The 72089-nt window shown below is 33.3% G+C and overlaps 4 protein-coding genes and 1 pseudogene across 23 annotated transcripts; 1 reads left to right on the plus strand and 4 right to left on the minus strand.

Moving 5' to 3' along the window:
• Window positions 1-4907: 4907 nt before the first annotated feature.
• Window positions 4908-17318, minus strand: LOC107417872 (disease resistance protein RPS2). The gene is made up of 10 exons (XM_060819455.1): window positions 17057-17318; window positions 16414-16471; window positions 13096-13657; window positions 10683-12960; window positions 8597-9040; window positions 7680-8123; window positions 6775-7224; window positions 5845-6264; window positions 5261-5709; window positions 4908-5056 (listed from the first exon to the last, which is right to left on the minus strand). Exons 4-10 carry the CDS (start codon window positions 12948-12950, stop codon window positions 5038-5040), a joined length of 4494 nt encoding a protein of 1497 aa, XP_060675438.1. The 5' UTR covers window positions 12951-12960; window positions 13096-13657; window positions 16414-16471; window positions 17057-17318; the 3' UTR covers window positions 4908-5037.
• A 4653-nt stretch (window positions 17319-21971) lies between these two features.
• On the minus strand, window positions 21972-33991 carry LOC107435949 (uncharacterized). 15 transcript variants are annotated; one of them, XR_009640393.1, is made up of 12 exons: window positions 33807-33991; window positions 32743-33215; window positions 29755-32571; window positions 28485-28922; window positions 27560-28291; window positions 26992-27441; window positions 25447-26622; window positions 24650-25313; window positions 24478-24570; window positions 22661-23029; window positions 22480-22581; window positions 21972-22336 (listed from the first exon to the last, which is right to left on the minus strand). XR_009640393.1 is itself a non-coding variant. In XM_048470030.2 (10 exons), exons 3-9 carry the CDS (start codon window positions 32563-32565, stop codon window positions 24511-24513), a joined length of 6258 nt encoding a protein of 2085 aa, XP_048325987.2. In that variant the 5' UTR covers window positions 32566-32571; window positions 32743-33215; window positions 33807-33991; the 3' UTR covers window positions 21972-23029; window positions 24478-24510. The 15 variants fall into 15 exon arrangements, 2 of the variants coding, with proteins under 2 accessions (XP_048325987.2, XP_048325986.2); XR_007239621.2 differs by having other exon boundaries at window positions 21972-22581; XR_009640392.1 differs by having other exon boundaries at window positions 22480-23029.
• A 1101-nt stretch (window positions 33992-35092) lies between these two features.
• Window positions 35093-47015, minus strand: LOC107435948 (uncharacterized). 4 transcript variants are annotated; one of them, XR_007239629.2, is made up of 14 exons: window positions 46855-47015; window positions 46030-46418; window positions 45113-45505; window positions 42143-44983; window positions 41510-41950; window positions 40898-41344; window positions 39961-40704; window positions 39428-39805; window positions 38491-39231; window positions 37576-38283; window positions 36695-37423; window positions 35914-36604; window positions 35604-35722; window positions 35093-35498 (listed from the first exon to the last, which is right to left on the minus strand). XR_007239629.2 is itself a non-coding variant. In XM_048470043.2 (13 exons), the coding sequence occupies exons 4-13, from the start codon at window positions 44975-44977 to the stop codon at window positions 35709-35711; spliced, it is 7728 nt and encodes a 2575-aa protein (XP_048326000.2). In that variant the 5' UTR covers window positions 44978-44983; window positions 45113-45505; window positions 46030-46427; window positions 46855-47015; the 3' UTR covers window positions 35093-35708. The 4 variants fall into 4 exon arrangements, 1 of the variants encoding a protein (XP_048326000.2); XR_007239628.2 differs by having other exon boundaries at window positions 46030-46427; XR_007239631.2 differs by having other exon boundaries at window positions 36695-37408; window positions 46030-46427; window positions 46855-47014.
• Window positions 47016-48417: 1402 nt separating this feature from the next.
• Window positions 48418-52541, minus strand: LOC107435945 (uncharacterized). 3 transcript variants are annotated; one of them, XM_060819955.1, is made up of 5 exons: window positions 52374-52537; window positions 51846-52032; window positions 51169-51267; window positions 50890-51041; window positions 48418-49032 (listed from the first exon to the last, which is right to left on the minus strand). In XM_060819955.1, the coding sequence occupies exons 2-5, from the start codon at window positions 52014-52016 to the stop codon at window positions 48642-48644; spliced, it is 813 nt and encodes a 270-aa protein (XP_060675938.1). In that variant the 5' UTR covers window positions 52017-52032; window positions 52374-52537; the 3' UTR covers window positions 48418-48641. The 3 variants fall into 3 exon arrangements, with proteins under 3 accessions (XP_060675938.1, XP_015903056.1, XP_048326436.1); XM_016047570.4 differs by having other exon boundaries at window positions 52206-52537; XM_048470479.2 differs by lacking the exon at window positions 51169-51267 and having other exon boundaries at window positions 52206-52541.
• Window positions 52542-66675: 14134 nt separating this feature from the next.
• Window positions 66676-70192, plus strand: LOC107435943 (pentatricopeptide repeat-containing protein At4g35850, mitochondrial-like; annotated as a pseudogene).
• The last annotated feature ends 1897 nt before the right edge of the window (window positions 70193-72089 follow it).

The following is a 72089-nucleotide window of genomic DNA, read 5'->3' on the forward strand; positions in this document are numbered from 1 at the left end:
CCAGTAAGAGAGTTGTAACATATTCATATATATATATATATATATAAGCAATATATATAGCTATTATCTAATTAGAAATATATGTAAGAATATGAGTGCTTCACAACATAGTTTACTAAACTCATTAGGAAAAAAGTCAAAGTGCATAACTGTGTTCATTACCTTGTCAATTAAAAACAGGGGCTCCTGGAATGAAATATGTTGATCAATCAGCCCACTTGTTTCTTTTATGGGTAAGAATTTTAAGGAAAACTCCTTGGCTTTCATAAAAATAAGACACTTGCACCCATCTTAACATAGGCCACTTTAAGGTATGTAATCCTGGGTAGAAGCACATGAGTTGAGGAAGATTGTGGAGTGTTAGAATGTTTAATTGAGGGAACACAAATGAAGGTATAATTGTCTGATTTTGCCCTTCCTCCTTAGCAACAATTTGATTTATCCCACAATTTCCTATATATAGCTCTTGAAGCTGGAGTAGATTTTTGGCAACAGTAGTAGGAAACAGTATCTTCAGACTCTGGCATTTATGAACATTAAGCATTTGGAGATCTTGAAAGGCAAAAGTTCCTTTGGGATCGTTGCTCCAAACATGCTTCAATTTTGGTAAAAATGATAATTTCAATTCCGTCAAATAAATGGAGACTGCTATGTCTGTCGGTGTCTCATGGATTTCAAATACCTCTTCCAGCATTTCACAATTAGATATGACCAACTTTCTTAGATTATGGAGTCTTCTCAGTGTGCTAGATGAGAACATCTTCGTTAGACTTTTACAGTTACACACCTTTATTTCTTTCAATTTCCCAAATGTATCTGTTGTGAGTTGGTCTTGACTTATCATAACCATAATCGGTGTATGTAGTTCAACCTGCAGTGTCTCAGTCAGCCAAAAGACATTGAATATGAGTACAGAAGAAAAGAATTAGGAGAAAGTACAAAAGAAAAAAAAAATTATATATATATATATATATACACCTTCATTTGTTTTAATTGTTTAAGTTAAATAGTGCATGTGAAATCCATAAGGTTGATTTTTAAACTTTGTTGATTTTAAGAAACTATTACTTGTGTAATCCACTTGAAGCATTAAAGGAAATAAGCTGAATGAACTCCAAATAGGGAGAAAATTCTCAATGTTTAAGTTTTAGATTGAATATATAAATATATGATGGTTTAATTGGTTTTTATTTTTAATTTTTCCACCGATCCACCATGATTATTTTTCCCCCCTTGTTCTAATTTTGGACTTTTGTATCTTAACTTTCTTTAATTCTAGAGTCAAAACTCCTTGAACTTCATCAACATTGCAACTGCAATCAGTAAACGTAACTTCATGTTTTTTATTATTAATTTGGAGATACCTTTTCTGATGGATGATGAATTAAGGAATTGACTTGGTGGGAAGACAAATTAGTTCGAGTCATTTACAAGCAAAACAGCGTGCTTCTGTATGGCTAAAAATAAACTGTACTAAGTGTTTTGGGCTTGTAGCTACACTGCTTATATGAAGTTCAAGGCATTATGCCAAAATAAAGGTTTTGGGACTAAAATACAAAGTTAGAAAACGTTCAGGGACATTGTTGCAGAAAAAAACCTATTTCATTTGTATAGGTAATAGGCATGCATTTAGTTAAATTTTTTATTAACAAAAACTAAGCAATGACATTTTTTGGTAAATTTATGTAGGATAGGGTGTTATTAGTTGTAGATTTAATGGATCCATTGATTTGACTTTACACAAAAATTAGGACTATTTAAATTTTCACAATCAAAACACAAACACAACTCTCATAAGTTAGAAAAAGGGAGTGCCATTATGACGTACTATAGTATCGGCCTCTGGGGAAAAACAAAACATTAGTTACATACTCGGAGAGAAATTTAAAATAATAATAATAAGAATAATGAAAAAAAGAAAGATTGAAAAAAGAAATACAGCAGTTTAGTCTTACCTTTTCCACAGAAAATAAAGGTTGTAATTGATTTGGAACATCATGATGAGTTGACTCATGTGCTTCGTGGAAGCTGAAGAATAATTCTGAAGCAAATACTTCCACTTTCATACACCCTACCACATCTAATTCTCTCAAAGAAGGACAAGTTGAGGTATGTAGTCCTGGATAGAAACACACAAGGTTTGGAAGATTTACGAGCAACATTACCTCCAATTGAAGGAACACAAACTTATATGGTGCTGCTTCTGACCCTTCCTCCTTGGCAACAATTTCCTCAATCCCACATTTTTTTATATATAGCCCTCGAAGTTGAAGAAGACTTTTGGCAACAGAAGGTGGAAAGAGATTTTTCAAACTCTGACATTCATAGGCTTCAACTACCTGAAGATCTTGGAAGGTAAGAGTTCCCCGGGGATCCTTGCTCCATACATGTTTCAGTTTTGGTAAAAATCCTAATCTCAGCTCCTTCAAATGAATAAGTGGTATCTCGGATGTTTGCTGATGATCATTTGATGACATTTGGATTTCAAAAATCTCTTCTAGTATATCACACTTAGATATGGCCAACTTGCTTAGATTGTGGACACTTCTCAATATATTAGATGAAAGCATTTTTGTTAGACTTTTACAGTTATAAACATTTATTTCTTTCAATTTGCCAAAAGAGTCTGCACTTGTCATCATCATACTAGGTCGAGCAACCTGCAACAGTTGGTGAAAAGAATGAAAAGTAAGAGAGAAGAATGATGAAATACAAAGAGTGTAAAAACCAAGTTCGCTCTTCGTTTTTTTTCTTCTTTTTTTTCTAACGTTGGGTAGTGTGGAATGCAAAAGGTTGCTCTAAATTTTGTAGAGAATAGGAAATCTATTTTTTAATCCATCAACTTGAAACAATGGAAAAAGAAAAAAAAGAAAGAAAGAACCCCACAAAGGACATGGAAATTCTCCTGCAAATGGTCATATTTTCATGTTTACACAAGTAATGAATCTGTATTGACATTTGAATAGTTTCATACACCAAATTTACGAGTGATTTTTTGTTTTTTTTTTTTTTATAAATGTGAACAAAAATGGTGCCATTGGAACAAAAATGAAATATGAGAGAGTGTTTCTGTAATTTCTGTGAATACAAAGACCTTTCTGTTAAATTGATAAAACAGAGACGGTAAATTTTCTTATATGAAAGAACAAACACAAACCTCAAAGTAAGAAAAATAAGAGTATTGTTATGCTGTAGCCAGATATTTGGGAAAAGAAAATATGAGTATGGTTTTATTTGTAAACGAAAATAAGAGAAAGATGGCAAACACAGTAGATTAAATTTTTACCTTATCCAGAAGAAATAAAGGTTGTTGAAATGGAATACCATGATTAGTTGAGCCATGAATTTCTTGGAAGTTGAGGAGTTCCGACATCAAAACCTTCACTTTCATACAGTCCACCACATCTATCTTTCTTAATAAAGGCCAACTTGAGGTATGTAGTCCTGGATAAAAGCTCAAAAGGTTTGGCAAATTCACAAGCACCATTACCTCAAGTTGTGGGAATACAAACTTACTTGGCTCTGCCTCCATTCCCTCCTCCATAGCAACAATTTCCTGTATCCCACAATTTGTTATATGTAACTTTTGAAGTTTGAGAAGGCTTTTGGCAACAGAAGGTGGAAACAGATCTTTCATACTCTGACACTGATAGACATCAACACTTTGGAGATCTTGGAATGTAAAAGTTCCTTGGGGATCCTTGCTCCAAACATGCTTTAGTTTTGGTAAAATTGCTAATCTCAACTCCCTCAAATGAATATGTGATATCTCATTTGTTTCATGACGATCATCATTTGATATTTGGAAATCAAATACCTCTTCCATCATTTCACAATTAGATATGACCAACTTGCTTAGATTGTGGAGCCTTTTCAATATATTACATGAAAACATCTTCGTTAGGCTTCTGCAGTTATATACATTTATTTCTTTCAATTTGCAAAAGAAATATGCAGAGAGTTGCTGCTGACTTATCAGCATCAAACTTGAAAGTCCAACCTGCAGTGTTTCAGGCTTTCACTTAGCTGCGAGAATAAGAAGGGAAAGCAAGAGAGAAGAAAGACAGAGTATATAGAGAGTAAAAAATCTCTCTGTCCAATGTTTAAAGAGGGACAGTGCTGAATGCAAAACTGAAAGGATGCCTTAAGTTTGGTATAACATTAGAAGGAAGAAAAGAAAGCAAAAGGACTTTCCATGGTCCATACAGATTTCTAAGAAGAAAAAACAATCAAGACCTTGAATTCAAAGCAAACTTACATGCATTTTGTAGAGAAATTTAAACTAAAAGGTGGGTTGATCAGAACTATTATTTACCTTTGTCAAGAATAACGGCTGTTGAGTTGGAACATTATCATGGTTCTCAGAGCCATGAGTTTCTTGGAAGAATTCCAATGCAAAAACCTTCACCTTCATACAATCAATAACATCTAACCTTGTTAATACTTTCCAGATTGAAGTATGCAAACCAGGATAGAAACTCACAAGATTGGCCAAATTTTTGAGTTTAATTTCCTGTAATTCTGGGAATACAAACTCAGGCTGTGCTATCCCTAATCCTTCCTCCTTGGAAACAATTTCTTCTATCCCACAAGAGCCAATATGTAGTCTTTCAAGCCGGAAAAGACCTTTAGCAATGGATGGCGGAAAGATTGATTTCAGATTTGGACATTCAGAAGCAAAAACTTCCCTAAGACTTGGTAAGGTAAGAGTTCCTTGAGGATCTTTACTCCACACATACTTGAGTCTTGCTAAATGGTATAATCCCAAATGAGTCAATTCAGTAGGTATTTTTATGGGGTATGTTTCTTCAATATCATTTGACATTTGGATTTCAAATACCTCTTCTACCATTTCACAATCACTTATCTCCAAACGTGTTACTTTTTTTAGTCTCCTCTGCATCCTAGATGGAATTATTTTCATTAGATTCTTGCACTTTCGAGCAGTTATATTTTTCAGTTTGCAAAAGGAATTTTCAGCTAGTATATGGTGCCATATCATCCTCAACTTATCCATGCCTTCAATCAGCACTTCTTCTAAGCTGGGAAACATGGCCTGCGATGTATATGTCCCCATTAAGGAATCAGAAAATAGTTTTCTTAATTATAAACTCAGGAGTAAGAGAGAGAAAAAAAAAATCTGAGATAATTAAGGCAAAAGAATAAAGCTACAGATCCTAATTATATAAAAACTAAATGAATTTATTAAATTAACCAAGAAGAAAAACCACATAGGAAAAAAAAATAATAAAAAACTTACCATTTCGTTGAAGAGAGATTGCATGGTACTTGTGCAAAAGTTTTCTCTTGCTTGGAAATGAAAGAGTTGAATTCAGGGCAGCCATTAATGCGAAGACTAGTTAGAAGTGGAAACTCAACAAAAATTGCAGAGGAGAATGTGGAGAGATTTGGAAGATTTTCTAGCTCCAGAAATTTCAGTTTAGGGAATGAAACCTTATCCATCATTTCATTGTTGCTCATTATTTCTTCCATCATCGTACAATCTCTTATTTCAAGGTTTTCAAGTCCTTCAAAAGTCAACGCCACAGCAGAAGAAAATAGTTTTTTCAAAAACTTGCAGTTCCCTAAACACATTTCTTTTAAATTACAGAGAGAAGTAGAGCTCAATAGAAGCTGGCCATCATCCCATATCTTGGTGAAATGACATCCCAACAGTTTCAAGTTCTCCAATATGGGGAAAGAAACACACTGCAGACACAATCAATGTCAATTTAAATCTACGTTTTTTTTTTTTTTTCTTTTGGGTTTTGTTTTCAAATCATATATATACATATATATTTGTAATAATCATTGAAAAAGAAGAAATAACATTAAAAATCTTACCTCATTAAAGAGAGACTCTACCTTGGGAATAAAAGTCTCAAATTTTGGACAATCGCTAATCGAAAGTTCAGTTAACAGTGGAAACTCAATTGGAATTTCAGAGGATGAGAATGTCACAAGGTTTGGAAGATTTTCTAGCTCCAGAGAACTTAGTTTAGGGAATGACAAATTTTCCATCCTCTCATTGTTGCTGATTATTATTTCCTCCACTGTTGTACAATTTCTTATCTCAAGGAAACAAAGTTGTTCAAAACTTGCTGCCATATCATATGAAAATAGATTTTTTGAAGCTTCGCACTCCACTACAACCAATTTTGTAAGGTTGCAGAAAGTAAAAGAATGTTGAAGCTGGATAGCCCATGTCTTCTTTAAATGACATCCCAATAGTTCCAACTTCTCCAAGTTGGGGAAAGAAACAAACTGTAGATGCCATATATACCAATGTCAAGTTAAAATTTTGCTTCTTTCATTTAAAACACTTTCAAAGACTTCTCAAACAAATTGCTTTACGTATTTTCTTTTTTTCACAGCTTAATATTAATTTTATGCATCTACACCTTAATTAGCAATTGCCTTTTTAAACTATGTCAACGTCAAATTGGCCCTTTTATTAGATTTTTGTTAAAATTTCATGACATTCAGACTTACCTTGAAATGGATTTGATATGCGTCTAACATATGTCAATATCAGAATTTTTCTAACAAGATTGATAAAAATTGACGGATAAGATAGACAATATACAATATTTAGTTTTATTAAATTTTTTTCCCATGAATTTTAAGGGGAAAATTGAAACCAGCATGAAAGTTTAGGTGGCAAATAGGGGATTTGAACAATCATAGATAAGCATGCTAACAAACCAAAAAAAAAAAAGGATCCGCATCTTTTGAAAATAAATCAATAAAGGAGAAAGAAGAAAAAAATCTCACCTTTTCTTTGAAGGGAGATAACATGTTGGCATTGGTGGACCAATTCTCATCCAACTCAGAAATGAAAGAGCTAAATCCAGGACAATCCTTGATGCAAAGTTCAGTTAACAGTGGAAACTCAGAGAAAATTGCAGAGGTGACTGTCACCAGAACTGGAAGTTTTTCTAGTGCAAGAGAATGTAGCATGGGGAATGATATCTTATCCATGCTTCCATTACTACTCATTATTTCTACCATTGCTGCACATAATCTTATGTCAAGAAAACATAGTTGTTCGAAGCTCGCTGCCACAGCACATGTAAATAGATTTCTCAAATACTTACACCTGTATACAACCAATTTTCTAAGCTTACGAAAAGAAGCAGAGCTTAAGATAAGCTGGTCGTCCCATATCTTAGTGAAATTACATCCGTGCAATTCCAAGTTCTCCAATCCAGGAAAAGAAACAAACTGCATGCAGACACACAATTCAATATGTCAAGTTTCGTTTTTTTATTTTTTATTTTTTTCCCCAGCTTAGAGAATCTTTGAAATAGTTTCCCGTAAATAGTTTCAAGATTCCGTAATAATTTTTCCCACGTCTGTATATATATATATATATATATATATGTTACTTGAATTTACTTGTTAATTTTTCTGTTAATCCTATATTATGCATTGTTAATTTGCTATTCTAAAAAGATTTTGGTTCTCCACCCTTGGTGACTATTGGTGGAGAGAGAGAATTTAAAAATGAATGAGCAGTATTTTGATAAATTTTTTTAGTACGATTAGAACCACTCTTTTTCTACTTACAATAATGTGTGTAGCCATCAGCTTTGAGTGTAAGAACGTCATATACCAAACAACTATCTATCTTCATTCACAAATACCAAATTAGAATTAACAAAGTAAATCTCACATACCTTTTCATTGAAGAGAGATGAAATGGAGGTGGTGCATGAATTCTCCTCCAACTTGGAAATGAAAGTCTTAAATTTTGGGCAATCCTTAATAGAAAGTTGAGTTAACATTGGAAACTCAATGAAATTTGAAGAGGAGAATGTAAGAAGATTCGGAAGATTTTCTAGCTCTAGATGATTTAGGTAAGGGAATGACATCTTATACATGTTTGCATTCCCGCCCATAGTTTCTTCCAAAATCCTACAATCTCTTACCACAAGTGAACAGAGCTGTCCGAAACTCTTAACCATAACAGATGAAAATAAAATTTTCATATCGCAATTGACCACAATCAACCTTGTTAAACTACTGAAAGATTGAGACCTTGGTAGAACGTGATCGTCCCAGATCTTCTTGGACCAACAACCTGAAAGTTCCAGCACCTCCAATTTGGGGGAAGAAACAAACTGCGGAGGGAATTAGGATCAAGTTAATTTCTGCTTGTTTCTTTCAACTATCCCCCCCAAAAAAAAAAAAAAAAAAAAAAAAAAACAGAAGGAATAGTTCTAATACAAATTTAGTGACCATTTTTTTCACCATTTTATAAGAAATTAAACTGATCGAATTGCTAAAGTGACAGGTGCAAAATTTCATGCTTACATTAGGAGTATTACCCCTTGAACATTTTAAGCAATGCAACTTAAAGACAACTCTATACCTCGAGATGAAAAAGCTTAACAGTATTACCCCTGATCCAGTTTGTGGATCAAAAACAGCCTCCCCTTATTCAAATATATTAAGAAAATGATAACACAGGAATTCTCCTAAAGTGAGAATTACTTTTGGAATTTATTTCAAATCCTGAATTTGATCTAGTCCATGGTTAAACAAAAAGCTAATTAAACATATGTCAGATAAATAAATAAATAAATAATTTCACCTTCTGGTCGAAGAGAGACGGGATGGTGCTGCATGAGTTGTCTTCTGAATTGGAAATGAAAGTCTCAAATTGAGGGCAATCTAGAATGAAAAGTTCAGTTAACAGTGGAAACTGAACAAAAATATTAGACGAGAATCTCACAAGGTTTGGGAGATTTATCAGGTAAAGATTATTTAGTTTAGAGAATGAAATCTTGTCCAAATTTTCATTCCTGCTCATTATTTCTTCCACCATCCTACAGTGTCTTATTTCAATGGAATAGAGTTGTTTCAAACTTGCAGCTATAGCAGCAGATGAAAATAGACTTCTCAGAAACTCACAACTGTCAACTTTCAATCCTGTCAAGTGGCGGAAAGAAGTAGAACCAAGTAGAATCGGATCATCCCATATCTTCACGAAATGAAATCTGAGTAGACTCAACTTCTCCAATTTCGGGAAAGAAAACTGCACAGACAATTTCAATTAGACAAAACAAACACACACACACACACATAATATACATGGTAATTCTCTTTATCCTGACCAAATTTATATATATATATATATACATATATATAAATATAATTCTATTTTATGGAATTTTTTGTTAGGATTGTCCAAAACAAAGTCACACCAAAGATGGTATAATGAGTAAATTTTGTATAAACATGACATTGATCAAAGTTCAAAAATGTTACATTTCAAAAAGAAAGTTTAGTGACTGGATTGGTGATGTTTCTGTTGCAGTTACTAAATAAATGTGAAGAGATATAGGGATTTAAATTGAGAATTATTAAACTTATGTTAATCTCAAAAACTTAAGCTGATAGGAAGCAGGCCCAACAAGGCATATCAAGCATATTTTCTAATACACCTCTCATGTGTAAGCCCACTGGGAGGAAGAAAGAACTAGGCCTTACACGTATCAGACAATGTAGTCAAATTCAAAACAAATAGAAATGCAGACGGGGTTACCAAGGATTGAACAGAAGACCTCTGGGTCACCAAAGCCCCAACAATGCATATCAAGCATATTTTCTTATACACACTCTAAGATGTAAGCCCATTAGGAGGGAAACCCAATTCAGACAAATATAACACAAATACAAATGCAGATGGGTACCAAGGATTGAACACAAGATCTCTCAGTCAACAAGGCAGCAACAATGCATATCAAGCATATATTCTTACAACGCATATCAAGCATATTTTCTTATAAACCTTCTCATGTGTAAGCCCATTAGGAGGGAAACCCAATACAGACAAAATTAACACAAATATAACTGTAGATAGGGGTACCAAGGATTGAACATAAGACCTCTCGGTCAACAAGGCCCAACAATGCATATCAAGCATATTTTCTTATACACCCCCTCAAGTGGGGTACCAAAGATTGAACAAAAGACCTCTCTGTCACCAAGGCTCCAACAATGCATATCAAATATATTTTCTAGCAAGAATGAATTGGATTGAATGGAATGTGATCCCTAAAATCTTTTGATATGTAAGATGGGATTGAATTATTTGAATCTAAACCAAGGAAGCATCTGCTTACACGACCAAAATTTTTCCTTGGACTATCAAATTTTTTGTTTGGTACCTTACAACCAAATATTTTAGACATGCTTTTTTGCATGGTAGCAAAGATGAGTTTAAACAATTTGAAACTGTCCTGTCAACAAGAACTAAACAAAACTTTGATTGTGTAAAGAGATATTTGTGTGCAAAAAGAATGTTCCCTAAGTTTTAAGTTAAAGCATAATTGGCCAATTTGTTTGGACTAAACTTAAAGTAGTCCAGTGCACTCCTACTTACCAATAGGCCCTACATGGGAGCCTGATGCAGAAGGTCCATCTCCATCTCATTTTGAGCCTAGGTAAGGGTTCAAATCATGCTTAATGTTTCTAGAATGAACATACATACTTAGCGAGAAAGGAAGAAAGAAAATTTAAAAGAAAAAAAAGGTGGTCATATATATAGGTAAACAACATACATTTTATTGGATAAGTAAAGTCGAAACATATTTCAAACTTAATTAAACCATACAACACCTTAGAGAATGCATGCATTCAAGAAAAATGATTGAATGCTGAGACCAAAGTCTGACCTTGGTTAAAAATAATGGTTGTTGCATTGCAATATTTTCATCATACTGTGAGCTTCGAGGAAAGAGGATATTGACATCAAAATCATCATTGTCATCATCCTGGTCCTCCTCATCATCAAGGTGTATTAGAAACAAATATCTTTCCAATTTTTCACTGAACAACGGTTTTGGCAGCATCCTTATGTCAGGTATTTGTAAATGCAAACTGGTCAACTGAACCAAATGTTTTAGCTCAAGAAGACTTGCATTTCTTATTTCCCCATTTACTCCAACATTCTTATCCCAATTCTTAAAATCCCCCATATACAATCCTTCTAAACGTGTCAAGTGGGATATAATATTGGGATGGATCACTATAAGGCCTTCACATTCACTCAAATCCAATATGCGTAAACGAGTAAGTTGACCAATTTGTCTTGGCAATTCTGTTATGGAGGACTCCGTAAGGTCAAGAATTTCTAAGTTTCTGAGTTCTCCAATTAAAGCTATGTCTCCCAGTTGACAACCATGCATACAGAGTGTACGAAGATTTTGCAAGAAACATAAGGATGAAGGCAATACTTCTAAATTTTGACTAAAGAAGTGTAAAACTCTAAGCTCTTTTGTCTTTTCAAAACAACTATTTGGGATTATATCTAAGGATTTATTTTTACACATCCAAATTATCTCAAGCTGTTTATATTCAAAACTTTCACAAATGAGCCCATCGACATAACCATTAGGTAATGAAATTGCCCTTGCATCTTTAAGAGTTTTCCTCTTCCGAATTTCTTCAACTTCAGTGCCATCTCTAAAATAATACATATGACTTTCCTTTCCAATTGATCTGACAACATCACAAATGACATCGTGCATTTCAACCGAACGAGAATCTTCATCGTCCAACAATAAAAAATGATCTTTTAGCTCATCAACCAAACTATATAGTCTGTCTTTTGCCTCTTGCAAGGTCCGGACTCCTTTAAACATGTCCAAACCTATACCATATCTCATCAAATACTCCAAGTTTTTGCTTGTACCTTCTTTGTGCAAACAACAAAGTAAAAGCAATAACTTTGCTTCTTCATTCTGTAAATAATCATAACATAGTTTGATTCGAGAGTACACTTTTTCATGCATGCCATTGATATTAAGGTTAGATCTTTGTAATTGTCCCAAGGCATCTCTCCAAAATGGCAAGTCACGATTTTTCAGCACATGTGCAATTGTTACAATGGCAATTGGTAGGCATGCACATTCTTTGACAATCTCCTTTCCATGCTGCTGGAAATCAGCGGTTTTTACCAAATCGCCCACTATATGGCTAAACAAATCCCAAGCTTCATCTTCTGAAACGAGTTCAAGTGGGAAAGTAATTTCAACACCCATATCATCATGTAACACTCGTTCAAATCTAGAGGTTAATAGTATTTTGCTTCCCTTCTGATCATCACTGTCAATAAGTATCCCAAGATCCTGAAAGTTTAGTTCACTATTCCAAACATCATCGAGAATTATTAGCAACTTCTCTTCACTCTTCAATCTATTTTGGAGCAAAACAGCTCGCTCAGATATGCTTTCCTTATCAACTTTTAGATCTAGTTTCTCTGCAATTTCTTGTTGAATAATTTTGATATTTGGAGTTTGCGATACAGTAACCAAAATCGCATCATTGAATAACCTCTTTTCTAAGGCCTCTCTAGCAATTTCTTTTACGAGTGTGGTTTTGCCAGCACCAGGCATGCCATATACCCCAATCATTTTGATATTACCATCCTTCAACGCCTCCATGATTCTCGTCATAATTTCCTTTCTTGTATCAAAGCTTATGAAATCCTTATTTCGGAAGTTACTCTGTAATCTGGGACGGTAAGATATATTGTCAAACCTGATCTCACCTTTGATTTTGGAAACAGACTCGCCCATCTTTTTGGCTTTCCTACTTAGGTGATACCTTTGCACCAGATTCTGAAATGACTCCCTGAAAGTACACTTCACACTTGTGTGGTTTTCATCACCTAAAAGCTTTTCGGTTTCTTTGGTGATGTCACCAACTTTGCTTAGCCAGTCCTTAATATGGTCATGAATTTCTTCACCATTTCTTCTTGCAACATCCACCAAATCCTCCATCCTTGTTTTGTCAAGATTCAAATCTTGAGTTTCAGTTAGCAGGTTTCCTACATTGCGTTTGCAGTGGAAGATGTATCCCAGTTTATGGCCAACAGGTCCAACTGTATAATCAGCTATTTTCCCACCAATCCAAGTACCAATCGCAATCAGACACTCCATACTCAGTTACCTTTAAATAAATGTAGCAAAATGGTATATAATTAACATTACTTTCAACTCAATAAAAAATGACAGTGACAAAACTAAATCAGATAACATATCAAAGCAAAGAACTGAAAATGAGGAAGGCAAGTAGAGGACATACCAGGCTTTGGTATCTTCTTTGTGTGCTATATATGAAATGAGAAGAGTAGGCAGCTTCAAAACCAGAGCATATAAATCTTCTTCTTTTTCTTTGTCCTTTTTTTTTTTTTTTTTTCCCCAGCAAATTAAATTCTCAATAAAAGTTGAAACATAAAGGTAGAACAACAATAAAATAGGAAATCTATTAAAGAAATATTTTTTTTTTTCACTTTTTTTTTTTTTCCCCTTTTTCGGGAATGTAGGAAAAAGCAGAAAGATGTTATAACTAGAAAATCAAACCAAATGACACTGAAACTTAAAGAAATCTACTACAGAAAGAATAAAATTCAGGGAAAGGAAGTGATACAAGGAAAACTACTTCATTAATTTTATTTTATTTTATTATTTTTTTTTTTTTACCAAAAGAGTAATGCAAGGTATGGTAGGAAAAAGGCAAATTAAGAGAAGGTGACAACACTAGAAGTCTAGGATCAAATAAAGAGAGTAGCTGAAAAAACAGAAGAAAACAAAGAAGCAAAAGTGCCCAACTCTGTTTTCCGAAGTTTGCCTTAGATTTCTTGAATCTGCATGGTAATAAATTACAAATTGATAATCAGAAATTGAATGCTAAATTATGAAAACTATATCCAAAATTGAAAAAAAGAAAGATCAACAATACTTTAACTACTAAAGAGCTATATTATATGTAACCGAATGAGGGTTCACAATATGATTTGCTTTTAATTTTTTTTTTTCCCCCCTCAAATTCCTTTACTTCAACTTAGAAAATCTTAACGTTTTGAGTGTTTGTCTGAAAGAATAATTTTGGCAGAAGGTTGATGTCATTATAGAAGAAACCGCGTTTAAACATTTTGAGTATATAGTAAATGGAGTTAAATTAGGAGCAAAAGTAAGACACTGAAAAAAAAAATGAACAAAATGAAACCAGGAAAGTAATCAATATATGAAAATATCCCTCAAAAGCATATCTTAATATTGTTTGCTCTGTTTTGTTTCAATATCTAAAGGAAAAGGAGATCGGTCCTGCATTAATAGTGAACCACAACGACCATGACTCTTTGCAGAAATGGAGTCTTTCAGTGTGGACACTTTAGGGATATAAGAGCATCTCTAATAGTTTTCTGTCTATTTAAAAATTATTTACCACATCAGATAAACAGATAAGGTTTTCAAAAAATCTTCTCCAATAGTTCTGTGCATTAGTTCTATCAAGCTAACATGGCAGCAAAAGAAATAGAAACTGTGAAGGATACTATTTATTTCTAGAAGTTCTGTTAGGCTGAGTCAACATATTTATTTTTATTGATTTTTGTTGAAAGAAAAAAAAAAAAAAACTTCTACGTGAGTTTTGATTTTTTTTAATTAAATATAATTTTAAAATAAAATTATACATTAGCATTTTAGAACATTTTATAAGAACCAATTGGAGAAAAATTATCTAAAATATTATTTATTAAATAAAATATATCATATAAACATGAACACTTTTCAAAATCAATGTCACATAGATTTTTATTGGAGATGCTCTAATAATTAATTCGATATCAAAATTAAAAATTAAAAATTAAAAATTAAATTTAAATTAATTATCTACGGATATTGGCAAAAATGAGAATTATCAAATAATAGATTTCCTTTTGCGACAAATGTGATAGCTTCGTTGGTTTGAGTATTACCATCTAAGGTAGAGAATCCGGGTTCGAGTCTACCGCGGTGTCCCCGCGGCCCTGGGGGGGTTCACGGTAAACAAAACAATAATAATATAATTTTCTTTTGAGAAATTAATTGATTATCAAGAATTACAAACATATTATTTACAATTTTTCTATAAAAGTAATTTCTTAATTATTATTATTGACAAAAATCAATCTTTCAAATTGATCTATATAATTTTATTTTTCTAGATGATATATTATAGGCTGTAGGAGCCAATAGAGATGGAAGAAGCAGCAGAACGAGTGCAAAATATTTTCTTACACATGCCATAAAATGACGTGTAGTGGCACCAACTCAGCTGTACCACTGCTTCATGCAAGATTTATTCCACATCTCGTGGGATATGTCCCATCATATTTGACGGGATGTATGTTTATTATTATTATTATTATTATTATTGTAATTATTTTTATTTTTAGTTTTATATTTCCAAGGAAGCAATAAATCCTCACGAAAACAAAAAAAAAGGGGCACAATGAAACTTACCCTTAGAATAGTTTTCCTCTCGAATTAATTTTTTCACGTTTTCTTAGCCTATTTTTTCCATTTACTTTTTGCTTGTCCATTTTTATTTGAAAGTTTTTTTTTTTTTAACATATTGTTTATTTATGTAATGTTTTTAGCAGACATATTGTTAACTTTCACTATCTTCGTCATTTGTACAATATTATTGACCCAAATTTTTTTATGATATATTTAAATATGTAGCCATTTTTATTATCTATATATACATAGCCATTTTAGCTTGTTATGGTAGTTTCATATCAATCGTTTGTTTGTTTTTTAATAATAATTTCCAGATTCAAATGTGTATTTTATTATATCATTCAAAATAATAAGTACTGTTAGTTGATGATCAGAACAATGAATGAGAATCGGAAATTGAATGCATAAGTATTAGAGTTGGTAACTTGAATTTTTGTTGACCCGACTCGAAAAATTCGCGGTGCAATCAATTTGATGAATTTATTTTGAGGAAAACAAATAGAGCTATGTGGTGATAGTGGAGATCGAAGGCTGATAGGCCCGTAGCCCACTACTAAGCCTGACGAGGGTGCTGAGACAGCACCCCAACAGTACGGACCTTTTCAATTTTAAATTTATTTCGTCCGTATAATATATATATATATATTTTTGGGGCTTTTTCGAATATAATAGTTTTGCAATTCTATTTGCTCACTTTTTATACCAATCTTAATAAATAAAAAGATTTGTCTCTCCTTGTCTATGATTTTTTCCCATCAAAATTTTTTTACGTAAATGTATGTGTGTTTTGTTTTATTTTATTGCTATTATTTTTATTTTACTTTTCGTAACAATAAGTATTAAGTCTGAAAACTGTAGATATATATATATATATATATATAAAACAAACAAACAAAAAAATAAGAAGAAGAAAAAGAAAATCGAATTATCCAAGAAGATAATATTTTGGCCAGGACTGTTGCATGTTATCATAGAAGAAATGAAGTTCTAATATTTTTGTCTATGGTAAATAGAGATAAAATAAGCAAAAAAGACTCTGTCATAAATTACAAAAAAGGACCAACAAAAAAAAAAAAAAAGAAAAGAAAAATTTAACGAACAACCATGAAACGCATACCTTAATATAGTTTGCTGTGCTTCTTTCTTTCAATGTCTAAAAGCAAAGTAGATCAATCCTGCGTTAATGGCAAATCGCAACGATGAGTAAATGGAATCATGAGTGTGGACGCTTTCGGATTGAGGGATATAATAATTAATTCAATAGCAAAATTAAAAATTAAACTTCAAAACTATCAAATAACATCTTTTTTTCTTTTTTCTTCCAAGATTATTGACTTTGAACTGTACGTTCATTATAATAATTCATTATAAATAATTGAAGTTAGATCATTCATTATAAATAATTTTTACATTAACTAATTCTTACATTATTCCCAACCTAGCTTTTATCCCAAAAAAAAAAAAAAAAAAAAAAAAAAAAAAAAAAAAACACAATAATGAATATGTTTTTAGAATATTGATAAAGTTGTCCCTTCTTCTATTCTTCTTTTTCAGTAAAGAACATTTCATCTAAAAATTAACATGATTAATTAACAGGCAGGCATCATCTAGCTAGTAGTAAGAAAATTTATTAGGGAGAGAACCAAACTCAATTTTTCAACTAAAATTTGAGTTGATTATCATCAACTGATCATCGTCATCTTTGCTTACAATTGAAGTACTTAATTTCATGAATATATAAAGGAAGTCTAAACTCTTACCAAAACATAGTGGTGGTTTTCTCATCACTTTCATGTATGGCATTCCTTGCTTTCAATGTCAAAAGGCAAAGGAGCTTGATGGAATACTGATCAGACCGTGGAGAGAATTATGGAGAGCTTGACGAGTACTACTAAATGAAATATGTAATAATTCATCCAAAAAAACAAAAAATCTATAAAATATTAAAGCCCAAAACCGTGGATATGGATGAAAGAAAATTTAAAGTGTCGCTATTACATAAATATTAAAAAAATAAAACATGATCGTAGGGTTTGTGGTTGGCAGCTAGCTTTTGTAATTTTCTTTTTTTAGTGGAGCTGATGATAATCATGGATCGATTATATTAATTACTTTCTCAGCTGAGTCACAGATCACTAAATTTGTTAATTAGTTTATGTAACTTTTTACCAGTGCTTTTGTTCCCACTATAGCATACTTTTGATCCCACAATAATTCTTGTCACTAAATTCAATCAATCAAACTTATATATTAAATAGGCATAATTTTTTCCAAATAATTTCATATACTTGTAAGAGGAACCTCCATACGCCGATCCTCTGAGTTCAGTTTGGTTGGCACTGTACATGGTTCACAATGTCATGAGTTGGAGACATTGATTGGTCACCCAAAAAACGAAGACGAATCTCTATATATACTAAGCCAGACCTACCAAGTGTCGAGGCACCATTAATCAACGACATTCTATTTACCAAAAAAAAAAAAAAAAAAACTAAAGTTGGTCCACAGCTCCCATGAATATAATAAACCTTAGATTTTCTTTCTGCAAAGTAATGACTCAGCTGTTCCTTTTTCCCGCGTGAAGCAACAATATTATTATTATTTTTGCAACTTTTATAATTATTATTATTATTTTGCAACTTTTATAATAATTATTATTATTATTATTATTTTTTTTTTTTTGGGTGAAGGAAAAGCAACAATATTCTTGCAACTTTTATAATTATTATTATTTTTTTTTTTTTGGGTGAAGAAAAAGCAACAATATTCTTGGATATAGCAAAAGCCACCAGGATTTGGTTCGCTTTAATTAAAAGAACTTACCTAACAAAAAAAGGTTTTTCAAGTTTCTTGCCTGGACAAATGAATTAATAAACTGTTTTTTCAGAGGAAAACAGAAAATACCAAAACTGATTATTGATTTTTTTTGGAATAAGAATCAAGAAATTGGACAAATGAATTAATAAACTGTTTTTCTTAGAGGAGAACAGAAAAAATACGGAAACTGACTATTGATTTTTTGCAATAAGAATCAAGAGATTGGTTTCTAGATTCCATATACAATTAAATTGATCCAAAAACACAACTTACTAATAAGTATTAATGAAATCCACCATTTTTTTAAAAATAAAAAACATGACAAAATTAGAATGAATGCCATTGTTAAAACAGGTTACTCATTTGTTGATTTATCCATTTGTCTAGCCTACCGTCCAAAAAGAAAAAGAAAAAAAAAAAAAATATATATATATATATATATATTGATGTTTCTAGCCTATAATAATCCCAAGACTAGCTAAATACCCTCATATGTGTAGTAAAAAATTAACAAAATATCCAATTTTTTATTTTTATTTTATTTTTTTACTTTCCAAAGTACTGAGTATCATATCCACTCTCCTTTTTAATTTAAAGTCCTTTTCATGCAAATCTGTTGCCAACATATTCTATTTTCAACATAAACAACTTCGCCATTTATACCTTTAAATGTGTTCATATGGTTATTTTAAAAAGAAATTTAATTTTGACAAAAGAAAATTAATATTTTAGACATTTTCAAAACGTAAAAGAACTTGAAAAATCGTTTATTCTGTCAACCAAAATGAAGTTTTAAAAACAGAGGTAAAATTGGTGGGCATTTATTACTATTATTATTATTACATATTCTGGAGCTAGAATTAATGGTAATTTACCTAAACCCAAAAAATTAATTAATTAATTTGAAATTTTGTTAGTGATATAGCATTATTGATATATTTATATGCATCTATTTTAGAAAAATTTTATTATCCATAGCATTATTGATATATTTATATGCATCTATTTTAGAAAATTTGACAATCATTCCTCTCATTTTATTTTTGGTTTAATTTATCCGCTGTGTAAATCAAACTATTAGTTCATTTGTATATTTTATTTAAAATAACACTTTTAACCTTTTTTTTTTCTTTTTTTTTTTCATACATACGAATTGCATGCCCATTTAATTATTTATTTTATACTTGTATTGGTTTATACTTTTTTCAAACAATAATCATTATTTATTTTAATAATTTTCTTGGGCATAGATGTTATAAAAACAAAATGGGTAAGAAAATAAATAAGTAACATAATATTTGTTGTTTGTAAATGCGTTGTTTGTATATATGAATAAAAGGAAAGGTTGACTATGTCATTTTAAGTAAAATATATATTTAAATTCATCAGAGTTTGATTAACAAGGGGGAAATTGACATATGCAGACGCGCTAAACTGAAACAAAAATGGAAACTTTAAAAGGAAAGTTTTATTCTTTAAAAAAAAGAAGGAAAGTTTTATTTATTTATTTATTTATATATTGTTAACTATCATTTTCTTCCATTTACAGGATGATTTATGTTCTCTATCTTAATGAAATCTAAGGTTACTTTTCAAAAAATAAATAAATAAAGAACTATCACTTTCTTGGTCGTTTGTAACGATACTATTGGCCTAATTTTGTACAATTTCCTGTGATAATACTTTTTTTTTTTAAATATTAAACGTAATATGTTTTAAAAAAATATAAATTCTAATAATTAATACTGAATATAATAACCTTCTTAGATACAGTTATGGTTAGACTGCTTTGGATAGATAATAGTTATAGAATATATTCTGGTAATAATGACATACAATAGGTTTTATGTTTTTTTCTTTTTTTAATAATTTTCAAAGACAAATTTTTATTTATTATTTTATTTAAAGAATAATTTATTTAGACACTCAATTTAGTTTTGATAACACTTAGACCTACAATTTTGAAAAATCATTGTTAGTCTCTCCTTTAGTTTTTATCAGATAAATTTAATTATAAAAAATGAAAACTATATTTTTACAATATTATTTAATAATAAAATACTGCTTTTTAATATTCGATTTTTTAATCTTTAACTATTAGAATTAAACGTTGAAAACTGATGAATGAGTCTGTTTTAATAAATATATGATAATAAATCTAAAAAAAGGTTAATGGTAAATTTTCAAATTCATAGATCTAAATATAATTTTAACAAAATTGAAGGGAGCTATATAAAATTTGCTTTTATTAAAAACTATAAAGAAGTGCTGTTATATTATTATTATTATTATTATTATTATTTTTTTAGCCTTTTTTTGTTGTCGGGGACAATGAAGAAGTGCTGTTAGATGATAATCAGAACATAAATTATAGTATGATAATGCTTTAAATAACGTGAGATGATAATCGAAATAAAAAAATAAAAAAATAACGTGAGATGTATGATAATGCTTTAAATAACATCTAACATTTATTCACCAAAAATAACATCTAACATTTGGTGTTGAAAATGAACATGACGTCAAACTATTCTTTAAAATCCTTAATTAAGCTCAAAACAAAAGAAACGTGATCGCATTTGCTTAAACGCTTAGGCACGCTCACGGTTTGTCAGATGTCTTGGACTTATAGTTATTTGGCAAAATGGTTCTCTAAATTAAATTGAAAGCACTTTTCAAAAATTAAAATTAAAAACAAAATTGAAAGCACCAAAAAACTAAAGGGTTAGTACGGTTGGTGGAAATTGAAGGGCATGGGCGGAGGCTGGTCCCAAAATTTGCTCCATCTTCATTGGAGTACTCCCCAGTATTTATGGGCCTTGTTCCAGGCCATTTAACATGAGCCTTCTTGGGGTGGTCCATGGTATATCTCAACTTCATTTGGTGGACCAAAGAGAGAGTAATTTCCTTTTACCAAATAATAACAATAATAACAAATATAATAAATAAAGGAAGGTGGTGGTGGGGGGGGATGGTGGGTTGTGGTGGGGAGAAGATAGAGTAATTACAATTTCTATGATCAAAGCAATAACTTCATTCTTTTTGAATTCTTCTCATGCCTAACAAAGCAGCATTTCTTGAATCTGTTTATTCTGCATCTGAAATGATAGAGAATGCACATGACAACCAAAAATGCATATTAATTATTACTTGAGTATTTGTATGTATGTCAGATTGTACGAATCAAAATCCTTGTAATATTTATTAGTTAATAGTAATTTCAATTTCTATGAATAATCGAAATCATGACTAAATATATACTTTTTTGTTTCCCCCTGTTTTTGGAAAAGATAATGAGTAAGTACTCTGTAAAGATAAATGAAATCGAAATATTCTCCAAATACATATATGTTTTTCATTGCTAATAATAAAGTGTGTGAAGTTCATTTAAATATACCTTTGGTTAAGGGTACATTTACTATAGCTTAGTAAAAAAATGCTTTTGATTGTATAGCTTTTTGTAACAGAGCTTATGTAAAAAGATCTTTTATTAAAAAACTATTGAATATTTGATTATTAGTTTAAAGAAGTGCTTTTACTATTTATCTAATTTTCTTTTGACTTTTCTATAAAACTCAAAATAAAGCTTTTTCAAAAAAATTTAAAATTTTAGCTTCTCCATTTTAATTTTAAATTTTTTTTTTTTTTAATCAACAAGGATGTATTGATTTATAATCAAACTTCCTTTCTTTTAAAAGCAAAAAATCTATAAGCGTCAATAAGTGTTTTTTTTGGGCTACAAAATACACCATATCAAACAGTGTGTAAATATTATATCTTCTTTCTGAGCTAGATTTTTTAGACCTGGACGTCCATATGGGCCACAATTTCTACAGTAACAAATTATACTATAACATGAGAAGTATTGAAGCCCAAAGCTAAACCAAGCCCATGAGATATTCCTTAAAAATACATTTTAATCCATGGTTAATTGGTTCATAACTCTAGTATTGCACACGTTTGAAAATCTACTATTTCACAATTAAAATACAAGGTGAAATGATGGATTCACAAATCACGTTTAAGCAGACCTCTCCATAATGATAAGAAACCATTTGCTTCCACCTCTGAAAAACTACTCCACTTTCTTTTCTTTTCTAAAAAGGCCACAATATAAAACAGATATTTCCCATAAATAATAATAATAAAGTTAATCTTCCTCTGTTTCCAACTGTACAATTCAAAAAAATCCACATCCCATTCTTTTCAGTCCACATCTCCAACTAGATTAAAAAAATCAAACGTAGTGGTTAATCTCCACTTGATCATACAACATATTGAAGTTAGCTTAGAATTCATGATTTATATTAAAATTTATTTTTTTTAAAAAATAAAAATAAAAAAAAAAAAGTTTACAATCAAGTACCTCCACATGTGCACTTTGGCATTGAAGCAATGGATTCAAGCAGTTGGCGCTAGATGTCAGGTTGTTCGACAGACAGGTTTGGAAATCCCAACATATATTTCCCTGAAAGGCTTGGTAATTAAGCAATCTAGTACCAAAGTTTTCAACCGAGCAAAAACAATTTCACCTTCCATTTCCTCACCTTCTTCTGCGTCTACAATTATTCCTGCCATTCTTTTGCAATTTCATACAATCAGATTTTAAAGTCGTGCCATACTTTAGGCTGTTTGGGAAGTTAGTAAACTTTGCATGCCATGGCATTGTCTGACTCTCGTCTCTAACAGATTTTGGAATGAGATGGAGGATGACACTGACTTCTTTATTCTACCACGTCTCAATATGTCTAAATCTATCAAATTTTGAAACATTAATGTTTGTGGCTGCGAGCTCTCCTCACTCAAATGCAACAAGTTTGGCATATCACATAGTCTTAATACACTTAGACATGAAAGTGTTCCGCAAGTTCTTCTTGTTCACCAACTAGATCCTCATATTGACTGGAAGATGTAACCTGCAAAAAATCAATTTTCTAAGTTTAGTACACTATATATAAATTAAAGTACAGAGACTAACGCTGTTAACTATTACACCTTATCTCTAATATCAACAGCGGACTTGGATACCTTGGCACATGTCAATTAGATCATGAAAATTGCACTTTTATATTTTCATTTTTATTAATTTCTATTTGGATCATCAATATTTGTAAGTGGGATAATCTGAACAGGCTTAATGTAGAAAAATGAAATGGATCTTACAATTTACAGATATGTCATCATCATTTTCTGCCATCAATGTGTATATGCAGTGTGTATGCAGCAACCGAAGAATTGAAATCATGATAAATATTTCCTTTTTTCCTCTCTATAAAGGATCATGATTAAATACTCTGCCAAGTTAGATGTGATAGAGATATATTTCAAATATATAATAAAGTTGTGTAAATATAATTCAAATACTTTTGGTTTCAGATTATATCTCTTTTTTGAGCCAGATTTCTTGAGGGCTGGAGGTCCCAATGAAACATTAGTCTCCACAGTACCCTGCTAGTTTTGTCAAGATAAAAATGTAGTCCAAAGACAAAACCAAGACCATGAATTGCTCTCCAAAAAAATATTATAACCTGTGGTTAATTTGTTCAGGAGTTCAGAAACCCATGGGTGTAATATATATAGTTTGTGCATGAAAATATATATATATATATATTTATATATAGAATCAGGGGTATGAATTTACTATTTCACCAATTAAAATATAGATGAAAACCTGCTTCAGGAGAACCTCTCCATAATTATAAGAACCATTTGCTTCCACTTTTGAAGAAGTCCATTTTCTTTTACTTTTCCAAAAAGGCCACAGCATAAAACAGAAATTTCACATAAAAATTAAAAGTCATCCTTCCTCTGCTTCCAATTGAACAATTCAAAAACCCACATTTCATCAATGCATGATCTGTTTTTTTTCTCAACTTTCACTTTTTCACATATGCTATACATTGTCAAAGTAGCGTATCTTCACCATCATGAATGGCAAAATGGCAATAGCTAATGACAGAAAAATTTGTTTTTAGATAAGAATAAAGGAATACCAAAGTTAAATATTATATTCTTAATTAATTAGAAGTACTAGAGAGCAAACCATAACCTGCATTGAGAAATTTTTTTAACTATTAATTATGCCATCCATGGTGTGCATGCTTCAACATAGCTATCGGTAGAAAAAAATATATTTTGCATTACTAGTATTGGAAAAAAGTTTCTGATTTTTTGTACGGTTTCATACGTGCATAGGACAGAGTTTCGATTTAAAATTTGTTAATCCAGCAAAATTAATACCAAAATAATTAATCTTCTTGACAATTTTCAAGGGAAATTGCCAATTGCATCAATATTTGTAACCGGCTACTTTTTTGTTATGGCTACTATAAGCAGGCATGTAGAAAAATGGAATAGGTCTTACAATTTACAAATATGCGGTCATCAGGTTCTGCCATCAGCATGCATCTGCAGCAAACACTTCATATTTTTAGGATACTGTTGTAGACCATAAAACCTAAAATTAATTAAATGAGAATTAACAATCATGAAATGTATATCATAGACATTAATTAGGAAAATGGGTTATTATATACCTTTTTCTTCTAATATTGCAGTACCTGCAGGGTGGGTCTTGAAGTGATGTTTTATGATGCAATTGATATCTGTGTTGTTATTGACTTCCACGGCTGTCTTACCATCCAGTTGTAGTCTATTCAGTTTTGGGGTGCTTATAATACCATGAACAGAGAAACTTTGCATTGCAAAGCACCCCCCTACAACTATACTTTTCAAATTTGGAAATCCCATCTTGTAATTCCCTGAATAGAAGCTTGTGAGGCTTGGTAACATACCAAGCTCCAAAATTTCCAACTTAGCAAAATCAATTTCACCACTGTCTTCTGTACAATGATCTGAAGTTATTACTTCCATCAACCTTTGGCAATCACTTATCCTCATCTTCTGCAGCTGGTTCATGCTTTTGGCAGTTTGGGAAGATATTAAATTTACCATTCCATGGCATTGTGATACTGTCAGCTCTTTCAAATTTTGTAATGATATTGAGGATGGAACTAAGTTCTTCAACATGTAACATTTTAGAACTCGTAAGGTTATAAAATTTTGAAAGCTTGCTTGTCCTTGTGAGCTCTCATCCATCAAATGCATCAAGTTTGGTAGTCCTTCTAGTTTTAACACACCTACATGACGTTCCATCTCAGGACTGAAGTATAGACCCCTATGTTGTTCATATAATATATCCTGCAAACAATATTTATCTATATATCACCAAGTGATCGAATACTCATAATCTGAACAAGTTTGCACTAACTACATCATGATAAACAGAGAACATATATATACATACATAAATATTGGTAATTGAAACTCTTACCATGTCCATGGAGCCATGCGTTTCTTGAAAGTTGAAGATGTCTGAAGCAATAACCTTCAGCTTCATACACTTGCTCACCATTAAAGCTGTTAATGAAGGAAAACTAGAGGTATGAAATCCTTGATAGAAACTCACAAAATTGATCAAGTTGTGAAGTTTTATCTCCTCTAAGTGATGGAATTGGAATTTTGGTGGTACTGCCTCCAATCCTACCTCCTTAGAAATAATATATTCTATCCCACAACCAGAAATATTCAATGTTTGAAGTTGGAAAAGACTTTTGGCAACGGAAGCTGGAAACATTGATTTCAGACTTCGACACCTCCATGCTTTAACTCTCTCAAGTTTTGGGAAGGTAAGAGCTCCTCGAGGATCATCACTCCACACATGTTTCAGATTTGGTAAATAACACAGTTCCAAATCAACCAATTGAGTTGGTATTATTATGCCACTTTGCGGTTCTTCATCATTCGACATTTGGATTTGAAATACTACTTCTACCATTTCACAACTAAATATTTTCAACTTTTTCAGATTGCAGAGAACTTTGTGCATATTAGGTGGAAATATCCTTATTAGATTATCGCAATGAGAAACTTTTACCTCCAATTCAGAAAAGGAATCAGCATTGATAAGTAGTTCAGGTGGTGGTTCTGTTTCCAATTCTTCTTCCAGCACCTGAGGCTTAGCAACAATTTCTTGTATCCCACAATATTGAATATCTAGTTTTCCAAGTTTGAATAGCTCTCTAGCAATGGAAGGTGGAAAGATTGATTCGAGACTTGGACATAAGGTAGCTGTGACTTCCTTAAGATGTGGGAAGGTAAGAGTTCCTTGGGGATCTTTACTCCACACATGCTTGAGCTTCGATAAACTTACCAAACTCAAATGAATCAACTGAGAGGGCATTATATTGTATGTTTGTTCAATAATATTTGGCATTTGGATTTCAAATACTTCTTCTACCATCTCACAATGACTTATTTGCAACCTCTTTAGATTGTGGAGTTTTCCCTGCATACTAGATGAAAATACTTTCACTAAATTCTTGCAATTGTGAACTATTACCTTTTCCAATTTGGAAAATGAATCTGCAGTACTGAGTTTGTATTGCCATATCATCTTCAATTCAACCAAGCCTTTAATTTCTACAGTATGCAAGCTGGGGAATGCTACCTGCAATGCATTATAATTAATCCGCATTGATGACTCAGAAAATAAGTATTTATTATAGACTAAAATAAAAGAAAAAATTTACCCTTAATATATATATATATTATATTTATGGAAATTAGGACCCACTATTTGTTTTTTATTTTTTATTTTTTTACTATTTACATTGTTCCTGTTTCCACTCACCATGGTAATGTAAGAAAAACTGACATAATTAAGGCAAATAGATAGGAAGAAAAATAAGCAAAAGTTCTAGGCCTCAGAATATATAAAACATAAGGTATAAATATATTAAGCTATAAATCGTATATTCATGGGAAATATATGACTAAGAGAAAAAGGAAGAAAAACATTGAGTATATAGCTCATTACCTTGTCATTGAATAGAGATTTCATTGTCGTGCAATCCTCCTCTTCCAATTTGGAAACAAAAGTCTTAAACTTGGGGCAATCTTTATCATTAATGGAAATTTCAGTTATCAATGGAAACTCAATGAAAGTTTCAGACGAGAATGACACCAGGTTTGGAAGATTTATGAAGTTGAGATGATTTAGTTTAGTGAATTGCACCTTATCCACCTCTTCATTCTTACTCATTATTTCTTCCATCATCATACAATCTTTTACCTCAAGAGCAGAAAGTTGTTCGAAATTCACTGCTTCAGCTGAAGAAAATAGATTTTTCAAAAATCCGCAACTTACCACATGCAAGCTTTTCAACTTTCGATAAGAATGAGAATTTGGTGGAAGCTTGCTATCCCATATCTTCTCCAAATTGCATCTCAACAGTTCCAACTTCTCTAAATTGGGAAAAGGATCAAACTGCATACATAATTAAAGTTATTGTTATTATTTCCCAGTTAGCTAGACTGGCAAAGAGACTGCTACTAATTAAATTATTATAAGAGGAGGAAAAAAATAAATTATAAGAGATAGTTACCCTGGTGAAAGTTAATGGTTGTGGGATTGGACTATTATCATGATCATGATGCGCATGCTTTTCTTGAAAGTAGGACAATTCCGAAGCCAAAACCTTCACTTTCTCACAATTCAGCAAAACTAGACTTTTTAATGAAGGCCAACTTGAGGTATGCAGTCCTGGATAAAAACTTACAAGATTTTCCATAAAGTTCAAATTCATTTCTTCCAATTGAGGGAATACAAACTCAGGCAGAACTGGTACAGTCCCCGCAGGTTCAACAATTTGTTCTATCCCACAAATAGAAAGAGATAGTTTTTGAAGTTTGGAAAGACCTTTGGCAATGGAAAGTGGAAAGACTGATTTCAGAATTGGACAGTCCAAAACTCGAACATCTTCAAGGTGTGTGAAGGTAATAGTTCCTTGAGGATCTTTACCCCACACATACCTCAATTTAGGTAAACAGTAGAGGCTCAATGAAATCAACCGAGCTGGTATTGTGTTGTGTGTGATTTCTTCAAGACTTGATGTCTGGATTTCAAACACCTGTTCTACCATTCTACACCTACTTATGTTCAACCTTCTTAGACTGCCAAGTGCTCTCAGCATACTAGATGTAAATACCTTCGTAAGATTGTTGCAGTTATAAACATCTACCACTTCCAACTTGCAAAATAGATGTGAATTATTAGCTATCATCTTCAATGTATTCATGGCCCTAATGTCCAAATTCTTCAAGCTGGGGAATGTAACCTGCAGTGCCAATGTTGAGGAATGATACTTAAGAAAATTGGGGCTTATTATTATTATTATATCCTTGAAAAGAGAAGGGGGAAAAAAAAAAAAAAAAAGAAAAAAAACTAAATAGCAAGTCATATTACAGGATAAAATCATAAATAGATAAAAGGAGAATCATAACAATCAATATATACAAAACCTTAATTACCTTTTCGTTGAACAGAGATGGCAGCTTTTCTTCTTCAGACTTGGAAATGAATGTTGAAAATTTTGGGCAGTTCTCCATGAAAAGTCTAGTTAAAACTGGAAAGTCAATGTAAATTTCAGAGGAGAATGTTGCGAGGCACCCAAGATTATTAATCCACAGATAATCTAGCTTAGGAAATGAGATCTTATCCATCTTTTCACTGTTGCTCACTATTTCTTTCATATTCAAACAATCACTTAATTCAAGGGATCGGAGTTGTACAAAAGTCATTGCCACAGCAGATGAAAATAGATATTCCAAAGAATTGAAGTCATTTACAAGCAACTTTGTTAAGTTGTGAAAAGAAGTAGAGCTTGGTAGAATCTGGTCATCCCATATTCTTGTTAAACCATTACAATTGGACAGTTCCAATTCCTCCAAAACGGGGATAAGAAGCAACTGCACACACAATTAATTATAGTCAATTTTACAATTCCATCAAGGGTGATCCATTCCATACATTGATCTTCTCACCAATAATGTTGATTAATCATTATGACCATTGAAATGGCCTAATCCAACACTGAATAAAAGATGAGAAATTAAAACTCTAAAATCCAAGCCATAATTGAATTTTAAATTTTATATACCTGCTGTATTAGAGATCATTTTAGTTAATAGTTAAGATGATTTATCCATATAACCACTCTTCCCAAAAGCTTAGCTAATGAGAGAAATGATTCATCAATTCATTCATATCTCCCTAACATATTGTAAAGAAAATTGGTATTCGTGTGCAATGGTCCCTGTTCCATTAGATTCTCTTCTTAGATATTTGATTCCAAACAAGCTTTACTCTTACTTTCGTATGTTTAATTAATTACTTTAACACGTTTGCTAATTTTTTTTTTAATTTTCTAGACAGCATAATTCAAACTTCTATCCTACTTCAACAAAAAGAATAAGGAATTAAAACCGAAAGTAAAAATGTCAATATTCTGATCTAGCATCGAAGAAGATTTTAACCCTATAATGATTGTCTGACTTTCAATCACTATGCAGAAAGTCATTTTATTATTTTAAAAGACATGCTCTGTATGTGGCTGGTTGGCCCTGCTGAGCATGCTATAGTCTTGACTATATGGTGATCCATGATCCATGATCCATGATCCATAATCCATAATCCATGTTTTGTATAAAGACTGTTAAGACCAGGATATAAATGCAAATGAATGTTGTAGTTACTTGAAAAATTTAATAAATATTTACGAAGTTAAAACACAAGACGTACCTTCTCACCAAGCAGAGTCTTTACAGAATTATCTACATCCACTGGTTGCTTTCCCCTTTCGGACTTATGAATTTTCTTCAATTTGGAGCAGAAACTTTTAAGCCTTGGAACATTTTTCAACTTCAAGGAGCATAATTGAGGAAAGTTGCCAATAACTTCCTTGCTCTTGTCTTCTTCCTTAGAAACTATCTCCTCAATCATGCTGCAATCTTTTATTTCAATTTCCTCGAGCTTACTCATGGAGAATGGCAGAAGATTCTTCAACATGTCACAATTGCTTACCTTTATAATTCTCAATCTTCTCAATGATTCTTTTGTGAGTTCTCCATCACATATCTTCTCGAGATTTTCCAAATTGTCAAGGTGCAATATTTCCAAGCTGTCAAACACGCTACAAGGATGATTTTGCTCCATCATGTTAATCAAACACTGGATTGTCTGATTGTTTTCCAATCGAAAGCACTTCAATTCTGGAAAACCGGCTTTGTCTAATTCATGGACAATATTATAGGCACCTTGAAATCCATTCAAAGACAACATTTGAGTGCTTTCCAACATCATTTCAAGACCATGCTCTGTTAATAGTCCGTTTTCATTGAGGTTGAGTTCCAAACATCTTGAAGGATTATCAATGAGCTGGCCACTCCATTTACATCCTATAGCAATCTTATATCGTTCAAATGTTTTCCCACTGAATACATCTTTTGGTAGCACGTTGATGTCAACTATTTCTAAATGTAAAGCGGTTAGCTGATCCAAATGTTTCAGCTCATTAAGACTGGCATTTCTTTTGTCGCCATTGACTCCTTGAACCTCATCCCACTTCTTAAAACTCCTTTCCACATACAACTCTTCTAAAGACGTCAAATGTGATATGACATGGCGTTCAATGACTTCCAGTTGATAACAATCACGCAAATCTAACATGCGTAAAAGAGTAAGTTGTCCAATTTCTGTTGGTAATTCCTTGATACCAGACTTTGAAAGGTCAAGAATTTCCAAGTTTTTGAGCCCTCCAATTAAAGATATGTCTTCCAGATGATGGCCATAAAAACACAATGTGCGGAGATTTCCCAGATAACACAAAGATGAAGGTAATTTTTCAAAATATACATAATAAGACAGATCTAAAACTCTAAGCTTCTTTGTGTTTTCAAAAAAATTATCTGGGATTTGGGAAGACTTATTTCGCCACATCCAAATTAACTCAAGCTGTTTATATTCCAACTTTCCTTTAAGTAGACGAGGCACATAACCATTAGGTAACGAAATTGCCATTGAGTCTTCAAGAGCTTCTATTCCAAGGCGATTTACCTCAGCATCATTTTTAAAAGAATACATATGACTTTTGCTCGCAATTGAGACTACAACGTCACGAATGACATCGTGCATCTTAACAGTACGGTAATAGTCGCCATCTAACAACAAAGAACAATCTTTCAACTTAAAGATTAAACTGTCAACTCTATCTCTTGCACTTTGCAATGTATCAAAATCTTTAAACATGCCCCAACCCATACCATATTTCATCAAATTCTCTAATAATATGCTTTCATCTTCTTCATGCAAACCACAAAGCAGAAGTAATAACTTTTCTTCACTTCCTAAAGAATTATAACATAGTTCGATAGGACAATAGACTTTTTTATTCATGTCATCATCAATAGCTGCTAGGTTAGATACCTGTAGTTGTCTCAAGGCAGTCTTCCAAAAAGGCAATTCACGATCTTTCAGTGTACCTGCAATTGTTTCAATGGCAATTGGAAGACATGCACATTCATTAACAATTTCATTTCCCAGATGCAGGAATTCAGAATTGTTTTCAACGGATTTAGCCACTAAATGGTTGAACCAGTTCAATGCTTCAGCTTCATCTAAGACTCCAACTTGGAATATCTTTTCAACACCCATTTCGGTAGACAACACTCGCCTGGATCTGGATGTAAATAATATCTTGCATCCCTTCTCATCACTTTTGAAAACTATTCCAACATCTTCAAGCTTAAGTTCATTCCAAATATCATCTAGAATTATCAAGAACTTCTTTTCAAGCTTCAATCTATTTTGTAGCAAAAGTGCTCTTTCAGGTATGGTTTCCTTGTCGAGTTTTAGATCCAGCCTTTCTGCAATTGCTTTTTGAATCCTTTCAACATCCGGAGTATGTGAAACAGAAACCAGAACAGAATCATTGAACAACTTCTTGTCTAAGGCCCTTCCAGCAATTTCTTTAACAAGCGTGGTTTTACCGATACCAGGCATGCCATGCACCCCAACCATTCTGACATTACCATCTTCAAGTGCCTCCATAATTTCAGTCACAATTTTCCTTCTTGTTTCAAATTGTATGTAATTTTTATTTGTAAAATCACTTTGGAGATGGGGACGGTAAGAAATGTTGTCAAAATTGACCTCCCCTTTGATTTTGAAAGCAGACTTGCCCATCTTCTTGGCTCTCTTACTTTGTCGATAGCGTGGCACCAAATTCAGGAACAACAACCCCCTCATACTGCACCTTATCGTTGCATGGTTTTCATCTTCTAAAAACTTCTCAGCTTGTTCAGTGATTTTATCTACTTTCTTTAGCCACTCCTTGGTATCTTCATGAATTTCATCACCATTTCTTATAGCACAAGCAACCAAGTCCTGCAATCTTTTCTTCACATGATTCAAATCCTGGGTTTCTGTTATCAGGTTGCCTATGTTGCGTTTGTATTGAAACGGATAACCTAGCTGTTGGCAAATTGCTACCACTGTGTAGTCGGCAATTTTTTCAGCAATTGCAGCTATACCGATCTCAGCGATAAATGCCATGTTTACCTTATAATTCAGCACAATAAGCAATTATAAAGATTCTAGCCAAAAGTCTAATGATAGATTGTAAAAAAATAACAATAAAGTGAATTACATGAAAGGAAATGAAACAAGGAATTGACAAATAAAAAAAAATAAAAAAAAAAAGAAAAAGAGGTAGGGAAGTAAAGCATGTACCTAGCAGTACAATCTTCTGTGATATACACTGATGTGAACTTCAAGAGCAGAATATGCCAATCTTTTCTTCTCTCTCTCTCTCTCTCTTTTTTTTCCTTTTCTTTTTTGGGTTTTTCAATTAAAAAAAAAATTTTCAAGCCAGGTAGTTGCCCAAAATTTAATTAAAAATAAAAAAAAATAAAAACAAAAACAAGAGATCCAATCGAATGACAAGCTGCAAGCCAAGAAATCTACTGCAGAAAGAACAAAAAAATACAAGGAAACAGTGTGAGAGCAGAGTGAGGACAGAGTGAGAGCTTCCTTTTGATACCAAACAACAGGGGAACCATTTTTTGTTTTTTTTGGTGGTGTTTTTTTTGGTGGTAAAGTAAATAAGAGAGGAACGCAAAAGCTTAAAGATGGTGACAACAAGAAATAGAGTAAAACGGAACAAAAGCAGACCAACAAATCCAACGGTGTTTCCTCTACACCCACTGCAGAAATTAGAACAAAAGAATGTATACAATTAGGAAATCATATAATAATCAGACGATGAGATAATTTGTATTAGAAATTGAATTAATTTAAGAAACTAAGTACTAGACAAATGAATTTCTTTCAAATGGGAAAAGATAATAAACTCTCTCTCTCTCTCTACATGTATATAACATAAGCACCTTTGCCATTTTCCTCCTCAAATAATTCCCTTCAAATGGGAAAATCCAATTTCGAGTGTGTATACTTTTACAAGATGCAATTCAGTGTAAAATAAGTTTAAGATTTAAAATTCTCAATTTTTTTTTTTTTCTGACTATATACTGAGTCTCTGAAAACATCCTGACCTCAAAGTTTTATATGGCTATTAACACCAAATAAAATAAAATTACTCCAAGAAACAAACACCAACAAAAGTGCTTTTAAACATTCTCTCACCCAGAAATTGGTTTCTTTTTTTTTTTTTTTTTTTAAATACATATGAAAAACGAACAATTAGCAATCTGGACTTGGAAGAAGAAAAATCCAATGTAAAAGACCAACGAAAATCAATAAACTTGAAATAAATCGCAAAAAATCGAAGTACGCACCTACAAAATCATACAGAAAATGATCGAAGTTCAAGCATTATAGCGTTGATCGGAGTATCTGAAAAACCAAAATAATGGCAAGTTTAATATAACGAGCAGTGAACCATATATGGGTCCCGCTCGGTCATCACACTGTTTTCAGTTACTGCACATTTCCTAGTCAACTTTAGCTTTTTTTTTTTTTGATGAATCGTAGTCAACTTTAGCTTGTACTCTCATTTACTTTTTAATGTTTGATTGAGTTATTATTTTTTTAATTATTTTATTTGTATCCTCTTAAAAAATTTCATTTATATTTTGTATAAAAATATTAATTGAACGAAAGGTTACGAGCATGCAGGAAGCAACCAAGAAGGTCACTTTTTCCAACCAAGTGTCATACACGGATAAAAGATAGAGAGTGACTTGACAAAAGCAGGTGCTGCATATTACTGATTTTCAAGTCCTCCATTAAATACAAAAAATTTTCCATCATAATTTTGACAAGTTGCTGATAAGATTTTTTAAATTTTGTCCAATCAACTTTTTAACTTTTTTTTTTTTTTTTTTTTTCTAATAGAGTGTGATTGATAAATAAATAACTTCCAAAAAGAGTGTGATTGATAAATCTAAAATGATTAAAAAACAAAAAAAGAAGAAGAAAGAAAGAAGAAGCATTAATCTGGGAAAAAATTTAATGGGAGAAATTTTTAACAACGAGTAAATAGGGGAAAGACTATTTTTTTTCCATACCTACAAAGTAAAAACCGTATCTTTTGAAACGCCACACGTACGAGGGAACAAACCTATGAAACCCAACTCCAGTCCACACATTTTTTTTACTTATTATCTCAAATGATTACGTCACATTATATATGCTTCTTCAACAATTGGCATTTGGATTTCAAAAACCTCTTCTACCATTTCACATTCACTTATTTCCAACCGTGTTAGATTATTTTGGATTTCAAAAATAATCTCCATGGTAATGAGTTCGTTTTGCCATATCAGTTTCAATTCATCCATAGCCTTAATCTTTTAAACTGTTCCAGCTCGGGAGCCCATCCCGCAGTGCTGTGTTTCATCGCCATACATTAGAAAGTTGACTTTTTGCAGATCCTAGATAGATTGGTAAAACAAAACGACAAAAAATAGTATTGAAAATCTCACATTTTTAATGAAGATAGATGTCATGGTACTGCATATATATCTTATTATTACAAGGTCTTCAATTTGGGAAAAGAAACAAACTGTTAAATCTTTGCATAGTTCTGTGTTGGACTCCATTTCCATCAGAAACATGATGATGTTGTGGAAAAATAACACCTTATATTATATTATATGACTTTTACAAAACCTTTGCATAGACAACGACATAAAAAACTCATATATTCAACGGAATCCATGCACATAATAACTTTGGAACTCTTAACACATAGACACCAAGCACTAAGAGCCCTTGCTCTAGGAGCCTACTCTACTTACTTGAGTAGCTCACCATATATGGAAGCCAAAGCTATCTTTTATACTTGCTATTCTCGGTTGCTTTAGCCGACTCTTACATCTTCCAGACTTCTCCACTATGCCAGTGTCTCATTCTCAATTTTAAATATTTTCTTCACAAATTCCAATGCTTCACTTGCCAACCAAGTATACCAAATACACTACTTAATTCTAGAGCCTTCTAAGTCAAAATTGATCCTTCAGATGTGGCTATAGAAAAAATAAAATAAAAGTAAAACAATATTTAACAGTTACAGGAAAAGAAAGAGTTAAAAGAAATTAATCCAATTTGATAGGAATGAAACGAATTCTTACAAATAAATAATATGTTGATCACTAAATCTTCTGCATGCTTAATCTTCTTCAAATTCGTCGTCATCAAAATCATCGTCAAAATCATCTTCTTCGGAATATTCTTCATCATAGTCCACATTCTGATGCAAATTAATATAGCCTTGAGACATTAGAATCAGAGTTTCCAAAAATCTTTGGTAATTCTATTACAGTAATAAAAGTGGGAACAACAGGAAAAAACTAATTAAACTCTATATGTACAAATTCTGAGAATACTTTCAAATCAAGGCCAAAAATTTACAGAAAATAAATTTGGAGAATGAGTTCATACCTTGTCTGAAAAGTTTGTGTAATGCAGTACTAGGATGGCTCTTCCAGTAGTGTGATATGGTGCTATTTATTAAGCTACTATAAGTAGACACAGTTTTATCATAATCCAGGACCACTTTGTGAAGTTTTGGGCTGGCAATTATGTTACCATGTCTAGAGAAACTTTGCATCTCAAAGCACCTATTTACAAATACACTTTCCAAATCTGGAAATCCAATCATATATTTCCCAGAATAGAAGCTTGAAAGGCTAGGTAAGTAATAAAGTGTCAAAGTTTTCAACCGACCAAACACAATTTCACCTTCCATATCATCACTTTCTTCTGTATCTGCAATTATTTCTGTCATTCTTTTGCAACCACATATCGACAACCTTTCGAGCCGTGCCATACTTTTTGCTGTTTGGGAAGTTAGTAAACTTAGCATTCCATGGCATTGTGAGACTCTCAAACTTATCAGATTTTGGAATGACATAGAGGAAGACACTAATTTCTTTAATCTGCCACATTTGAAAATGTCTAAATCTACCAAATTCTGAAACCCTCTGCCCAGCTGTGAACTCTCATCCCTCAAATGCATCAAGTTTGGCATATCATATAGTCTTAAACCACTTAACTGTGAAAGTGTTCCTCCACATTCTTCCTCATCACCAACCAGCCGCTCCTGGTCTACATATTGACTAGCAATTGTGACCTACAAAATGATTATCCAGTTAAATCATTAAAAATACATAGTTACATTGCATAAAACAAAACTTGCACGGTGCAAAACTCTCTTAATTACCTTGTCGATGGCAAACAGGGGTTCCTGGCATGAAATATCTTGATGAATCAGCCCACATGTCTCTTGGAAGCTTAGGGAATTTAAGGATAAATACTTTACTTTCATAAAATAAGCCACTTGCAACCATCTCAACATAGGCCACTTTAAGGTATGCAGTCCTGGGTAGAAACTCACAAGATTAGGCAGATGCTGGAGTGTCAGACTTTGAAGCTGAGGGAAAACAAAAGAAGGTACGGTATCTAATAGTACTTCCTCCTTAGCAACAATTTGCTCTATTCCACAGTTTGTTACATGTAGACCTTGAAGTTGGGGAAGATTTTGGGCAACAGAAGCTGGAAAAAGACTTTTCAGACTCTTACATCCTAGAGCTTCAACTCTCAGCAGATCTTGGAAGGTAAGAGTTCCTTGGGGATCTTTGCTCCAAACATGGTTCAGTTTTGGTAAAAATTGTAATCTCATTTCCTTCAAATGAATAGGTGTTGTCTCAGATGTTTGTTGATGATGATCATTCGCTATTTCAATCTCAAATACCTCTTCCATCATCTCACAGTTTCTTATGAACAACTTTCTCAGATTGTGGAGACTTCTTAGTATATTAGATGAGAACATCTTCGTTAGACTTTTGCAGTTACACACAATTATTTCTTCCAATTTTCCAAAGATATGTGCAGTGAGTTTCTGATGACTTATCAACATCATACTGGGTAGTCTAACCTGCAGTGTTCGAGTCTGCAAAAGATTAGTTCTTATTATTTATTTATTATTATTTTTTTTTTCAGTTTTATATTTTCAGAAGAAGAAAAAAATAAAAAGAAGGATTCTTTTTCTATTTGAATCTTAAACAAAGAAAAGATACCATAGAAAATAGCTGAAACTCTTACCTGCTCCACAAGAAATAAAGGCCAAGGGCTATCCTGATGAATGCCAAACTCATGTGTTTCTTGGAAGTTGAACTCTGAAGCAAAAACCTTCACTTTAATACAGTCCACCACATCTATCTTTCTTAATGAAGGCCAACTTGAGGTATGTAGACCTGGATAAAAGCTCACAAGGTTGGGCAGATTTACAAGAATCATTACCTCCAACTGAGGGAATACAAACTTATGTGGTGCTGCCTCTAACCCTTCCTCCTCAGCAACAATTTCCTGTATCCCACACTTGGTTATGTATAGCTCTCGAAGTTGAACGAGATTTTTGGCAACAGACGGTGGAAAGAGATTTTTCAGACTTCGGCATTCCAAAGCATCAACTCTCTGCAGGTCTTGCAAGCTAACAGTTCCTTGGGGATCTTTGCTCCAAACATGCTTCAGTTTTGGTAACAGTGCTAATTTCAACTCCTTCAAATGAAGGGGTGCTGTCTTGGAGGTTTCTTGATGAACATTTGCTATTTCAACTTCAAATACCACTTCCAGCATTTCACAATTAGATATAACCAACTTTCTTAGATTGTGGAGTCTTCTCGATATATTAGATGAAAACATTTTTGTTAGACTTTTACAGTTATACACATTCATCTCTTCCAATTTGCCCAAGAAATCTGCATTACTGAGTTGGCATTGATTTATCATCATCACAATGGGTAGTTCAACCTGCAATGGTTCAATCAACAAAGAGAAGAATGAGAAGGAAAAGAAAAGAAAGAACATTTAACAGAAAGTAAAAAAACATTTCTTTTCGATGTTGAAGATAGAAGAATCTGCCATTGGAGAAAACAGAACATTAGTTTCTTTCTAGAGGAACTCATAAAACAAAAATAAACATGTATAGCAAACAGTGTAGTTGAAACGCATACTTACCTTCTCCACAAAAAATAAAGGTTGCTGAAATGGAATATCACAATGAACTTTATCAACTCTGAAGTTGAAGAGCTCCAAAGCAAAAATCTTCACTTCCATACAATCCTTCACATCTAGCTTTCTTAATGAAGGCCAACTTGAGGCATGAAGTCCTGGATAAAACGTCACAAGGTTGGGCAGATTTAAAAGCATCATTTCCTCCAATTGAGGGAACACAAACCGAGGTGGTACTGTCTCCAGTGCTTCCTCCTTACCAACAATTTCTTCTATCCCACAATTTTGAATATGCAGTTTATGAAGTTGGAAAAGCTCTTTGGCAACAGAAGGTGGAAATATTGATTTCAGACTTGGACATTTATATGTTACCACTTTTATTAGATTGGGGAAGGTAAGAGTTCCTTGAGGATCTTTACTCCACACATATTTCAGGTTTGACAAACGACGCAAGTCCATATGTTTCAACTGAGTGGCCGTTGTTATGTCATTTGGTTCTTCAACATTCGACATTTGGATTTCAAATACCTCTTCTACCATTTCACAGTCATCTATGTCTAACCATGTTAGATTGTGGAGTTTTCTCTGCATACCAGATGGAAAAATCCTCATCAGATTCTTGCAACTTCGAACTTTTACCTCTTCCAATTTGCAAAAAGAATCTGGTGTAACATGTTCATTATCCCATATCATCTTCACTTTATCAATTCTTACAATCTTCACATAATTCAAGCTGGGGAATGTAACCTGCGTTGAAATGTTCATCCCCACAGTTAGAAAACAAAATATTTTATGATAAACTAAAAATAAATAAATAAATAAACCTTTAAAAATAGGATATATGGGAAACCTGTAAAGATAAAAATCCATAATATATACACATATGCATCGAAAATAGTTAGACCAATAAGCTGATGAAGAAGAACAAGATTAAAAATCTCACCTTTTCATTGAAGAGGGACAATGGCATAGTGGTGAAAATGTTCTCTTCAGACTTGGAAATGAATGTGTGAAATTCAGGGCAATCCTCAATGGAAAATTTAGCCAACATGGGAAAATCAGTGAAAACTGCAGAGGAGAAAGATGTAAGGCTTGGAAGATTTTGTAGCTTCAGATGATTTAGCTTGGGGAATGACACCTTGTCGATTCTTTCTTTGTTGATCATTATTTCTTCGATCATCTCACAGTCTCTTATCTCAAGGGAATAGAGTTGAACAAAACTTGTTGCCACAAGAGATGAAAATAGATATTCCAGATAATCACAGCCAATTACAGCCAATTTTGTTAAGTTATGCAAAGAAGTAGAGCTTGGTTGATGAAGCTGCATATTATTTTTCAAATGAGATTCAGACATTTCGAAGTTCTCCAATTTGGTTAAAGAAGAAAACACAAATTACTATCAAGTAAAATTTTTTCTTGTTTCGATTAGATAATAAGCACTAATACTTATCACATATATACATAGAAAACACTTGCCTTCTGATAAAATAATGGTTGCTGAATCTGCATATCATTATACGCTGACCCTTGTGTTTCTTTGAAGCTGAAGAACTCCAAAGCCAAAGCCTTCATTTCCTCACAGTTTTCTACAACTAAGGCTCTTAGTAAAGGCAGACTAGATGTATGTAGTCCTCGATAGAAACACACAAGATCTGGCAAATTAATCAGCTCCATTTCCTCCAGTCGAGGGAATGAAAACTCAGGCTGTATCGTACTCCCTAATCCTTCCTCCATGGCAACAATTTCTTCTACCCCACAATCCCAAATATCGAGTCTTTGAAGGTGTAAAAGACCTTTTGCAATGGAACATGGAAAAATTGATTTCAGACTTGGACATTTAGAAACTACCACTTCCTTGAGATGTGGGAAAGTAAGAGATCCCTGAGGATCTTTATTCCACATAGAATTCAGTTCAGATAAATTTTCCAAACTCGAAAGGATCAACTTAGAGGGTATTATATTGCTTGTTTCTTCAACATTTGGCTTTTGGACTTCAAATACCTCTTCTACCATTTCACAATCTCTTATTTCCAACCTTGTTAGATTGCAGAGTCTTCTCTTCATATTAGATGGAAATATCTTCATTAGATTATCACAATATTCAACTTTCACTTCTTCCAATTTGCAAAACGAATCTGCAGTACCAAATTCGTTCTGCCATATCATCTTCAATTCATCGATGCCTTTAATCTTTAAACTGTTCAGTTTCGGGAATGCAACCTGCAGTGTATTCATCCCATATATCAGAAACTTACTTTTCACACATCCTAAACAGATTTGTAAGAGAGAGAGAGAGAGAGAGAGAGAGAGAGAGAGAGGGAGGAAAACAGTATTGAAAATCTCACGTTTTCATTAAAGATAGAGAGAGAGAGAGAGAGAGAGAGAGAGAGAGAAACAGTATTGAAAATCTCACATTTTCATTAAAAATAGATGTCATGGTGGTGCGGAGTTTTTCGACTTCTGAGTTGGAACTGAAAGTCTTAAATTCAGGACAATCCTCAATGCAGAGTCCAGTTAAGACTGGAAATTCAATGTAAATTGAAGACGAAAATGTCACAAGCTCTGGAAGATTTTGTAGCTTCATGTGACCCAGTTTCGGGAATGACATATTATCCATTGTTTCATTTCTGCTCATTATTTCTTCCATATCCCAGCAATCACTTATTTCAAGGTAACAGAGTTGTTCAAAACTTGCTGCCATAGAAGATGGAAATAAATTCTTTAAAAAATCACAGTTTTTTACTACCATTGTTGTTAAGTTGCAGAAACATGTAGAGCTTGGTAGAAACTGATCATCCCATATCTTGTCCAAATGGCATCCGGATAGTTCAAAGGTCTTCAACTTGGGAAAGGATACTCGCTGCAAAAACAAATGACTTCAAGTTAGACAAAAACTACATCTCAGAAATTGGTTGATATATTTTTTACTCTTTATTTATGTCTTAATTAAGCTGCATATCCTAATTATAATGAAGATAGATTAATAAGACAAAATGAAGAGAAAATAAAGCATAGAAAATCTCACATTTTCATTGAAGAAAGATGGCATGGTGGTGTAGCACTTCTCTTTTGACTTGGAAATGAAATTTTTAAATTTAGGACAATCCTCAATGCAAAGTCCAATCAACACTGGAAACTCTATGAAAATTTCAGAGCAGAAAGTCACCAAGTTTGGAAGTTTCTGTAGCTTCAAATGACTAAGTTTAGGGAATGACATCTTATCCGTCTTTTCATTCCTGCTTATTACTTCTTCCATCATTCCACAGTCACTTATATCAAGAGAGCAAAGTTGTACAAAGCTTGTCGCCATAGCAGATGAAAACAGATTCTTCAAAAACTTGCAGCTTTTTACAAGCAATGCTGTTAGGTTACAGAAAGAATTAGAGCTTGATGGAGGCTGATTGTCCCATATTTTCTTGAAATTACATCCGGAGAGTTCCATAGTTTCTAAATTGGGAAAAGAAAGCTGCAATTTTTTTTACAATATCAGTACACTCTATTCTAGTTAAATATAAAAAGTACTTATGCAAAAAATGCTCTGTGCAAATGCACCAACTTTTAATCAGCTCATGTCAAAGACTTTGCATGCTACATAAATATTCATGTTTTTGTACTAAAAGAATAATAAATATTTATGAAGTTAAAGCATGATACATACCTTCTCATTGAAAAAAGATACAAAGTCTGAATCTACGATCAACTGTTCTTCTTTCTTATCAGCCCAATGAACTTTCTTCAATTTGGAACAGAATTGGGTTAGCTTTGATACGTTTCTCAGTGTCAAAGAGCACAATTGCGGAAACTCTTCAAGTTCCTCCTCCTTCCCCTGGTCATTCGCATGAGTAAATATCTCCTCCATCATCTCGCAATCAACTATTTTAATTTTCTCAGGCTGTTTAGCAATGGAGAATGGCAAGAGATTTTTCAATTTCATGCAACCTCTTACTTTGATAACTCTCAATCTTTGGAAAGACTTCACTGGGAGTTCTCCATGACAAATCTTTTCAAGGTTCATCAAATTGTTAAGCCACAGTGACTCTAAGCTGCCAAATGCACTGCAAGGATGAATGCTTCCTGTGGAGTTAACCAGGTACTGAATCTTGTCAACATTTATCAAGCAAAACCACTTCAATTCCGGAAGGCCCTTTTTATCTAATTCATAAACAATATTAGCCACATCCTCCAATCCATTTAAATACAAGAAATGAGACTTTTTCAACAAAACTTCGAGACCATGCTCTTGTGTTATGTTGCTTTTCTTGTCTTTGAGTGTTATTGCAAAAACTCTAATAGTTGCGGTTTGAGAAAGATCTGCAACTACATCATCATCATCATCGAAATCTTCACCATCATCATCATCGTCTTCTTCTTCTTCTATGCAAATCTTATACCGCTCCAATTTGTCACTAAATAGGTCTTTCGGCAGTATCTTGATGTCAGGTATTTCTAAATCCAAACTAGTCAGCTGAGCCAACTCCTTTAGCTCAATAAGACTGGCACTTCTTTTTTCCCCATTGTCTACTTCAACTTGATTCCAATTTGGATAAGTGCCACCCATACTCAATTCTTCTAAACGTGTCAACTTTGATATGACATTGGGATGGATCACTCTAAGCTCTTCACAACAACTCAGATCTAACATGCGTAGACGACTTAGTTGACCAATTTGTCTTGGCAGTTCCTTGATAGAAGATTCTGAAAGGTCAAGAATTTCTAAGTTGCTGAGGTCACCAATTAAAGATACATCTGCCAGTTTACAACCACAAAGAAACAATGTAGAAAGATTTTGCAAGAAACATAAAGATGGAGGTAACACTCCCAGATTTTGATTACAGATAGTTAAAACTCTATGCGCTTTTGCTCTCTCAAAAAACCATTCTGGGATTTGTGAAGCCTTGTTTTCTTGCATCCACATTAACCCAAGCTGTTTATATTCTAAGTTTTCACAAACTAGCTGATCTACAAATCCATTAGGTAGAGAGATTGCCATTGAGTATGCAAGTCTTTTCTTCTCTAGACAATCTTCTACCTCAGCACCATCTCTTAAACAAAACATATGACTTTCTTTTGCAATTGATATGGCAGCCTCTCGAATGACATTATGCATTTTAACTGTAACTAGATCATCACCGTCCAACAACAGGCAGCGATCTTTAAGTTCACTGACCAAACTAGGCACCCTTTTTGTCATTGCTTTCCATGTCCAAACGCCTTCAAACATATCCAAGCCCATGCCATATCTCATCAAACGTTTTATTTCTATCGTTGCACCTTCTTCATGCAGAGCACAAAGCAAAAGTAATGATTTTGCTTCTCTACTCTCCACACATTCATAACATAGTTTGATAAGAGAGTGCATCTTTTCACTCTGTGGGTTGGAATTCTCTAGTTCTTCCAAGGCATTTCTCCATGAGTACAAGCCACGGCTTTTCAACGCATGTGAAATTGTTGCAATGGAAATTGGTAAGCCTCCACACTGTTTGATAATTTTAGTTCCACAGTCTGTGAAACTAGGATCATTAGGCAAATTGCCTACTATATGGCTGAACCAGTTCCATGCTTCATCTTCTGAAAGAATTTCAACTTCGAAATTGTGTTCAACTCTCATATCAGTTTGCAACACTTGCTGAAATCTAGATGTTAACAATATCTTGCATCCGCTTTGATGACTATCGAAAACTATTCCGATGTCCAAAAGGTTTAGTTCTTCCCAAACATCATCTAGAATTATGAGGAACTTCTTTTCATCCTTCAATCGATTTCGTAGTTGAAGTGCTTTTCCAGATAGGCCAATTTTCTCATCAAGTTCTACATCCAACTTGTCAGCAACTTGTTTTTGAATCTTTTCAAGGTTTGGATTGTGTGATACATTAATCAAAACGGTTTGATCGAATAATTTTTGTACTAAAACCCGTTTCGAAATTTCTTTAACAAGTGTGGTTTTGCCAACACCAGGTATGCCATACACCCCAACCATTTTAATGCTAACATCTCCCAGGGCCTCCATAATTCCACACACAATTTCCTTTCTTGTGTCAAAGGCTATGTAATCTTTACTTCCAAAATTGATTTGCATTTTGGGAAAGTAAGAAATGTTGTCAAATCTAATCTCACATTTGATTTTGACAATAGATTCACACATCTTCTTGGCTTTCTTACTGACTTTATATATTTCCACCAGATTCTGAAAAGTACACTTGATCTGTATGTAGTTTTCATCCCCTAAAATCTTTTTGGCTTCTTTCATGATGTCATCCACTTGGTTTAGCAAGTCCTTGAAACCACCATGAATTTCTTCACCTTTACTTTTAGCATCATCAACCAAATGATGCATCCTCACTTTCACAAGCTTCAAATCCTGAGTTTCTGCTATCAGCTTGCCTACATTGCGGTTGTAGTGGAAGATATAGCCTAGCTGAGAGCCAACCGGTATAACTGTGTAATCCGCTACCTTTCCAATAATCCAAGTCTTGATGGTACCAAAACACTCCATAATTACCTTAAAAATTAATGCAGCAAAAGGGTGAAGAATTAGATTTTACCCAAAGAATATATACATTATTCATATATATAGTGATAAAAAAAAAAAAATTGAACTAAGAAAATAAGAATGTTATGAAGCACTTACCTAGCCAATATATAAAATATCTTCCGTGAGATGTTAACTGATCTGGCCTAAGTAACTTCAAGAGTAGAGTCCAACTTTTTTTTTTTTTCGGATGAATTTTTAAATGATTAGTACACAAGCAAAAAGATGGTAAGAACAATCAAATCAAAAGAAGACAGCAAACGACGTGTAACTTTTTTTTTTTTTTTTTTCCTTTTTTTCTTTTTTTGTTTTTGGTTTTGGCTTCCCTTTTTTTTTTTTTTTTGTTGTTGTTGTTTCCGGTGAAATAAATGCGAGGTACGTAAAGCAGCTACAAAGATGGTGTACAAGAAGAAAAGGAAATTAAGAAGGAATTTCGCTTGTAACTCTCTTTCTTTTCTGAAGTTTGACTTGGATAACAGACCAAAGACAAGACTGCAAGAATTGAAAGGAATGGGTATTAGAAATTAAATGCACAGGTCTAAAGTAGACACTTTAATAAACAATATAACTCCCGACCAAATGAAAAATTACTACATTAACATGTTTTAATTTGGTATTAAATTCCTTCTCAAATTATTTTAGTTTGATCATCTTATAAATCTAAACTTTCAGTGTCTGAATAAATTAAGTACTTTATCATCGAACATCTTTACAATTACTTGCAAAAGAAATATATATATATATATATATAGATATATTGATGTGTTTTCAATTACTATTTTCATGAATATATAATGAATATATTTTGAGAAAAAAAGAAACTATGAATTTAACAGGATCTAAACCCAATTACCAAATCATAGTTTGATTTTCTGAAGTATGGAAAACAAAACTAAAAATAAATAAATAAAAAGGCCAAAAAAAAGACTTTAGCAGTAGTAAGAAAAAGAAAACCAGGACATCTATAGTGATCACAAAAATTGAATTAAGAAAATAGGAATATTTGAAGCACTTACCTAGCCAATATATAAAATATCTTCTGTGAGATGTTAACTGATCTGGCCGAAGTAACTTCAAGAGTAGAGTCCAACTTTCCTTTTTTTTTTTTTTTTTTTTTTTTTTTTTTTTTGGTTTCTTGATCAAATATATAAACGGTTAGTACACAGAAGCAAAAAGATGGTAAGCACAATCAAATTAAAAGAAGACGGCAAACGAAGTGTAACTTTTTTCTTTTTCTTATTTTTTTTTTTTTTTTTTTTTTTTTGGGGGGTGAAATAAACGCGAGGTACGTAAACTAGCTAGAAAGATGGTGTACAAGAAGAAGATAAGGAAATGAAGGAGAAATTTCGCATGTAACTTTCTTTCTTTTCTGAAGTTTGACTTGGATCACAGATCGAAGACAAGACTGCAAGAACTGAAATGAATGAGTATTAGAAATTAAATGCACAGGTCTAAAGCAGACACTTTAGTAAACAAAATAACTCCTGACTAATTGAAAATTTACTACATTAACATGTTTTAATTTGGTATTGAATTCCTTCTCAAATTGCTTTAGTTTAATCATCTTATAAATCTAAACTTTCAGTGTCTTTATAATTACTTGCAAAAGAAATATATATATATATATATACTGATGTGTTTTCAATTACTATTTTCATGGATATATAATGAATATATTTCCCCAAAAAAAACGATGAATTTCGGAGGATCTAAACCAATTACCAAATCATAGTTTGATTTTCTAATTATGGTAAAACAAAACTAAGAAAGAAAAAGAAGAGGTAGAAAAAAAGACTTCAGCATTAGTAAGAAAAAGAAAACCAGTGACATCTATGGCATACCTTGCTGTGTCTTCGAGGTCAGCAGGCAATCAAGGAGTTGGATGGAGTAGTGAGAGTGTGGAGACTAGCTTGAAAGCTTGTGGAGTAGACGTACAACAACTTGATGTAAATAATATTAATAAAAGCTAAATATCATATCCATGGATTATGGCAAAGAAAATTCTCAGTCTTAATATTTAATGCAAATATATATTAAAAAAAAAAGATAAATTAATAAATAAATAAAGAGTTGATAAATTAATAAATAAATAAAGAGTGGTGTTCACGTGGTTGGTAGCCAGCTTTTGTTATTTTCCTTTTATATTACTTTATAATATTCATGGATTGTACTATTTATTCCTTCCTCGGCTGAGTCACGGATCACTACTTGAATATGTAGCATTTTACTTTTGACTTCAACTGCTTTAGAGAGACAACATATTAAGTTAATTGTTATATAATTCTTGTGACTACTTTCAATTAATCAATTTTTTTATACAAAATACGTTTGAATATATAATTTTCCAAATAATTTCATCGTTTTTTTAAATTGAAAATTGCACAAAAAGAAGGATGAACTATTAGTTTATCTGAGCATCATACATTTGTGAGAAGAAAATTTTACTAGGCCGGAGACCTATCGTGTCTTGAGGCACCAATAGTACACTGTATTATAAAGTTTTGTCATAAATCTACTATTCCCTTTTCCCGCGTGACGAAAAATCAACTATTTTATTTATTTATTTATTTATTTCAACTATTTTATTTATTTATTTATTTATTTTCTCTTTCATAGAAAAAAGGAAAGCAACAATATTCTTGAATATAGGAAAAGCCACCACGATTTGATTTGCTGTCTAAAACAACTTTACTCGGCAAAAGAAGTCTTTTTTTTAAGTTTCAAGCTTCCACAGATGAATAAGTTGAATATTGATCTTTGCCATGAGAATCAAGAGGTGTGATTCTTTTCTTGTGCTTACAGAAAGAAACCACTGAGAAATTACTTTTAAGTATTAATTAATGTCACCCACCATGTTTTTCTTTTCTACAAAATTTTACTTGTGCTTACAGGGGAATAAAAAAAATAAAAAAATAAAATTGCTCACAAGTTTTCCACAAATTTTAGAAAAGCAAAATACAAATCGTGTGTAAATTAGAGAGGGTGACATGATTATTTGTGTGGCATAATATGTCCAGCCTATATTAGTAAGTTTGAAATAACAAAACATTCAATTATTTCAACTACTCAAAATACTTGGAATATCCATTCTGTTTTTAACATGGTCATTTTAAGTCAATTTTTTCGCAAATATGTAGACAACACTTTTCATCACAAACAACTTCATTTTACCATTAAAATCTATTTAAATGGTCATTTCAACTACAAATAATTAATATTTCAAACATTCTAAAAAGTTTTAAAAGTTGATCGAGTCTAATATTCTTCTCAACCAAGATAAAGTTTCACAAACCGAGGTTAAGTTGGTGAGCATTTTCAATGTAAGTACTTTGGATCCAAAGAAAGAACAGGAGAAGTTAATGTATCTTTTCTGTTAAAAATAAATTCTCAACATGCAACCTGACTAAACATGTAGAAATGATATCTTCAATAAAAATTATAAACGGTGATATTCCCTCTTAACCATATTCCTCTTCATATAATACTATTACAACACTCACATTCAGAAAAATAAACATTCAGAAAGAAACTCGTCAATAGTTGTTGAATCAGGGAGCAAAATATCCTACACCTTTCGGAACTTGTATGAACACAGTTGTTTCTAACTACAATGTAAAAAGGTTGGATACTATATAAGCCAATTAACACTTATGTTACCAAGCCAAGTGAAAAGTGGTAATTGAGCAAACGCTATAAGGAGCAAGAGGATGTGGTGCCTGCTTGAATCATAACTTCTCACCTCTGCAAATAAAACTCTCTTCATAGTTTTCACCAAGAAAGTTCCCATGCATAAGCAGAACCAAGGCATTAAAAAGTAATACGAGTAATTCCAGAGAATTCGTCCAAGAACAGCAAAACACAATCCTGTGAAACAGTACCCCCCATATGCAACAAAGTCGAGAAAAGGTGCATCACTGCTACCACCCAAAAAGAACAATGATGATTTCAGTAAAGCCACTTGTAGAAACCAGCCAAGCAGTCCCTTAATGAACAACCAGTTCAGAGCTTCTGGACTAAACCTGTCAACAAAGAGGAAACGATTTGATTCCACAGTATTGCAGGATAACTAAGTTTATTTAAAGGGGTTTCCCATACCAAAATTTACAAGAAAACAATAGGCAAATTTTGGTTATGAATATAATTTCCAGATGACGACAACACAATTCAGGTGGTGACATACAGGAACCAATCTGCAAAAAAACCAGTGCACCACTATCTCGTTGTTTCTAGTGTTGCTAACCCATTAAAAAATTAAGAAAAGCTGCTTTGTTTTTTTAGATATATAGGATAAATAAACCTGGAATACTCCGACTTATAAATTCATAAAAGACACAAAACAAAAACAGGAAACTAGTATATAAACATGCCAGCCTGACTTATAAGAAGTCCGCAGCTGGCTTAGGTCACACAGTAACCAAACAGTAATTACTCTGGCCTGCTAACATTAGTTTTAAGCTCTATGTTGCAGCAGAACCTGCTCAAAATAGTACCCTGGTCATGAGGATTCCAAAATTACCGTTCCCCCAGTGTTCCATATTCCAAAGGCTCAAACGTCAACAGTAACAAAATCAGTTTTGAAGAGCATTTTTCATTCCAAAAATATTTTATAATTTTTTTGGTTTTCAATTATTTTTAACTTAAGCAATTCAGTTTCACTTTAATTCTATAATATTTAGAAAAAAATTGTTGAGTGGTTCAAGAAAACAAGTACAAACCAAACAATGAAGATAGTTGATCATGTTGCAGCAACAGATTGCTTATCTGCCAACTCAACTTTCCTCTCATTTTAATTTTTGAAGCAAGTATTTTCCTCTCCCTTCCTGTGTCAACTATCCCTACTCAACCACTCCCTATTCGGAAACTAATCCTGCCATATAGTAACTATACCATCCTCTCTCTCTCTCTCTCTCTCTCTCGCACGCACGTACGCGCGTGCTAGCTCTTTCAAGATTCCATTTGCCTCCTTTGTCTCCCCAACTCTCTCTCTTCCACTCTTCTGTTTCTTTCTTTTATGGGCATAACAAAATCTTTCATTCTACTCCTTTTCAAAGACAAACATAACTACTAGTTCCTTACCCTGCTCTTTCTAGCTCATATTTGTCCTGTTTCATCTTTTTACTTTTAACTATCAGCATCTATTTCTAAACAGATGGATAAAGAGGAACTTCTTATAGGAGTTTACAAGATCATAGATAAATATCACATAAGACGATCCTTCATGCTTTCATCCGTATGCTAGCCTAGAAGATTAGATATTATTGACCTTCAAGCTTTCATCCTTGATGCTACCCTAGAGGATTAGATATTACTGACCTTCGAGGCCACTTCCGTCATGTCGTAAAAGCATTGAAGCAGTAATATGAAACCCTTACACTCTCAAATCTTCACCTTTATGCTTTTTGCTCATAACCCCTCACTCATATCCCTCAGCTAAACTCCAGGCATCAACAATCTCTATTTGGAAACTCGTACATCATCACAGCAAATTCCATGTTCTCCATCACAAGATGACATGTATCATGCAATACAAATTGTTTGGATAAAAAATTATGCATAACAAAAAGTACATTGGAAATTGTAGCATATCTTATAATGCACTTTGCTAGCACTATCCTATATGTATTATACATTAAATATATATCTATATATATATCCAAGAGTTCTTTTTTTTCAAATAAAAAGGTATTATCAAATTGGAATGTAGTTGGACAGTTTAACAAATTTGCAATAGAGCTTCTTCAAATGTAAACAAGTTTTTTTTTTTTTTTTAAATTTATTTACTTTTATTTAAGGAATTTTATATTCGTGTGATGTCCCATCAGCTAAAATAATCAAGCTAAAATAATCAGTATATCTCAAAACTTCATTATACTTACTTTCCTTGAAGACCCAAAGAGAAACCAGCAAGAACCACATAGGTACCAAATGCCATAAATGGAATGTACAAATCTGGCGCATTTATGTCGTAAACTGGGGGTTTATATTTGAGCCGACCTCCTACTGGCTCACTAATCCGAGTCCAATGACCCTGTGAAAATAAAGAATATAAGGAAATATAAGAAAAGGCATAACTTGAAGTGGGGGGGTTGGGGGGCTGTGGGGTGTGGGGTGTGGGAAGAAAGGCATAAAACAAACCAGAAAAGATCAATGTTTACCCTGTGGAGGAATGGAAAAAGAACAACCTTCAATTTGTTCCTCACATACTGGTCATTCACTTGGAAGTAGTATTGAGGATTAGAAAAATACGTGCTTATCTGTTGATTCCAAATATTCAATGCACAATGTCACCAAAATAGCTGAAACAACCATGTATCTAGAAGAATTGATGATAATGGCTGCATACTGCAGTTGATTAAATACACCAACATGAGCACTAAAAAAGTAAAAAACCATCTAAGTTCCAACAGACCGAACTACTATTGGTTTTATAGGAACGAATGAACCAAGCTAATACTCATACCAAGCTAATACTCATGGATAATCAATCTTATGTTTCGAAAGATGTTATTATTTGTAAAATCAACCTTATAAAAACAAGCACACCATTTCAGACAAAAGAAAAATGCATAATTCCCATAATTCAAAGGACGGTCAGATAGAGAAAGACAACCCTGTTTCTAATTATCATACTGAAAAATCACTTAATAGCAGAGCACCACCAGATGTCATATAAAAACTTACATACAAAACAATTTGGGGAACATGCATTGTTAAAAAAAAGTAGAAAATATGATGAGAGAAATTTAGCCTATTAAATTACATTCTCTTCGCTCTTCCATGACTAAAACCACCAATATCAAGTTGGGATAATGACAATGAAAATGCTACTCACATTGCTTTGCACGTACTCAGAGCTCGATCCCAATATTTTCTCTCCATAAGCACCCAATCCACCTCTGATAAGCCCAGAACCAGCTCCATAAAATGCATTCCCAAATGGAGTTGGCTGCGAATTTACCGGTGGCCTTGGTACCCCAGGCTGGCCTCCCACATTGTTATACATTTTTAGTGCAAAACACCTAAAATAAAAAATAAAAATAAAAATAAAAGTCCATAATAGTCAGATTTCAAAAAAGAATCTTTTCTTTTTTTAAAAAAAAAAAAATTTAATTCGAGTTTTGATTCAAGCAGATTCGAGCAAATTGAATAGTTGACTGGGGACTGAGAAAAGTGTGAGAGAGTTGTATTTCACCGGAAAAGTGAGGGAGACCCTGAGATGTGATGGAGCTAGTCGGTGAAACCCTGAGACCTCGCCGGTGAACAGCCGGAGAAGAAACGCTGCCTAGAGAGAGAAACCGTAGGAAGAGAGAGATGGAGAAAGTGAGAGAGAGAAAGATCTGAGTTCTGAGAGCGGACCAACCAGATCTGAGAGAGAGATAGTCGCCGATTGCTGAGAAAGTCAGTCGCAGAGATAGGTTTTTGGGGTGACTTTAGGGCTCGAATCGTTCGTTTCAATGAGAGAAATTGTTCATAAAAATCCTACATTTCCTTTTTCTTACAGAGTAAGTATCTGTTCAATTCGGAATTTTTTTCCCAAAAAAATTAAATTAAAAAAAAAAAGGAATATTTTATATTTTATATTGTTTTTTCTTTTTTCTTTTTTTTTTTTGATAGTTATATTTTATATTGTTAGACAAATTTCTAAATTTTCATAATAATTTTAAAAAAGAAATGTGCCTATTTAAAATTTCAATTATATATTATAATTTTACTGTGTCTGAGCTCTAACATAATAATAAATTATCTCTTTTTATAAAATTTGATTAAAATTTAATATTGTAATTGATGATTAGATATATTATAATTGTACTGTGTCTGAGCTCTAACATAATAATAAATTATCTCTTTTTATAAAATTTGATTAAAATTTAATATTGTAATTGATGCCTAATCATAACTTTTATTTTGGAAACATATATATATATATATATATATATATATAATATTCAAATTGATTAATAAAAATGAACAATATTACTGAAGATAAAATTGATAACAATTTTTAATGGATTTTCTTAAAAGAAATAAAACTTCACTTATAATTTTATATAAGCAATCAATTTGATTATTATTATTTTTTATATCTACACAATTTGAATACTTTGCTCAAAACATATATATATATATATATATATATATTGACGGGATAATTTGATATTATATCATAATTACGGAAAAAATTTGTTTAAAAAAATTAGAGGCCAAATTCAAATATTAGTTTTTTTTGGGAGAGAAAATATTAATAAAATTTAAGGAAGGTGTTTTACAAATTTTCAATTATTCTTTTAGCTTCAGTGGTTTACCATGGGCTTCATTTGTTTATTTATTTATGGGGAACTTGGCCCAATATCGTTGTAGCGATGGGATTCACGATTTCTATCCCTTCATTTGATATTTTTTTTTCTACCATTTCAATTTTTGATAATTCCAAAATATCCTTTATTCAATTAAATATTTTTATTTTTTATTTTTTCTGTTTTTTTCTTTCTTTTCATCACTTTTCTCTTCTCCGTATAATCAATATCCAGCCCATTAGGACCCTTCTGTTTCCTTTCGCATCTGCCTGATTGTAAGCTTGGAGACTGTGCGTTTTGAAGGAAATGGTGAAGAGGCAACTCAGATGTTAGAATCCGTTCAAAATTCCTCACCGGAACCCTAGATAAACCCTGATCCCAGGGAAATCCTACCGGATCCTCCAATGGAAAATCCATCAGAACCTCCCTTAAGGGTTAGACTTACCACAATTTTCCTATACTGAAAATACACTTCTATATGCACCACCTTATTCCTCCCACATTACTACAATTTAATTCCACAAATTTGCAGCATTTCAAAATAATAACAGGGAATCAGTGCATAATTAATAAATAAATGTCCAAGACAGTATATAGAGCATTACACAAATAAATATGACTTTAATACAATGGCAGATAAAGAAGTAATACAAGATGAAGAGGAAAAAGGGAGGAAATGCTTCTTGGACTTTCGGCAATAAACTGAGACGTCGGGCTCGCCCCAGACTATCAACATCTCCCAATCCTTGTACCTAGGGGAACGGAATTTAAAAATATGAGATGCTAATCATCTCAGTGAGTGACCCTATCTACTGTACAATTACAACAGTAATAATTATAATACATTTGGTTAATTAAGAATAAATAAGTAAGTAAATAATAATTAATTGAAGATAATATTTCTCTCAAAATCCTCACCATTCACTCCGTTGGAAAAGTTCCCCTTTTAAAACATTTTCGCAAAACCCATTATTTGTATTCCCTGAAAACCAAGGAATCAATTAGTCAACTAAATATCAAATAAAATATAATAAATCAAGCATCCAAAATTTATAATGAAAATAAAATAGGAATAAAAATAAAAATAATTTCGTAACAATTTCTAAATGATTAATAAATGTCATAAACAAATAATACAAAAATATTAATGAAACTTACATTAAGACAATTCAGGAAATAATAAAATAATTAGAATGAATCAATTAATTGAACAATTAAATAATTAAATAATTAAATCAAATTAAAATCTCCATTTATAATGAATGGTAAGAACATAGTAAAACCGCTTTAAAATCAACAAATCAATATAAATAGTAAAATAAATCATTTAATTAATAAAAGAAATATTTAAATCAATTTAATCATCTATTTGAAGTAAATGATAAAACTATAAAAGAATTTATTTGAAAACACCAATCCATTTAAATAGTAAAATAATCAAGGTAAAAGGCATTTTAGAAACATTGATTAAATAAATTATAAAAATTCCATTAGATACATTTTTATTTTAAATACTCTTTAAAAACATTATTATTTGGAAATAATATCAAAAGCTACTTGACGCACCACACTATATACCAGTGATGTCCCACGATACTCAGCGTCCCGAATACCGTGTAACGGGAGGTTAAAGAGAGAAACTTGCATACGGTCGCTTCGGCATCCCGACAGCATCGCTGTTTAAACCGTTATTCTGGCCATAAAGGGGGCGGCTTATGGCCAATATCAAACTTGCCTACCCTCGGTCCGATGGCAACTCATGGGAGATATTATAACTTGCGCGCTCATCCATATATACAGTACAGAACACCAGTACTGTATGAGTGCGTCCAAAACAAATAACCAAATTTATTATTAAAATACGCAATTTTTTTTCCAAAATTCACCATGGGAATTGTACCATTTTTCAAATTCACCATCCCACATTTTTCTTTAATAACACCAGCATAAATCCATCAATAATATATAATTTTTCTCATATCATAAAATCAATCAAATAATATTCCAAGGGCATAATTATATGATTTGAAAACCACCAAACTTAAACCAATATTTCCTTGAAATATTTAAAATCAAATTATACCAAGAATAATATTAAAACCACATGAATTTCATATATAATTTAATTCCACAAATCCTCAATACCAAAAATAATTTCCACAATGCATAAATTTATATAAATGCATTTTGTATTAATCAAAATAAATTCACAAATAAATTTCACAATAAATCAATTAATATTAAAATCACAATTCCTTTAAATAGCAAATTTCCATAAAATCTAAATTTCCATAATTTGTCAAAAATCATATATGATTTAATGCACATACACATTTCAATTTATTCAAATTGTGCCAACAAAATTTCAAATATAATTTTGCTAAATATTTAACACATAAATATTAAATCCAACATTTAATTATCCAAAAATAAATATAATTTAACACCCGAAAAAAAATTTTGAAGGTGGGTCACTCACCTTGAGCACGCAACTAATCCAAGATCTTCCATGGGATCCATTCCACGATGCACACGTGCTCCTAGAACAATAATATTACACAACTCAAATGTCAGGACCCGTCCAGAATTCCTTCCCCGGAACCCTAGACAAGCCCTGATCCCAGGGAAACCCTACAGACCCTCCAACGGAAAATCCGGCAGAGCCTCCCCTAAGGGATGGACTAACCACAATTTTACCTGCACTGAAAACACACTTCTAAAAACATCCCCTTATTCCTCCCACAATACTACAAAATGATTCCACAAATTTCAGCACTTCAAAATAAAACAGCAACTCAGTGCATAACGAACAACTACATGTCCAATACAGTATACAGAGCATTATACAATTAAATGTGGAATTTATAAAATGACAGATAAGAAGCAATACAAGATAGAGAGGAAAAAGGGAAGAAAAACTTCTTGAACCTTCGGCAACGAACTGAGACGTTGGGCTCGCCCCGGACAATCAACGTCTCCAACCTGGACCTAGGGAAACGGAATTTAAGAGTGTGAGATGCTAATCATCTCAGTGAGTGACCCTATCTACTGTACACTTTTAATGATAATAAAATAATAATAATAATAATTAAGGGAATTAAATAAATACAAACAATTAATAAATAAATAATGACAACTGTTGGAAGTAATAATTTCCCCCAAAACTCTCACCAATCGCTCTGTTTGAAATGTTCCCCTTTTAAAACCTTTTCACGAAACCCGATGTACGTACTTCCCGAAAACCAAGGGATTAAACCATTTGATAAACAATAAATAAACAAATACATACCCCAATATAAAATAAAAATATAATAAATTATAGTAAATAATTTTGAACACCTTTGGGGTTTAAAACATTATTTGCAATTTACACCGACGCACCACACCATATACCGGTGATGCCCTCCGATACCCAGCGTCCCAAACACCGACTGGCGGGGGGTTAAAGAGAGAAACCTGCAACGGCACTTCGGCGTCCCGACAGTACCGCTGCTGAAACCATCAACCCGGCCAAGGAGGGGGGCGGCTGTGCGCAATAACAAACTTGCTTGCCCACGGTCCAATGGCAACTCACGGGTGAAGTAATAACCGCGCGCTAAACCACATAATACCTGCGCGCTACCACGTGTCCATACACCATACACCAGAACACCAATACTGTATGAGTGCGTCTAAAAATAAACATTATTAACCAACCGTACCGTTTTCCAAAACCACCGTGGGAAATATACCAAAATTTTCACAACATACCATCCCACATATTTTTATTTAATAAACCGGTACGAAACATTGATAACCAACAAACCACAACTTTCTCGAAGTACGAGATGCAACCATAAAAATATCGCGGGCATAATTTATAAAATTTAAACAAATATTTTCGTAAAATATTTAACCCAGTTATGCCCGAAAAATCAATACTGAAACCACGTACAAATACTACCGAAATACACTTTGCTCATGCATAATAAATTAAACCACAATAAAACCATAATTAAATCACACCACATGAGCATAATTTAAATACCAATTTAAATACCAAATAAACATAATTAATTGCCCAAAAATGATATAAAATCCAGACACAATTAATTTCTGAAAAATACTTGCTCATGTGTAATAAATACCATTTAATCACGATAAAATAATAATCGGGAATTTCTTAATGACCCCAAAATTTCATTTAGCACCAATGGGTAAATATATATATGAAATAATATTTTTCCCGATTATATTTAAAATACGCCACATGAGCACCCATTACAGATATCAATTTAATACCACATAAATACAATTAATTACCCCAAAAATATTTCTAAAGGTGGGTCACTCACCTGGAGCACGCAATTAAACCATGATCCACCATGGGATCAATTCCACGACTCACCGGTGCTCCTAGAACAAAATCCACACACAGTCAAATAAATTAATATTTTAATTGGGTAAATAATACCCGGTACCCTGGGGGTCAAACACAAACGTTAACCAAAATAGGCGAATAATATACCGAATCGAAGTTTGAGCGACGAGGATTACAAATCCGGTCTGATACAAACCTAGGACGACCTGCTCCTAAACCCGTATTATATTAGCCAAGATCTTTAATTAAGTTCAAGTTCTAATGGAATGGACCTCAACCCCTAACCAACCTGTGGTTAGAAACCTTGGTATAATGAAGACGCCACAATAGGGGATGGAAACCCTATTGATAAGTCAAGCTAAAACAACCAATTCTCTAATGGTGTTTTAGATGTTCTCAAAGAACAAAGAGATAATTAATCTCACAAGTATTTTCTTAATCAAATCAAAGTTTAAAGTTATCTTATTAATGAAAAATAAGCCTTTAAATAGGCTTTGAGAGAAACAAAATAAACCCTAAAAACCCTAGGAAAAACCGGCCACTCAATGAAGAATTCTACCTTGGCCGAAACTTTCCTTTTCCTAATCTAATTTGGATTAATTAATTCCTTTATTTTGAATTAGGAATTAATTAATTTACAAAGAAAATAATAAAATAATAACTTTCCTAATCTTATTTGTCCAGAAAATAAATAAATAGAAACTAAAAATAATGGTAGTTTCCTAAAACAAAAAGTAGAATAAAATTAGGAAACTAAAATACTAGCTTTTTGACTACATTGACTTTGACCAATTCTTTGACCCAAGTGAGCTCCAAATCAGCTTCAATATGCTTTGTAGGATGCCAAATAAGCTTATTGTGAAGTTCCTCACGTTGCCCTTGCTTGGAAGTAAGAGAAAAAGGCTAATACAGTAAAATACAGTAAAGCCCGCGAAGAATACAGCAAATCAGGCCTTTCCTTCTCCTTGTGCGCAAACCTCCTTGTTGGTCGGCTTTGAAGCTGCTTTGGCTGGTTTCTATGACTCATCCTCCATATAAATTAAACCCATAAAGATGGGGTTCCAATTCATACAACCCGGCCTCTTTATTGCTACCAAAAACGTCACCCGACCCCGTTTTGGCTTTTATTGCTTGTATGAGTAAAACAGGCCTTTGTTCTTTAGATATGGCCAACCCCTCTTGACTATGACTTATTCCTTGTATGAAGACAGCAAGATTGTCCTTGAACTTCTTGGCTTGGGCCCTAGTGATCGGCCCCACCTTCATTTGTAATGGGTCAGCACCCCAGCGGGTTGTTGGTCGAGCTGTCTCGGGTGGATTCGCATCACGGTCTCCATCGACCCCAATTCCGCTGGAGGTGGCCGGAATTTGGTCGGGAAGCTACGGCCGATTTTAAACTTGAGGAATCTTTCAAACGGTGGGGATTTTGGGCAATCTAACCCCGGAAATGGACTCAGAGGGGTCGAAAATAGTGGGACAGAGGTATGGGACGTGCTGGGTTGGTAAAAAACGGTGAGAATCGCCGGAAAAACATAACCGGCCGCCGCTGGCTTCACCGGCCCAATCTGGGCGCGTCCGGCGGCGACAGGCCGGGAAATTTGGGGGTCGAGATCGCGGCGAGGTGGGCTTCCCCGGTGACTGGTGCGTGTGGCATTCTGGCGACTGAAATCTGATCAAAACGCCGATCAACAGAGAGAGGGTGAGAGAGTCAAAGGAGAGAGAGAGAGAGAGAAGGCTGTGCGTTTTGTCTTGCCTCTGTCGGGCTCGGGGAAGAAGAAGGGAAGGGAAAAGAAAGGGGGTGTTTTCCCACGTGGGGAAAAAAGGAAAAAAAAAAAGAAAAAGGAAAAGAAAAAGAAAAGAAAAAGGAAAAGAAAAAGAAAAAGAAAAAGGAAAATAAAAATAAAAATAATTAAATAATTAAATAACAATATTATTATTTAAAATAATAATAATTTGATTTTAAACATGGTTGACATGTGGCATTTCACCATGGTGACACATGGTCACCTTCATTAAGTCACACGTGGCACCTCGTTACGCGTTTAAAAAAATAATATTAAAATAATACGGTATTTTAAAAGCTCTACAGGTCCATAACTTTCAAACCACATGTCCTAATCGGACGTGCCGCTAGTCTACGGACTCGTATCGATGAGCACTTCACAACCATGCATGAGTCAAAGCTCAACCTTGCATGAATAAAAAGTCAACTCCGGCACCCCTTGGACAGTTTGGACCTCAACTTGTTTTGCTCATAACTTTCAAACCATAGCTCCGTTTTCAACGTGCTACTAGTCTACGAACTCGTGCCAACATGTACTTCGTAACAGTACCTCAGTCAACCTAGAATTCCAACCGGAACAAAAAGTCAACTTTTGACCCCTTCGGTCAATGGTCAACAGTCAACCTCGGTCAACGTGCAAAAATTCCGACATGGTTCGGGACGGGGTGTTACATCAAATAAATTAATATTTTATTCAGGTAAATAATACCCGGTACCCGGGGAGACTAACACAAACGTTAACCAAAATTCACAAGTAATATACCGAAACGAAGCTTATGGGACGAGGATCATGGATTGAGGCTTACCTCCCGGAGATCGGACCCGTGGTGGCCGGAATCTCGTCGGAAAGCTCACGAATTTTAACCCTTCGATTCTCACAATCCGTCCCAAATTGAGGAAAGTGGACACCAGATTTGGGTTTAGAGGGTCGAAATTAGTGGGAAAGGAGGAGTGGTGCAACTAGAAACTCGCCGGAAAGTCGATTTCCCGGCAAGCCGCCGTGGTCACTGGAATCCGCCACTGCCGGCGGCACGTCCAGTGGCCACTGGCCGTGATTTTTGGTGGGAAAGTAGATCTGGTGCTGGGTAACTCAACGGGACAGGCGGTGAGGCAAACGGAGGTCGGAATGGGGAGAAATCTGGGTTTGAAGTGATCGGCATCGTCATCGGAAAAAGCCTCGATCCGGGCGCATCAGCGGTTGGTTGGCCGTGATTTTTGGCTGGCCGGCCAGTTTTCAGGTGGACTTCAAGGTGGGGTGGCACGTGTACTGTTCCGGTGGCTTAAAATGGGTGAACGGCGATGGCCGATTGGTTTTTCTCGCTAGCTCTCTCTCTTTCTCTCTCCTCCCCTCTTTCTCTCTCCTTCCTCGGCTCATGCATTTTTGCCTGAATAAAAGCCACGCGTGGGTGATACTGTTCACTCATAGGATTGGCTGAAATTGCGACACGTGGCACATACTGTTCACTCAAGCCAAATATATTAAAATATTATGGTATTCAGAAAACTTCGCATGTCCATAACTTTTTAACCAGATGTCCAATTTAAGCGTGCTGCTAGTCTATGAACTCGTATCAACAAGTACTTCACAACCATGCATGAGTCAAAGCTCAACTTTGCATGAACAAAAAGTCAACTCTGGCACCCCATGGACAGTTTGGACCTCAACTTATTTTACTCATAACTTTCAAACCGAAGCTCCGTTTTCGATGTGCTACTAGTCTATGGACTCATGACAACTTGTACTTTTTAATGGTACCTCGGTCAATGTGAGATTCTATCAGGAGCAAAAAGTCAATATTTGACCCCTTATCTGTCAACGACTGTCAAACCCGGTCAACCTTGGTCAAATTTGAGAAATTTCGATGTATTTTAGGACGGGGTGTTACAATCTTCCCCCCTTACAAAAATTTCATCCTCGAAATTTTATACGTCACATAAAGCCATAAGAATATTGATTGCGGATTTATGCCTCGAGCTTCCATGTCGCTTTCTCAACTAGATTAATTCACCACGATATTTTTGACTTGAGAAAATAGTCTTATTGACCCATACGCATTCTTCATGATTTAAAAATCTACACTGGTTGCCCTTTACATGACAGGTCTTTGATGTCTTTTCGTAGCTCCAATGCGTGAAATACGTTACATACCTGTGTTAACTCTTCCAAAAATGCTAACTCGTACGTTACAACACTAATTCTTTCGCTGACCTCATAGATATCAAGATAACGATAACTTAGCTCTCTGTGTCAACCAAAGCGTACGACCCTCTTCTATGGAGATAATTTCAAAAACTCAATCTCGGACATTGAATTCAAGATCTTTTCCATGCACGTCGGCTTAACTAATTAATCGATCTTAAACAGCTTTCAAACTCTCTTGGATGGCCTTCACCTTATTCATAGTCATTCATAGGTGTTCGCATCCAATTCAAGTTGGTCGTCGTATGGTGCTTCTCCTCACCCACTTCACTTCAACACTGTGGAATTCGGCGTTGTCTCTTATATAGAGCTTCGTACGAAGACATTTCGATGCTCACTTGATAGCTAATATTACAACGGACCTTATTAATGACAATTGCTTATTCCCAGTTCATTTGACATTACATAATGCACTGTCTAAGCATAACTTCCGAAGTATAAATTCTGCACTTCGCTGTCCAATGACCTGTGGTGGAAGGCGATGCAGTAGTTAAGTCTCGCTCCAAGTGTATTTGTTAACCTTCATCATAGTCTTGAAGTAAAGCTCAAATCTCAAATAGTTGTGATGGTGATTGATACTTTGTGTAGTCTCATGATACGCTTTACAAACAGCTTGGCCGACTTGTCTCAGTGAGAACCACTCTCGTACCAGTAAAAAGTGCGTTAACATTTCTACTTCCCGCTTCCACTTGTCGGCAACTTACGTACCTTGATTCCAATTCGGCAATTTCCCTTATCGTGGCAATCCCTCAATAATACTTAGTGAATGTTCGATATATCTTTATAACTTTGGGGTGTATCACATACATCGAATCATGTGCTTCCTTTAGGATCTCCTTTTTTAACTCAACGATATCCTACTCTTGGATTCTCAATTGACGATATTTAAACCTAAGTCGCTCTTGGAAAAACCATAACATAAAACAAATAATAAATATATTTTTCAAATATACCATCAACATAAAATATATACAATTTATCAACCCAACTTAAATTTCCAAACTTCTTCAAAAATCAAAATATAATTTATGAAATTTACTAATTAAATCAATGAAATAATAAATAATAAGAGAATTATTTTAATTAGCTTAAAATATCTTAACTTGCATAGGCAATTGTTAAAATTCCATATTGGAACAATAATAAAAACATGAATAAATGCATTTTAATAATCATTTTAAAATAAATAAAATGAATCGATTAAATAATAAAAGAAATATTTAAAACATGCATTTAAAATAAGAATAACAATATATTAAAATTTATTTTAAATCATCCAAACAATTTAAATAACAAGGTCATAGTAAAATGCACATTTAAAACATTAATTAAATAAATGATAAAAACACATTTTATGTAAACTCTCATAATCAAGGTAAATTATAAACACATGTCAAAATACGTTCTAAATCACAATTTTAAATAAATAATAAAATCGATGTAAATGAAATTCATGCTAAAACATTGATTTAAATAAATAATAAAAACATGAATAAAATACCTTTAATTTCAAATATCACTTTGAAAAGCATTTAATTTTTGATAATCGATCGGAAAAAATATTTTGACACCTTGAGGTTGATCGACACACATTCATACTTGGCAACGGGTATTGATTATGGGTGGTCACCTTGTTAAGTCATTGGTAGCTGATACACACTCTTAGGCAATCATCCTTCTTTTTCATGAACGGAACAGATGCCATTCACGATGATAAGCTTGATCTAGCGAAACCTTTATTTACCAAATCTTGCAGCTGAGCCTTTAAGCTCTTTTAACTCTTATGGAGCCACACGGTATGGCGGTAAGGAAAATAGATCGGTATTCAAAGCCAATTCGATGGTGATTTGATATCCTTTTTACGGTAGTAATCTAGGTAACTTGTTGGGAAAATGCCTTTGAATTGCTTCCCACTATGAGCACCTCCAACGCTCACCATACCACATGGGTCAAATACCCTTGACAACCATTCTCCGATAGTTCATTGGCAACGAGGATAGAAATTAACCACGGTAAAGGTCTCCTAACTCCTCCACGAAGCACCACTTCAGGTAAGCTGAATCACTTTAACTTTACTCCTATATGGCAGCGGCCCATTAACAAAAGAACTACTCAATCCATATCTAGGACCACTTCGAATCCCGAAAAGATTCATAGAATTGGATCTGCACCCATAACTTGACCTTCGATAAAGCAAAGGCAATCCTTGACCATTGCCTAGGCCATAGGAATTCCCCGTTAGGATAGGTGATTCTAATTGACGCCCTCAAAGATTAGAGTTATTTAAACTCGGGCAACGGATTTGCTTCGAGATAAAGGGAAAGAATGCTTTAAGACGAGTAAAATAAGAGATTAGATGCGGATGGGACGCACAACAATGCACAGTCCCTTAGGAATACTAGAACCTAAAGCTCTGATACCAACTGTTAGGACCGGTCCAAAATTTCTCACCGGAACCCTAGACAAGCTTTGATCCCAGGGAAACCCTACCGGATCCTCTAATGGAAAATCCATCAGAACCTCCCCTAAAGGTTGGATTTACCACAATTTTCCTGCACTGAAAACACACTTCTATATACGCCACCTTATTCCTCCCACATTACTACAATTTAATTCCACAAATTTGCAGCACTTCAAAAAAATAACAGGGAATCAGTGCATAATTAATAAATAAATGTCCAAGATAGTATACAGAGCATTACACAAATAAATATGACTTTAATACAATGGCAGATAAAGAAGTAATATAAGATGAAGAGAAAAAATGGAGGAAATGCTTCTTGGACTTTCGGCAATGAACTGACACGTCGGGCTCGTCCGGGACGATCAACGTCTCCCAATCCTTGTACCTAGGGGAATGGAATTTAAAATGAGATGCTAATCATCTCAGTGAGTGACCCTATCTACTGTACAATTACAACAGTAATAATTATAGTACATTTGGTTAATTAAGAATAAATAAGTAAGTAAATAATAATTAATTGAAGATAATATTTCTCTCAAAACCCTCACCATTCACTTCGTTGGAAAAGTTTCCATTTTAAAACATTTTTGCAAAACCCATTATTTGTATTCCCCGAAAACCAAGGAATCAATTAGTCAACTAAATATCAAATAAAATATAATAAATCAAGCATCCAAAATTTATAATGAAAATAAAATAGGAATAGAAATAAAAATAATTTCGTAACAATTTCTAAATGATTAATAAATGTCATAAACAAATAATACAAAAATATTAATGAAACTTACATTAAGACAATTCAGGAAATAATAAAATAATTAGAATGAATCAATTAATTGAACAATTAAATAAATAAATAATTAAATCAAATTAAAATCTCCATTTATAATGAATGGTAAGAACATAGTAAAACCGCTTTAAAATCAGCAAATCAATATAAATAGTAAAATAAATCATTTAATTAATAAAAGAAATATTTAAATCAATTTAATCATCTATTTGAAGTAAATGATAAAACTATAAAAGAATTTATTTGAAAACACCAATCCATTTAAATAGTAAAATAATCAAGGTAAAAGGCATTTTAGAAACATTGATTAAATAAATTATAAAAATTCCATTAGATACATTTTTATTTTAAATACTCTTTAAAAACATTATTATTTGGAAATAATATCAAAAGCTACTTGACACACCACACTATATACCAGTGATGTCCCACGATACTCAGCGTCCCGAGTACCGTGTAACGGGAGGTTAAAGAGAGAAACTTCCATACGGTCGCTTCGGCGTCCCGACAATGGCGCTGTTTAAACCGTCATCTCGGACATTAAGGGGGGCAGCTTATGGCCAATATCAAACTTGCCTACCCTCGGTCCGATGGCAACTCATGGGAGATATTATAACTTGCGCGCTCATCCACATATACAGTACAGAACACCAGTACTGTATGAGTGCGTCCAAAACAAATAACCAAATTTATTATTAAAATACGCAATTTTTTTTTTCCAAATTTCACCATGGGAATTGTACCATTTTTCAAATTCACCATCCCACATTTTTCTTTAATAACATCAGCATAAATCCATCAATAATATATAATTTTTCTCATATCATAAAATCAATCAAATAATATTCCAAGGGCATAATTATATGATTTGAAAACCACCAAACTTAAACCAATATTTCCTTGAAATATTAAAAATCAAATCATACCAAGAATAATATTAAAACCACATGAATTTCATATATAATTTAATTTCACAAATCCTCAATACCAAAAATAATTTCCACAATGCATAAATTTATATAAATGTATTTTCTATTAATCAAAATAAATTCACAAATAAATTCCACAATCAATCAATTAATATTAAAATCACAATTCCTTTAAATATCAAATTTCCATAAAATCTAAATTTCCATAATTTGTCAAAAATCATATATGATTTAATGCACATATACATTTCAATTTATTCAAATTGTGCCATCAAAATTTCAAATATAATTTTGCTAAATATTTAACACATAAATATTAAATCCAACATTTAATTATCAGAAAATAAATATAATTTAACACCCGAAAAAAAATATTGAAGGTGGGTCACTCACCTTGAGCACGCAATTAATCCAAGATCCTCCATGGGATCCATTTCACGATGCGCACGTGCTCCTAGAACAATAATATTACACAACTCAAATAAATTAATATTTTATTCGGGTAAATTATACCTGGTACCCGGGGGACTAACACAAACGTTAACCAAAATTCACGAGTAATATACCGAAACGAAGCTTATGGGATGAGGATCACGGATTGAGGCTTACCTCCCGGAGATCGGACCCGTGGTGGCCGGAATCTCGCCGAAAAGCTTACGGATTTTAAGCCTTCGATTCTTACAATCCGTCGTAAATTGAGGAAAGTGAACACCAGATTTGGGTTCAACTAAAAACTTGTCGGAAAGTCGATTTCCCGGTGAGCCGCCGTGGTCACCGGAATCTGCCACTGCCGGCGGCGCGTCCAGTGGCCACTGGCCGTGATTTTTGGTGGGAAGGTAGATATGGTGCTGGGTAACTCAACGAGACTGGTGGTGAGGCAAACGAAGGTCAGAATAGGGAGAAATCTGGGTTTGAAGTGATTGTCGCCGCCGTCGGAAAAAGCCTCGATCCGGGCTGTCGGTTGGCCGTAATTTTTGGCTGGCCGGCCGATTTTCAGGTGGGCTTCAAGGTGGGGTGGCACGTGTACTGTTCCAGTGGTGGTAGGCATTTCTTGCTGAGAGATGTGTATGATGATATGATGCTGGATGGAGTACAGCCAACTAGGGATAGATTCCATTCTCTCATCGTTGGAACCATGAAAGGCTCTTGCTTGCAGGACGCTTTCTAATTTTCTGACCAAATGAAATCCATGGATTTGGTCCCTGATGTATGTATTTGTATATATATGCTTTTTTTTTTCTTTTTTTTTTCTTTCACATGGATCTGCATTAATTCTTATTTGCTGACTATTAGATTCTTTCAAGATTGGAAATTTTGTATAAAGTTACTTTGTGTTTTTTTTTTCTTTTTTTTTTTTCCCTAGCTGTTACAATGTATTGCTTTGTGTTATAGGTTACTTTATACAACATTTTAGTTTCATTGTGTGGGAAATGCAAGTACTCTGACCAGGCAATTCGGGTATGTTTCTTAGATGTTTTATAAGTCTTTAGATTTTTTTTAGAATCCATAAACTTATGTCTGATTTTGGAGTAAATTTTGATCTGTTTACTTTCAATATGATTGACGATTTTGGATGAGATGAAGAAATATGAAGCCGATGGTGCAAACCTATGTGTGTCTACTCAATGCATGTGCTGCTGCTGGCCGTATAGATCGAGCGTATGCCACTCTTTTAGTTGTCTTGTTTTACCTAGTTGCAAATTGTAATAATTATGGTTATAAACCTTAGCCTAGAAACTTGATAGTCCGCTATACCAGTGATTAAATTGGCTTTATTTTACCTTAGTGGATGATTTTACATGAATTCATTCCAAAATTTTACATTTAAATGCCTGCTCTGCAAATTAATTTATAAGTTGTCCTATATGCTTTATGATATACTTTTGGTTAATTTTGGCATATAACAAACTAAACTTTCATTCTAATCTATAGATATGCGATCATTTGTGATATGACTGCAGCTGGTCTTGGGTTGAACAAGGTCTGCTATGCAGGGCTTATTGCTGCACTTAAGAACAAATCGCCTGTTCTATAAGATTTTGCCACTAAAGCAATTACTATAGGATCTCTCTTCCTAAATTACGCTTTCATATCATTAGCTTTTGATGTTTTCTGTGATATTCCCTTTGCTGAAAGATCATTAAGTTTGTTGAGCGGTTAAAAGAGTGGACATCAGTTGAAGCATCCGGTGCCTCAGCTGAAAATCTGATGATGGGTGTCGCTGAGGAGGAATTATATAATCTTCCCACTGCTGAATATGTTCATAGGCATGGTGGATTTTTGAATAGGCAACTAACTGTATATCATGTTGTCACGCTTGTGCAGACCTGGGAAATGTAGAGGTACTTCTTTGCATCTCTAATATTTCGGCTTAACATCACTCAACAAGCAAATCTCTATTATCTTCTTTGTGTATAGGCAATTGTGGGTTTGTTATTCTATTGTTATTTTGTTATCTACTTTATATTTTTCTGTTGTCTATTATTTCTTGATATTAGTAATATACCTTTATATTAGTATACCTGTGGCTTATATGTGTTCTATGACTAATTTAATGCTATTTTAGCTTTGTTTATTTAATCTCTGTTTATTATGTTAGTTGATGGAAACTCAAAGGAAGAGAAATATCCACATATCTTCATTGTAATGCAAATTATGAGGTAAGTGATTTTTTTTAATAATATTATCTTCATTGGATGGGAAAAAATTCTTTTGGAGATTCTAAATTGGTTCTGTTTTGCTTGGTATGTTCTATTCCCTAGAAGATGCTTTTTTCTGTTATGTCCTATTTATTCTGTTAATTTTCCTGGTAAAATATCTTGTTAGTTGATTAGCTCATCGTAAGAAACTGGTCTCTGTCATTGGCGCTTTAATTCAGGTGCTATCTATGTGCAAGGGACATTGATAATGCTCTTAAAACTTTTGAAGACCACATGAATGCAAAAAAGCCTGCAGCGCCAGAACTATATGTAGTAAGTTTGGTGGCAAAAAATATTTGGCATTATGTCAAAGCATTTGTTCTCTATATTTGAATGTTATTTCATAGTTTCTGCTTCCTTTTGAAATTAGTGAGAATTTACATTGAACCTGATTTTTGGATGATTGGATTTCTGATCAACCAAATCATTTTTGGACAGTACTTGATGTCAAATTATGTGTGCAATAATCTGCCTTCTTTGAACTCTACACGTACTCAGGAAATACAACAACACTTTCCCTTTCATGGGTATCCACATGGTCCATCCAGACATCTGATATGTTATGATTTTTTTTACTAGAAAAACTAATATTTTCTTTTTCCTTTTGCCATGCATAAAATCTTTCCATAGCATTTATGGTTGGCTAGTTGTGTGTTGCTTAGTAATATAAATGTTGCTATTTATTCTATTAAATTATACACCTTCATGTTTGGCACATTTTCCATTTAAGACTCAAGAAAGTATATTATTTATGTTGTTCTCTCTGAAATGTTCGAAGGATTATTCTAGTAGCTGGACATTAATTTTGTATAATATATGTCTCCAGACACTTATAGAGGGAGCCATGATTGGGCATGCCCCCAACGGAATGCAACTTGCACAGGATACACTGGTAGGTTGAGTAATTGCAGTTTCTTATCTGAGTTAAAAAATAAATCAAGGACTTAGTCTAACGTGATTTCATTCTCCACCATAGGTGAAAATGACTGAGAGGGACTTTTTCTTGAGCCCAAAAATGGGGAGTGACTTTCTCCTTATAGCCTCTGGCGAAAAGGTACTGTCAGAGCTTCATTTGATCCCTTTTTATTAGCTTAGGGATGAGAAGGGTGATTGTACTTTGTCTTTTGTGGTTCCTCATGGATAATTTTATGTTTCTGCGTTTGAGGAAATATTCTCATTCAAGAACTCCTTTTGATATTTGCAGACTGGTGGATATACTACTGCTAACTATATTTGGGACTTAATGCAAACTTGGAAGATTACTCCTTCACTTCCTGCTGTGGAAGCATATTACAATGGCTGAAAAGTTAGTCTCTTGCTTCGCTAAAGACGTTTATTGTTTCACTTTAATTTAAAGTATATAATATATATATATATACCCATCCACGTGACTCAAATTTTTTTTTTCTTTTCCAATTTTCCATCTTTTTTGACAAATTTTTTGAACTTTTTTTTGTTTATGAAATTGCAGGGACACGAGATCCTAGAAGATGATCCATGGCTCCTACAAGTTTCATAGACTTATGACAGCCTTCACACCAGATTTGGAACAGGACCTGGCCGACCCTATTAGGTGTCAACTTTGTCTTTTGTTGGCTATCAAGCGAGGTTTAATATTTAGAACTTAGAATTAATCAAAAAATTGGAATTATCAAAGGGATTTGATATGGATTAGAATTATCAAAGTGCACAACTTGCCCCCAGAAAGAAAGTGCCCCAAACAGATTGGTCATAGCAGCCGATCATGCTCGGCCGCCGTACCTCTTAATAGCACTACCAACCAACAGCACCATTCAACTGAAGGACCATAAATCGCTATACGCTATATTAAGACAATGGGGGCATGTTATGCGATATGTGTGTGTTATGTAATGTAGTAAGGAATGCAATTAGTAGCTCAACTGCTTAACATGTGTTTTGGCATAATAGACGTTGGTTTTATGTGTTGTTTTGTTGGCAAAGTCATCTGTTGTATTGTGTTTCTAAAATATCATTTTGTGTTCAGTTTTTTGTAGGTTTTTTACTGTTTCACGAATGCTATTACTGCCCAATGGTAATTACCGATGCACCATCGGTAATTGACATTTGTCCACCGTCATAAGAGAATGACCACAATTCCATCCGACAACTTCAATCGTGTATGTTTCCACCAAGAACATGCTAAATCTAGCTTTATTGATGATAAATGTTGACAAAGTAAGAGAAAAAACAACAATAATAAGTGAAAACATTCAATTTGTAATTGCTTGAAACATTACCGTAGGTTTCATCGGTAATTATCGAAACCCCTAGGGTAATCACATTTTACCAAATATTTGGCCCCCACAAGTCCCTTAATGTGTGTTAAATGCAATAACATGAAAAATATACATTCTTCAATGATCCTAAGGAGAAAAACCCCAAACATTAGGAAAAAGTTCTCAAATTGGCCAAAAAAACTTGATTATCGTAGGGCCTTCGGTAATTACCGATGAAACCTACTGTAATCAGTTTAAACTTGCTGGAAAAATTATCGAAGGTTTCATTGGTAATTATCGAAGGCCCTATGGTAATCACATTTGACAATCTTTTTGGCCCCTACAAGTCCCCTAATGTGTGTTAAATTCATGAACATGCAAAATATACTTTCTTCAATGATCCTAAGGAGAAAAAACCCCAAAAGTTCTGAAAAAGTTCTCAAATTGGCAAAAAAACTTGATAGCCGTAGGGCCTTTGGTAATTACCGATGAAACCTACGGTAATCAGTTTAAACTTGCTAGAAAAATTACCGAAGGTTTCATCGGTAATTACCGAAGGCCTTACGTTAATCACATTTGACAACTTTTTTGGCCCCAACAAGTCCCCTAATGTGTGTTAAATGCAAAAACATGCAAAATATACATTTTCCAATGATACTAAGGAGAAAAAACCCCAAACGTTATGAAAAGGTTCTCAAATTGGCAAAAAAACTTGATTATCGTAGGGCCTTCAGTAATTACCGATGAAACCTACGGTAATCAGTTTAAACTTGCTAGAAAAATTACCGAGAAGGTTTCATCGGTAATTACTGAAGGCCTTACGGTAATCATATTTGACAACTTTTTTGGCCCCAACAAGTCCCCTAATGTGTGTTAAATGCAAAAACATGCAAAATATACATTTTCCAATGATACTAAGGAGAAAAAACCCCAAACGTTATGAAAAGGTTCTCAAATTGGCAAAAAAACTTGATTATCGTAGGGCCTTCAGTAATTACCGATGAAACCTACGGTAATCAGTTTAAACTTGCTAGAAAAATTACCGAGAAGGTTTCATCGGTAATTACCGAAGGCCTTACGGTAATCATATTTGACAACTTTTTTGGCCCCAACAAGTCCCCTAATGTGTGTTAAATGCAAAAACATGCAAAATATACATTTTCCAATGATACTAAGGAGAAAAAACCCCAAACGTTATGAAAAAGTTCTCAAATTGGCAAAAAAACTTGATTACCGTGGGGCCTTCGGTAATTACCGATGAAACCTACTGTAATAGATTTATACTTGTTGGAAATATTACCGATGGTTTCATCGGTAATT

This window comes from Ziziphus jujuba, chromosome 8 (genome assembly GCF_031755915.1).
Source record: "Ziziphus jujuba cultivar Dongzao chromosome 8, ASM3175591v1".
In the NCBI taxonomy this organism is placed as follows: domain Eukaryota; kingdom Viridiplantae; phylum Streptophyta; class Magnoliopsida; order Rosales; family Rhamnaceae; genus Ziziphus; species Ziziphus jujuba.

What these genes read in the sequence shown, in the direction of transcription:
- LOC107417872 (XM_060819455.1), bottom strand. Translation starts at nt 12,950, where the DNA reads ATGGAGTGTCTGATTGCGATTGGTACTTGGATTGGTGGGAAAATAGCT. An exon ending in AACCATTATTTTTAACCAAG is followed by an intron (nt 9,041 to 10,682) that starts GTCAGACTTTGG and finishes TTGTCTGTGCAG; the next exon opens with TTTTCTTTCCCGAAATTGGA. An exon ending in CGTCTCTCTTCGACCAGAAG is followed by an intron (nt 8,124 to 8,596) that starts GTGAAATTATTT and finishes TTCCCTCCGCAG; the next exon opens with TTTGTTTCTTCCCCCAAATT.
- LOC107435949 (XM_048470029.2), bottom strand. Translation starts at nt 32,565, where the DNA reads ATGGCATTTATCGCTGAGATCGGTATAGCTGCAATTGCTGAAAAAATT. An exon ending in AGACTCTGCTTGGTGAGAAG is followed by an intron (nt 28,923 to 29,754) that starts GTACGTCTTGTG and finishes TTGTGTGTGCAG; the next exon opens with TTGCTTCTTATCCCCGTTTT. An exon ending in CATCTCTGTTCAACGAAAAG is followed by an intron (nt 28,292 to 28,484) that starts GTAATTAAGGTT and finishes TTGGCACTGCAG; the next exon opens with GTTACATTCCCCAGCTTGAA.
- LOC107435948 (XM_048470043.2), bottom strand. Translation starts at nt 44,977, where the DNA reads ATGGAGTGTTTTGGTACCATCAAGACTTGGATTATTGGAAAGGTAGCG. An exon ending in CATCTTTCTTCAATGAAAAT is followed by an intron (nt 41,345 to 41,509) that starts GTGAGATTTTCT and finishes TTGTTTTTGCAG; the next exon opens with CGAGTATCCTTTCCCAAGTT. An exon ending in CTTTATTTTTTGTGGAGAAG is followed by an intron (nt 38,284 to 38,490) that starts GTAAGTATGCGT and finishes GAACCATTGCAG; the next exon opens with GTTGAACTACCCATTGTGAT.
- LOC107435945 (XM_060819955.1), bottom strand. Translation starts at nt 52,016, where the DNA reads ATGTATAACAATGTGGGAGGCCAGCCTGGGGTACCAAGGCCACCGGTA. An exon ending in TTTTTCCATTCCTCCACAGG is followed by an intron (nt 51,042 to 51,168) that starts GTAAACATTGAT and finishes TTATTTTCACAG; the next exon opens with GGTCATTGGACTCGGATTAG. An exon ending in TCTTTGGGTCTTCAAGGAAA is followed by an intron (nt 49,033 to 50,889) that starts GTAAGTATAATG and finishes CTTTGTTGACAG; the next exon opens with GTTTAGTCCAGAAGCTCTGA.